The following is a 71,400-nucleotide window of genomic DNA, read 5'->3' on the forward strand; positions in this document are numbered from 1 at the left end:
AACAATAAATTTTAAAATTTTTTACATTTTTAGCATATTTAAGTTTGAAATTTAATATAATTTATTAATATCAATAAGATTATATTCATCAATTTTTTTTAAAAAAATAAAACATACCAAAATGTTTTAATACCAGGTACTTTAATATCTTTTAGTTTTAAAATTAATTTATCTTATAGAATAATAGTTAAAATTTAAAATGCCAAAATGTGATTATTTTATTTTGTTTTAATTTTTACACACATTTCTGACTCTTTCCATAAACGAAAATTGGATTTTGATTTTGGAGGTTTTACTGTTTTTGGTAATGATTTGGATTTTGGGGGTTAATTAATAAAGAAGAAGGCCGGAACCCCCAAAAAAAAAAAAAAAAAAAAAAAAGAATCGGTAATTTAGATAAGAAAATGGGGGGGCATATTCGTCCACACGGTGATAATTTATGAAAATCGCTTTGCTGGGATTCCAACCTAAAAAGGAGTAACCCTAGTCCGCCGCTGGTCCGTGTTGGGCGAGGGCGAGAGTAAGCAGTGTAGCATCATCATCATCATCATCTTCATCTTTCAGAGTTGAGTTGAGAGAGATGTCGCACTTCGGGAGATCTGGTCCTCCAGATATCAGAGACACCTATTCTCTTCTCGTCCTCAACATCACTTTCCGTATTTACCCCTTTTGCCCCTTTTCTCTTCTACCAATCGTCGTTGCATTTTCTTTTTCTGAATTTTTTTTTTTCATAGGTACCACCGCAGATGATCTCTTCCCCCTCTTTGACAAGTACGGCAAGGTCGTCGACGTTTTCATCCCCAGAGACCGAAGGTTTCTCTCGGTTCTTTCTCTCTCTATCTCTCTGTCGTCGTGTTATATTTTCTGGTGCGGTGTGAGATTTGTTTTGTGGGTTTTATTTAATTGTATGTAGGACTGGGGATTCGAGAGGGTTCGCTTTTGTTCGGTACAAGTATGCGGATGAGGCACAGAAGGCCGTGGAAAAGCTTGATGGTTCTTTTCTGTTCTTTTTTTTTTTGGTAGAATTTCTTATTTAGATGCATAAATTGAAGCTGTGAATTATGTGTTTGTTGGGTTTTTTCATTTGTAGGGAGAGTTGTCGATGGTAGAGAGATTATGGTTCAGTTCGCCAAGTACGGTCCCAATGCCGAGCGAATGTGAGTCTCTAAACGTCTTTTCAGATTGAAAATTTGATGTGTAAAGGCAGTTTCTTTGGACATGATTTTTTACTGGTGCTATTTCTTTTTTCTTCCTTTCTTGATAATCTTGTTTGTAATTCTCTAATTATTGATTAATTTGCTTTAAAAATATGATTTTTTTTATTATTTATTTTTTGCCGTTTTCTGTAGCTTTTTTTGTTTGTTCTTGGTTTCACGTGGGTGAAGTTTCACGGGGCTGTGCTGAATTTGCAAAAGCATCTTGGTCTTATAACTTGTTTTGTCTTTTCATTTGTATCTTTATATAGAAAATTGATTATTTTTGTTTTTGGGTTATGTAATGCAGTTTAATTCAGTTAAGTCGTTTTTTATTACAGTCATAAGGGAAGAATAGTTGAATCATCTTCAAAGCTCAAAGGCAGGTCAAGAAGCCGTAGTCCCCGTCCAAGGTGAGCATCCATCTCTTTTAAAATTTCTATTCAATGTGGAAATCAGGTCAGCGTTTGCAATTTTGCGTGGAATTTAAGTTTCATGGATCCTAAAATGTTTAGGATACTAGCTGATAGCATTACTGCATGTGTGTGTCTTTGCATGTATGCTGCCCCTTTATCTGTTGGATTCTATGTGTATAAATATATGGCAAGACCAACATATTTTTGTCATGCTTATTGCTATTGCCTGCTCATCCCTTCCCTTCCCCCCCTCTTTTTCTGTTTAGTGCTGCCATGCTTTCTATGTGCTGCTGTCAACTAAATTTATCAGCTGAGTGAATATTTCTATTAATAGAAGGTTTCAGTTGATAGTTGATTCAAGTACTATGACTCTTTTCGGTATCTCCTTAAAAATATTGCCTTTAAGCATTTAATCTTCTATTCTCAATTAAATAATGTTTAGTGAGAAATGGTAACATGCTCAAATTTGGTCGTACTGGAACTTACAGCACGTACTTACATTCTTCAATGTATGAGCTTACTTGATAACTTGTATGGTGGTTTGTTTTGTTTTGTTTTTGTTCATTTGTTTGTTTGTTTGTTTGTTTGTTTTTTTTTTTTTTTTTTTTTTTTTTTTTTTTTTTTAAATAAATTTTTTAATTTTTTCTCATACTTTGCATAAGACTTTAATGCTATCAGTATATGGATGAATCCAGCAAACCGATAAGAAGTCACTACAAAGTGATATTATTTAGGGGAATGAGGTCTAGTGTTAAATTATCACCAGTTATTAACTACTGTCTGTTGCTGAGCTATCTTAGTTATTGGTGGGATTGAGTTTTTAGCCAGTATTTGTTTAGTTATATATCCCCTCATGTGGATCAAGCACTCAATGAGATAAAACATTATGAAAGATCCTTGTCATAGTATGCTTTTTCCTTGTTTAATGGTTGGATGAGGAGCCTCTTTTTCCCACATGATGCTCTAATTTTGAGTATGTTTCTTCCATGCTGCTGTCTTTGGCTGATAGTTGAGAAGTTGTAAGTAGAAAAAACTTACCCTTTTTTTTTTTTCCCCCGTAACTTCTTTTATTTATGTAGTTCTTATAGTAGTGACATGAATTCCGTTAAGTATCACTCACAAAATCTTGAATTGTGCATTACTGCAAATGTGTGCTTTCTGCATTGACTGATTATAAACACTTTTAGGCATCGAGATGAATATAGGGATAGGGATAGAGACAGGGACAGGGACAGAAGGAGAAGTCGCAGCCGAAGTAGGGACAGATATGACCGTGACAGGTACCATAGGAGCGATAATCGCTATCGAAGCAGGAGCCACAGTGCAAGTCCTGACCACAGCAAAGACCGTGGAAGGGGCAGATATGATGATGAGCGGCGTAGTCGGAGCCAGTCCTATGGGAGGTATTAAGTGCTGGTTACTTCTTTAATATGTATCTTTTCATTAGATATTGTATTTTTGCACTTTGTTTTCTGATGCCAAATGGGTGTATGTCAAAAGTGCTTCCCCTGCTCGGCGTAGCCCTAAATCTCGGAGAAGTCCATCTCCTCGCAGGACACCTCCAAGGGTTGAAAACCCTGAAGGACGCAATTTTGATGACCGCTCTCCTGCACCAAAAGATGTTTCACCACGTGGTCGACCAGTTGATTCTCGAAGTCCTTCTCCCCATAGATCTGATGCTGATGTGAGTTCTTGGAGTACATATTTGTCGTTCGTATCCCATTTATGATGGATTGTTAAATCATGACTGGATAAAGAAGTTTGTCACTAAATCGTTTTGTTTGGACTGCTGTTCTGCAGGAATGATGAAGCGGCATACCAAGTAATGGGATTGTTATCTATGGCCTGATGGATTGACTCTGCTATTGTAGAGGAAGTGGTTGAGTTGCATGTCATAATCAACATATTGAATTGTTATATGACTGCCCTGCAGTTTTGTTGAAGGTTAAACATTTCTATGTTGGACTTGGTCCATTAGCTGTTGTAGTTTTGATGGTAACTTCTGTACTCTGATATTTGAGTATTCTCTTAAGCATTTGCTATGGGTTTTGCTTTGGTGTTGGGAATTGCTTCCTGTAGGTGAATTCCTATTTTGTTTTGACATAATATTTTCATCTTTATGCATATTATGTTTAATACTGTTTGTTATCTTGTTCTTTGCCAAGGTTGTTTGTGTATGTCTCTAAATGAGTGTGTTTATATCATTTTGTTAAACATGATATTTTCCTTTACTTATAATGGTCCATATACTGGCCTTATATAGTTGTGTTCGGGACGAGCAAAAGTTACTGATCACGAGATGTACTAGCTGTTGTTGCTGTTTTTACTGTACCAGATGGTAGATGTCAATTTATCATGTTCATGCTGGTTGCAGTCTGGAATGTCTAACCTGTTTTTGTTGATGATACTCTGGTTGGTAAGAGTAAATAACTAATGATTTCACAAAATCTTGCATCCATGGGGATTCTTACTTGTAACCTGACCATGCTTGTTTCTCTTCGCTGATTTTAAAAGTTTGGTCCTGCTAAGGAGACCTGGTAGCTGTGGTTGCCAAAATGGTGGTCGGAATTCACCTGCCCTATTGTGTAGCCGATGCAGTTTATATGAAAACACTTATTGGGGTTATCTGCTAGCTGTTGGTGGCTATACTTTTATAGGGATTGGTTCATGTTTGTGAGTTGCAGCCCTTGTTGCAGTATTGGTGGACGTAGTTTGATACTGTGACAAGACTTTGTTGACTGCATGAAAGATTTTTTTTCCTTTTCTCTTTGTTTTACCTTTTTGTTTTTGTTTTTGTTTTCTTTTTTCTCTCTCCCCATTTTTTTTTTCTCTCTCCCTCGTGCTATTCTTTTAAAAGTTGTTTCTTATCTGATATTATTTTTAATGGTTGTTAACCTTGTACATATGTTTTGCATTGGATGTGTAAATAAAAACATGATGTTACTTGGTACAATATATACGATGTTTAATCCTCAGGAAAAAAAATTCCTAATCAAGGATTGATTTATGCGCTAATGTTGGATTTACTGTTGCATTGAATTTATTTCTTGGCTGAAAAATTAAATGTTGAACGTAAGTTCGGACAGGGCTAGAAACAATGCTGCGACTATATTTGTTATGCGCTTATTTTACTGATCTAATTGTAGCTCGCTGTGGTTTTTTTATAATGAACATTATAACTAGTTTTCAATACTATAATCTAGCGAATCAAGTTCACGTCCACCTTAGTGTACACACACACACACGCACACGTATATAGAAGAATTATCTTGCAGGCAATTCCTTGCTATATTAGGAAATCTTTTATGTAGGAATTCTGGATAATTTTGTCGAGGATAATGCATGTACATTTGGTTTTGGATAAAAGTTGTCTGGAGGAAAATTTATATATATATATATATATATAATATTTGTTTGGGCATGTAATTTTTTTCTGGTGCACAGGCCACTGGTCAAACCCATGATCTGTAACTAGAATCGAGCGGTCGTGTGCAAGAAGGACCTGTGATAATATTTTGTTTGTAATTATTGTTTTAAGAATTTCAAAACGTTCTGTGATTCAAACTAGTGTTTTGTTTATTATTTACAAAAATGTTTTTGGTGTATAATCTGATTCCACTTTTAGAACGGTAAACATTTGTTTTTAAGTTTTTTTTTAAAAAAAAAAAAAAAAAATTGGTTGGCTTTTCTGCGTCTTCGGCTTTGGTCTTTGATTTTGCTCTGAATTGACCATTGCTTTCTCTTTCTTGGTAGGTGTCCATCAATTCAACTCGGTGGACACAACATTTTGCTAATTATTTCCCACTGCGCACCAAATATGAAATCTGGATTTTATGATATGTTGGTGCTATGTATTTTGAAATACATTTAGGACAATATATACTCGTATACAAAAGGTAGGAGCAATTCCAATTGAGTCTTAAAAATTTCCTGACTTCGCTCCTTACCACGTTACAGCTCAAGATTTTCTGGTTGCTGTGTGATGGATGAAGTTGGAATCTACGGCAAAGGACATCTTTAGGTTGTTTTATTATTATTATTATATTTTTTTGTCTTGTTATGAATCGTTTTTAATTAGTCAATGCTCATTTTTCCATATACTTACACAAATATAAATCAAAGAGTTGAATTCATGACTTTTTTGTTGGGTTCTGTCACCGACGCTTTAGACCACCCATTAGGTGATAAGTCAAAATTTTGGACGCACACATAATTTTGTCCACTCCGTCCTTCGCCGGCCGATAATGACATATGAATTAGAACAACAACAGTCTTTCCAAAACCACCCGTCTAAACTAATCTCAACTCCAAATAGGGAAGACAAAAGATTATATAGAATAAATCCACAAACAAAATCCTATACCAGAATCATGGATTTGTTAATGGAGAAAACAAAATTTTCACTCTTCTTTCTCTTTTTTGTTACCAACTTGCCTGTTATTGTTGTTTTTGCCTCTATTGACGAAGCCACTGCTCTTTCCAAAATGGAAAGCCAGTCTTCAAAACTATCAGCCCCTTCTGGCTTCATGGACTGACCTTCCCAATGGCACAGTTAACTCTTCCACCGAACTTGGAGCCACTACAACTCCATGCAACTGGTTCGGAATTTATTGTGACCTTGCCGGAAATGTCATCATGATAAACCTTACTAGTTCTGGTTTACAAGGTACGCTCAATGAATTTATATTCTCACACTTCCCTAATCTTTTTTATCTTGATCTTAGCGTGAACTTTATATTTGGTGTAATCCCACCTGAAATCAGTTATCTTTCCAAACTTGTCTATCTTGATTTGTCCAACAATAAGTTGTCTGGATATATACCAGAGGAAATCAGCCTGCTATCAGGTCTTGAGAGCCTAATGTTGTCCGATAACAAGTTGAACGGCTCGTTTCCTAATGAAATAGGTTCTCTGAGGTCGCTAACAGAGCTTTCTCTTCATAGTAACTCTCTTAGTGGCTTGATTCCTGCTTCTTTGGGAAACCTAAGCAAATTGGCTTACTTACATATCCATAAGAATTCACTTTCTGGTTCCATCCCTTCAGAAATAGGAAACCTCTCCAATTTGGTAGAGCTTCGGATGAATTCCAACCGTCTTACAGGTAACATTCCTTCAAGTCTATGGAATTTAAAGAAGCTCAAATCGTTGGTCATGTTTGAAAACAAACTTTCTGGTCACATTCCCGTAGAAATAAGGAATATGGTATCTTTGAACATTCTGAGCCTTCACACAAACAATCTTTCTGGGTCAATCCCAAAATCAATATGTGAGATGGGAAACCTTACCTTAATTCGTCTCTACCGGAATAATCTTTCTGGCTCTATTCCTGAAGAGATTGGAAACTTAAAGTCACTTGTTGGTCTAGAACTGAGCGAGAATAAACTTAACGGTTCACTTCCAATTTCTGTTGGTAATTTGAGTAATTTACAAGTTTTATTTATCCGTGACAACCAGCTCTCTGGTTCCATTCCTCAAGTAATAGAAAATCTTATGGATTTGGTTGTACTGCGGCTGGCAAGGAACTATTTCACTGGTTATTTACCCCAGAATATTTGCCAAGGTGGGAAGCTTATAAACTTCACTGCAAATGGAAATCATCTTATTGGTTCAGTCCCTAAAAGCTTGAGAAACTGCACAAGCTTGTCTAGAATCCGGCTGGATGGAAACCAACTTAGTGGGAATATATCTGAGGACTTCAATGTCTATCCAGACTTGGATTACATTAACCTAAGCAACAACAAGTTCTATGGTGAAATTTCTAAGAGTTGGGGAAAATCGTTAAAACTCAGAAGTTTTGAGATTGCTGGGAACAATATCTCAGGTACCATACCTCCAGAAATTGGAAACTTGACTCAACTGTTTCGACTTATTCTTTCTTCAAATAATTTGGTTGGTGAGATTCCCAAGGAACTTGGAAAGCTGACTTCTTTGATAAACCTCACATTGGATCATAATCAGCTTTCTGGAAGTATACCTGCAGAACTTGGATCGCTGACCGGCCTTGAATACCTCGATCTGTCCACTAATGCACTGAGCAAAAACATTCCTGCAAGTCTAGGGAGCTTCTTAAAATTGCATCACCTGAACTTGAGCAACAACAAGTTGAGCCATGAAATTCCAATTGAATTGGGTAAATTGGGTCAGCTTTCCATACTAGATCTAAGCCATAACTTTCTCACAGGAAAGGTAGCTTCAGAATTCAGAAAGTTGCAGAGCTTGCAGACAATGAATATCTCTCACAACAATCTCTCTGGTGTCCTTCCTCGGTCATTCGAGGAACTGCGTGGCTTAGAATATGTTGATATATCACAAAATGGATTTTGGGGTCCCATTCCAGACAACAAAGCATTCCAAGATGCTCTGGCAGAAGCATTGCAGGGGAACAAAGGATTGTGTGGCAATGCTGGTGGTCTGCAGCCCTGCAATACCACTGATAATCGCAAAAATACTTCAAAGACTGACCACAAAGTTATGTATTTTACTGTTCTACCAATTCTAACGGCATTTTTATGCGCTTTATTTGGAATTCTTATCAACATAAGGAGAACAAAGAACCGTGAACACAGGGAACTGAGCAATATGGACAATGAACCTTTCCATTTAGTATTAAACTTTGATGGAAGAAAACTTTACCAACAAATCATAAAATCGACTGAAGGTTTTGATGTAAGATATTGCATTGGGGAGGGAGGATTTGGAAGTGTCTACATAGCGAAGCTTCCATCTTTTGATCTGATAGCAATAAAGAAACTTCATCAAGTCTCTGATGCTGGGATGACCTATTCAAAAGAGTTCTTCAATGAGGTAAGAGCCTTAACGGAGATAAGGCATCGAAACATCGTGAGACTTCATGGTTTCTGTTCACATGCTCGGAACTCATTTTTGGTATATGAGTACCTTGAAAAGGGTAGCTTGGCTAGGATCTTAAGCAACGAAGAGGAAGCTAAAGAATTGGATTGGAGTAAAAGAGTGAATATCATTAGGGGTGTAGCTAATGCATTGTCCTACATGCACTTTAGCATCAACCCTGCAATTGTTCATCGCGATATATCCAGCAAAAACATACTGCTGGATTCTCAGTTTGTGGCTCACATTTCTGATTTTGGTACTGCAAAGCTTCTCAAGCATAACTCGTCCGATTGGACAGCCGTCGCAGGCACAGTCGGTTACATGGCTCCAGGTAAATACTCTGTTCTTATCAAATGGGTTTCCGTTTTTGGTTAACAGAAAACAGATATGTTTTTTAGCGAATCTAATTTTATTTTGGTGTTCGTTCACCAGAACTGGCTTACACGATGAAGGTAACTGAGAAATGCGATGTGTATAGCTTTGGAGTTCTGGCGATAGAAGTGGTTTTAGGAAAGCATCCGGGGGATCTTGTTTTGTGTTTTTCATCAGAATGTCGTAATCGAAGCATAAAGCTGATGGATGTGTTGGACCAACGCCTTCCATATCCCACAGAGCAAATAGAGGATGATCTTCTCTCTATTTTGAATCTGGCAACTGCATGCTTGCATGTAAATCCAGGTTCTCGGCCAACCATGAAATATATTTCCCAAGTTTTATGGGCCGGAGGAACTCCACCTTCCTAAGTCAAGCTTTCATTGAGGGCCTTGTTTGTAACAAAGTTTTGGTAGGTGTCTTTTAATATCCAACTATATATATATATATATATACACACACCAAAGTATCATTATATATATATATATATATATATATATCACACCCAAATATTATATATATATATATATATATATAAAGAGTTTTGCAAGTCATCTTTACTTCCCAAGAACAATGCTTGAGAGTTTGAATTTTATTATAAAAAAAAAAAGTGGTAATTTCATTAACGTTTTAAAACATGATGATTTTTTTTTTTTTTTTTTGGGTGTGTGTGTGTGTAATCGCTCTAATTAAGAAATTATTAATATAGAATCGAGAATAATGATATCTATCTATATATATATATATATATGTATACATATATATGTTCATTTTTTTTTTCTTACAACAAATTATAACTAATGGACTATATGAATACCATATTTTTTTGTTCTTGTAGTCATCAAGCTGAATAGCCCCAATCATTGCTTAATCGATCTCTTTTTTCTTTGCCATTCTCATGTATAATATACAATTGACCAATGCAATTTTCTTTCTTGGTCAACAAGTTGTTAATTCTAATGCTTTGTTATTCACTTAAAAAAATAGAAAAAAACTATTGTTATTTTTTTTGGGACAATTCAAAATCTAATGTTTTTAACTTAAAATTATTTTATTATTTCTTTCAATAAAAGAAAAGATAATCAAATAGTTTCATGTAGTGGTGTTTTGATCTTTTGTAAATGAATCCGATTCGGCCGCCTACTTACAGCTGGTAGATTAATTTTTTTCAATCTAGAGTGCCTTCTCCGAGTAATTCTACCAAAAAACCAAAAAAAAAAAAAAAAAAAAATGGTTGAATGGTTCAACATGGAGTAGCCTTAAATCAAGTTTAGTATTCTATAAAAATTGTAGCTCCTTGCTAATTATTTATGATGTATGACTATAATTCTATAAAATCGTGTGGCTATAAATTGTCTTTAATTGATTATCATATGTCAGTGATATTATATATATATATATATATATAATATAATATTTGTTTGGGCATGTAATTTTTTTCTAGTGCACAGGCCATTGGTCAAACCCATGATCTATAACTAGAATCGAGCGGTCATGTGCAAGTAGGACCTGCGATAATATTTTGTTTGTAATTATTGTTTTAAGAATTTCAAAACGGTCTGTGATTCAAATTAGTGTTTTGTTTATTATTTTCAAAAATGTTTTTGGTGTATAATCTGATTCCACTTTTAGAAAGGTAAACATTTGTTTTTAAGTTTTTTTTTTTTTTTTTTTAATAAATAAAAATGGTTGCCTTTTCTGCGTCTTCGGCTTTGGTCTTTGATTTTGCTCTGAATTTTGACCATTGCGTTCTCTTTCTTGGTAGGTGTCCATTAATTCAACTCGGTGATCACAAGGTTTTACCAATTATTTCCCACGACGCACCAAATATGAAATCTGGATTGTGTCAGCTTTCCATACTCATGTACAAAAGGTACAAGCAACTCCAATTGAGTCTTAAAAATTTGCTGACTTTGCTCTATACTACGTTACAGCTCAAGATTTTCTGGTTGCCGTGTGATGGACGAAGTTAGAATATACGGCAACGGAGATCTTTAGGTTGTATTATTTATTTATTTTCTTTTTCTTGTCATAAATCGTTTTTAATCAGTCAATACTGATTTTTCCATACACGATATGTATACAAATACAAGTCAAAAGAGTTGAATTCATCTGACTTTTTTGTTGGGTTCTATCTACCGACGCTTTACAAGTTACACCACCCCTTAGATGATAAGTCGAAACTTTGGACGCTGGCATTATTATGTCCAATCTGTCCTTCGCCAGCCGATAATGACATATGAATTAGAACAAGAGTCTTTCCAAAACCACCCATCTAAGGTAATCTGAACTCCAAATGGGGAAGACAAAAAGTTAAATAGAATAAATCGACAAACAAAATCCAATGCCCGAATCATGGATTTGTTAATGGAGAAAAAAAAATTTCCACTTTTCTTTCTCTTTTTTGTTACCAACTTGGCTATTATTGTTGTTTTTGCCTCTAATGAAGAAGCTATTGCTCTGTCCAAATGGAAAGCCAGTCTTCAAAACTCTCAGCCCCTTCTAGCTTCTTGGACTGACCTTCCCAATGGCACATTTAACTCTTCCACCGAACTTGAAGCCACTACAACTCCATGCAACTGGTTAGGAATTTATTGTGACCTTGCCGGAAATGTCATCATGATAAACCTTACTAGTTCTGGTTTACAAGGTACGCTCAATGAATTTATGTTCTCACACTTCCCTAATCTTTTGTATCTTGATCTTAGCATGAACTTTATATTCGGTGTAATCCCACCTGAAATCAATTACCTTTCCAAACTTGTCTATCTTGATTTGTCCAACAATAAGTTGTCCGGATATATACCAGAGGAAATCGGCCTGCTTTCAGGTCTTGAGGGCCTAATGTTGTCCGATAACAAGTTGAACGGCTCGTTTCCTAATGAAATAGGTTCTCTGAGGTCACTAAGAGAGCTTTCTCTTCATAATAACTCTCTTAGTGGTTTGATTCCTACTTCTTTGGGAAATCTAAGCAAATTGGCTTACTTGCATATCCATAAGAATTCACTTTCTGGTTCTATCCCTTCAGAAATAGGAAACCTCTCCAATTTGGTAGAGCTTTGGATGAATTCTAACCGTCTTACAGGTCACATTCCTTCAAGTTTATGGAATATAAAGAAGCTCAAATCGTTGGTCATGTTTGAAAACAAACTTTCTGGCCACATTCCCATAGAAATAAAGAATATGCTATCTTTGAACATTCTGAGCCTTCACACAAATAATCTTTCTGGTTCAATCCCAAAATCAATATGTGAGATGGGAAACCTTACCTTAATTCGTCTCTACCGGAATAATCTTTCTGGCTCTATTCCTGAAGAGATTGGCAACTTAGAGTTACTTGTTGGTCTAGAACTGAACGAGAATAAACTTAACGGTTCTCTTCCGGGTTCAATTGGCAACTTGAGTAAATTACAAGTTTTAAATATCCGTGACAACCAGCTCTCTGGTTCCATTCCTCAAGTAATAGAAAATCTTATGGATTTGGTTGTGCTGCGGCTGGCATGGAACTATTTCACTGGTTATTTGCCCCAGAATATTTGCCAAGGTGGGAAGCTTATGAACTTCACTGCAAATGGAAATCATCTTATTCGTTCAGTCCCTAAAAGCTTGAGAAACTGCACAAGCTTGTCTAGAATCCGGCTGGATGGAAACCAACTTACTGGGAATATATCTGAGGACTTCAATGTCTATCCAGACTTGGATTACATAAACCTAAGCAACAACAAGTTCTATGGTGAAATTTCTAAGAGCTGGGGACAATCCTTAAAACTAAGAAGTTTTGAGATTGCTGGGAACAATATCTCAGGTATCATACCTCCAGAAATTGGAAACATAACTCAACTGTTTCGACTTGTTCTTTCTTCAAATAATTTGGTTGGTGAGATTCCCAAGGAACTTGGAAAGCTGACTTCTTTGATAAACCTTACATTGGATCATAATCAGCTTTCTGGAAGTATACCTGCAGAACTTGGATTGCTGACCGGCCTTGAATATCTCGATCTGTCCACTAATGGACTGAGCAAAAACATTCCTGCAAGCCTAGGGAGCTTCTTAAAATTGCATCACTTGAAATTGAGCGACAACAAGTTAAGCCATGAAATTCCAATTGAATTGGGTAAATTGGGTCAGCTTTCCATACTAGATCTAAGCCATAACTTTCTCACAGGAAAGGTCGCTTCAGAGTTCAGAAAGTTGCAGAGCTTGCTGACAATGAATATCTCTCACAACAATCTCTCTGGTGTCCTTCCTCAGTCATTTAAGGAACTGCGTGGCTTAGAATATGTTGATATATCACAAAATGGATTTTGGGGTCCCATTCCAGACAACAAAGCATTCCAAGATGCTCCGGCAGAAGCATTGCAGGGGAACAAAGGATTGTGTGGCAATGCTGGTGGTCTGCAGCCCTGCAATACCCCTGATAATCGCAAAAATACTTCAGAGACTGACCACAAAGTTATGTATTTTATTGTTCTACCAATTCTAACACCATTTTTATGTGCTTTATTTGGAATTCTTATCAACGTAAGGAGAACAAAGAACCTTGAACAAAAGGAACTAAGCAATATGGTCAATGAACCTTTCCATTTGGTATCAAACTTTGATGGAAGAAAACTGTACCAACAAATCATAAAATCTACTGAAGATTTTGATGTAAGATATTGCATTGGGGAGGGAGGATTTGGAAGTGTCTACATAGCGAAGCTTCCATCTTTTGACCTGGTAGCAATAAAGAAACTTCATCAAGTCTCTGATGCTGGGATGACCTATTCAAAAGAGTTCTTCAATGAGGTAAGAGCCTTAACAGAGATAAGGCATCGAAATATCGTGAGACTTCATGGTTTCTGTTCACATGCTCGGAACTCGTTTTTGGTATATGAGTACTTTGAAAAGGGTAGCTTGGCTAGGATCTTGAGCAACGAAGAGGAACCTAAAGAATTGGACTGGAGTAAAAGAGTGAATATCATTAGGGGTGTAGCTCATGCATTGTCCTACATGCACTTCAGCATCAACCCTGCAATTGTTCATCGCGATATATCCAGCAAAAACATACTGCTGGATTCTCAGTTTGTGGCTCACATTTCTGATTTTGGTACTGCAAAGCTTCTCAAGCATAACTCCTCGGATTGGACAGCCGTCGCAGGCACAGTCGGTTACATGGCTCCAGGTAAATACTCTGCTCTTATCAAATGGGTTTCTGTTTTTGGTTAACAGAAAATGGATAAGTTTTTGAGAAAATCTAATTTTATTTTGGTGTTAGTTGAGCAGAATTGGCTTACACGATGAAGGTAACTGAGAAATGCGATGTGTATAGCTTTGGAATTCTGGCAATAGAAGTGGTTTTAGGAAAGCATCCGGGGGATCTTGTTTTGTGTTTGTCATCAGAATGTCGTAATCGAAGCATAAGGCTGATGGATTTGTTGGACCAACGCCTTCCATATCCCACAGAGCAAATAGAGGATGATCTTCTTTCTATTTTGAATCTGGCAACTGAATGCTTGCATGTAACTCCAGGTTCTCGGCCAACCATGGAATATATTTCCCAAGTTGTATCGGCCGGAGGAACTCCACCTTCCTAAGTCAAGCTTTCATTGAGTGCGTTGTTTGTAACAAAGTTTTGGTATGTCTCTTTTAATATCCTACTATATATATATAATACACCAAACTATCTTTATATTTATATCACACCCAAATATTTTATATACAAAAAAAAAAAAAAAAAGAAAAAAAGAAGAAGAAGAGTTTTGCAAGTCATCTTTACTTCCCAAGAACAATGCTTGAGAGTTTGATTTTTATTAAAAAAAAAAAAGTGGTAATGTCATTAACGTTTTAAAACATGATGATTTTTTTTTGTGTGTGTGTGTAAAATTGCTCTAATTAAGAAATTATTAATATAAGAGAATAATGATATGTATGTATATATGTATATTTTTTTTTTCTTACAACAAATTATAACTAATGGACTAGAGGACCTAATTTTTTTGTTTGTGTGGTCATCAAGCTGAATAGCCCCAATCATTGCTTAATCAGTCTCTCTTTTCTTTGCCATTCCCATGTATAACATGCAATTGACCAATGCAATTTTCTTTCTTGGTCAACAAGTTATTAATTCTAATGCTCTGTTATATTCTTAAAAAAATAGAAAACAAACTATTTGTTAATTTTTTTTTTGGGATAATTCAAAATCTAATGTTTTAACTTCAAATTATTTTATTATTTCTTTCAATAAAAGAAAAGATAATCAAATAGTTACATGTAGAGGTGTTTTGATCACTTGCAAATGAATACAATTCGGCCGCATACTTACTGCTGGTAGATCAATTTCTTCAATCTGGAGTGGCTTCTCCAAGTAATGCTTGTTGGAATAATAAACCAAATTTAATATTTTACTTTCTCTAAGATATATGATAAATACGTATGGGAAATGTAAGAACCTTTTAAATATGGTTCATGAACTATGAAAATAGTGAAGGTATATATATCTCTGTTCTTTGTCCATTGAAACAAGAAGAGTATGAAATATAAATTAAAAAAAAGGTTTATGTATTGGCTCCTGTTTTTGACTCTTCTTCTTGAACGTGTAATGCACTTTATATAAAAAATTATATATAAATAAACCAACAATTGGTATCAGAGCCTTATGGCAAACATGAACAATCTGGCTTCTCTTATTCCGTGCTTCAATGGAGAAGATTATGATTATTGGAGCCATCAGATGAAGGTATTGCTAAAATCATTGAAGTTATGGAGTATTGTTGAAGATGGATATGAAGAGCCAGAAGATGAAGAGAGTCTAACTACAGCAGAAAGCACTTTGTTGAAAGTAAAAAGAGAGAAAGGCAGCAAGGCTCTCTTTCAGGTTTATCAAACCATTGAAAGACCAGTATTTAAAAGAATTGCAAAAGCAGAAACGTCCAAGCAAGCCTGGGAGGTGATCCAATCAGCATATAAAGGAGAAGAAAAGGTGAAAAAGGTACGTCTGCAATCTTTAAGAGTAGAATTTGAAAAATTAGAAATGAAGGAGAGTGAAAGCATTTCAGACTATTTCAATAAGGTTATTTCTATTGTGAATCAAATGGCTTCTAATGGAGAAATTTTAGAAGATCAAAAGGTTATTAAAAAAGTTCTTCGAAGTCTTCCAGAGAAATTTGATTTTGTTGTCGTTGCAGTAGAAGAATCAAAGGATTTATCTACTGTTTCAATAGAGGAGTTGTTTGGAATTTTAAAGTCTCATGAATTTCGAGTAAATAAAAGAACTCTTGCTTCAACCAGTCAGACTTCTATTGATCAAGCTCTTAAATCACAAGTTACAAATACAGGAGGGCAAAATTTCTCACGAGCTAATTTTAGAGGACGTGGCAGAGGAGACAATAATAGAGGAAGAGGTTCGAAATTTCATGGAAGAGGAAGAGGAAGTCCAAGTAGAGAAGATTCTTTGGTAGAAAATATAAATCAGCCAAAGAACACAACATAAAGGGGAAGAGGTGGCAGATTCAGAGGAGGAAGAGGAAGAGGCTCTAATTTGCATGGACATGGCTATTTTGAATGCTATTATTGTTGCAAGTCTGGACATAAAGCAAGTGAATGTTGGAATAATCCAGCTAATCAAAGAAAGAATGCTGGGTTCATTCATGATAAGGAAGAAGGTATGGTGATATAAATCATGTTTGGTATTTAGATAGTGGAGCAAGTAAGCATATGACTGGTAACAAGCATCTGTTTTCATTATTAGAAGAATTTGAACGTGGTCAAGTGACAATAGGAGATCCAAAATCCTATAAAATACAAGGTATGGGAGAAATTATTTTTAAAACTAAATCTGGAACTTTGGAGAAAATGTCAAAAGTTTATTATGTTCCTGGATTGCAACGTAATTTGCTAAGCATTAGGCAACTTTTGAAAAAGGGATTTGATATTCACTTCCATGATAATATGTACATCCTACGGAGGGAAAGTAAGCTTGTTGCTAAAATTCCAGTGGCTTCAAATAATTTATGCCCTCTTACATTGGAAATCTCTAATATTGACTGTTTTAGATGTGTTGAAGAAGAAAATTCAACAATATGGCATGATAGATTTGGGCATTTAAATATTGGAAGTCTAAGGTTGCTATCAAAGAGAAAGATGGTTAAAAGCCTACCTAAAATTGATCAGATGATTGGAGTATGTGAAGCTTGCCAACTTGGAAAGCAGCATTGTGAGACTTTCCTTTCAAAATCTTTTCACCAAGCTAGAAGACCTCTTGAGTTTGTCCATTTAGATTTATGTGGTCCAATGCCAGAACCATCTATGGGAGGTAGCAGGTTCTTTATTTCTTTTATTGATGATTTTTCAAGAAAAATTTGGACATTCTTTATTAAAGCAAAATCAGAAGCATTTCAAGCTTTCAAGGATTTTAAAGCTCAAGTTGAAAGGTTTTCTGGATATGAGATTAAAACTTTGAGAACTGATTATGGTGGAGAATATCTTTCAAATGAGTTGGAATTATTTTGTAAAGAGGCTGGTATAAAACATGAACTAACAGCCCGTTATTCACCACAGCAAAATGGTGTTTGTGAAAGGAAAAATAGAACAATCATGGAAATGGTAAGATGTATGCTTAAAAGAAAAGGGTTGTCTTCAGATTTTTGGGCAGAAGCTGTATGTTGTGCTATCTATTTAATCAATAGGTCACCAACAAAAGCTTTGCAAAATTGCACTCCTCATGAAGCCTGGTACGGGTCAAAACCAAGTGTTTATCATTTGAGAATTTTTGGAAGTCTTGCATATGCACATATTCTTGATCCTATGAGAAACAAGTTGGATGACAAGGTTGAAAAATGTATTTTTGTGGGATATAGTGAAAGATCTACAGCTTATAAGTTGTACAATCCACTTACAAAGATGATTGTAGTAAGTAAAGATGTGAAATTTGATGAAGCATCATCTTTTTATGACTTTGAAGCAGATGGTTCACTCAATGCACCATGTGTTGTAGTTGAAGATGAAAGCAATTCTTAAGATTCAGAAAATGAAGATTCTTCCCAATAGAGAAAGATAAGGACTATGCAGGAGATATATGATGCAACTCAGCCAATAAATTAAGAGAATATTTTCTTTGCTTTTTTTGCAGGAGAAGATCCTATTTCTTTTGAAGAAGCTGTCAAGGAATAAAAATGGAAAATAGCTATGAAGGAAGAAATTGATGCAATTGAAAGAAATAGCACATGAGAACTCACTTCTCTTCCAGCAAAGAAAAATGCTATTGGAGTTAACTGGGTGTTCAAGACAAAGATCAATCCAGATGGTTCAATCAACAAATACAAGGCAAGATTAGTTGCCAAGGGATACAAGCAAAAGGAAGGTGAAGATTTCAAAGAAGTTTTTGCACCAGCTTTCAAGACTAGAAACTGTTCGGCTGGTCATCTCTCTTGCAGCTCAAAGTAATTGGGAAATTTATCAAATGGATGTTAAGTCTGCCTTCTTGAATGGATATCTTGATGAGGAAATTTTCATTGAGCAACCACCTTGTTTTGTGAAGAAGGGTGAAGAGCACAAAGTTTATAAATTGAGGAAAGCCTTATATGGTCTTAGACAATCACCTAGAGCTTGGAATAGCCGAATAAATTCTTATTTTGAGAAGAATGGGTTTCATAAGTGTCCATATGAGCATACTCTATTTGTCAAAAATCATGGCAAAGAAGGTTTCATCATTGTGAGTCTTTATGTTGATGATTTCATATTCACTGGCAACAATATGGAGTTATTAAATAATTTTAGAGCATCAATGAAAAGGGAGTTTGAAATGACAGATTTGGGGAAACTACATCATTTTCTAGGAATTGAAGTTCATCAAGGCAGAGAAGGAATTTTTATTTCTCAGGAGAAATACGCAAATGATATTTTGAAGAAGTTTAAAATGGAGCAAGCAAATCCTGTGTCAACTCCATGTGTTGCTGGATTAAAGTTAAACAAAAATGGTGAAGGAAAACTTGTTAATCCAAGTGTTTTTAGAAGTCTAGTTGGAAATTTGATGTATCTAACGGCAACAAGGCCTGATATCATGTTTGCTGTTAGTTTGGTGAGCAGATTTATGGAGAAGCCATATTCAAATCATTTGGAAGTTGCTAAAAGAGTTTTGAAATATGTTAAAGGGACCATTGATTGTGGTATATTTTATCAAGCAAATCTTCCAATTACTTTTATGGGTTACATTGATAGTGATCTTGCTGGAAGTGTTGATGATAGTAAAAGTGTTGTTGGTTATGTGTTCAATATTGGGAGTGGAGCAATTTCCTGGATGTCAAAGAAATGGCCGGTGGTAGCACTTTCAACCACTGAAGCAGAGTATATAGCTGCTTGTGCTGCAGGTTGTCAGATTATCTGGTCACAAGGAGTGTTGGAAAGTCTCAAGTTTAAGCCAGAAAAGCCAACTATTTTGTTTTGTGATAATAGTTCAACCATATCAGTTGCTAAAGATCTTGTTCTTCATAGGAGGACTAAACAAATACGAACTAGATTTCATTTTCTAAGGGATCTTATCAAAGATGGCACAATTCAAATTGAATATTGCAGAAGCAGAGACCAGGTAGCAGATATCTTAACAAAATGTCTCAGCCAACAGCTTTTCAAAGAGATAAATGCTAAGCTTGGAGTTAAAAGAGAATTTGGTTTACAGGAGGGATTGTTAGAATAATAAACCAAATTTAATATTTTACTTTCTCTAGGATATATGATAAATACGTATGGGAAATGTAAGAATCTTTTAAATATGGTTCATGAACTATGAAAATAATGAAGGTATATATATCTCTGTTCTTTGTCCATTGAAACAAAAGGAGTATGAAATATAAATGAAAAAAAGGTTTATGTATTAGCTTCTGTTTTTGACTCTCCTTCTTGAACGTGTAATGCACTTTATATAAAAAAAATATATACATAAATAAACCAACAATTCTACCAAAAAACAAAATAAAAATAAAAATGGTTCAATGGCTCAACGTATAGTAGCCTTCAATCAAGTTAGTATTCTCTAAAAATTGTAGTTCCTTGCTAAGTATTTATGATGTACGGCTATAAATTATCTTTAGTTGATTATCATATGTATGTAATATATTATATATATATATATATATATATATATGCACATATGCTGGTTTGGCGAAGTTCGACGACTGCCATGTTTGTGTGCTCTGTTTTCTCCAGAAAGTGCAAATTTAGTTTTGGGTAACAATAAAATATGCTGATTTTTTATCCGCTTGTCATACTTTTATTTGTTCTAATAACTGTCTTTTTGATTTTTCACTTAAAAAAAAAAAAAAACTGTCAATTTGAAGAAAGGAAGCTCTAAGATCCAAAAAGGGAAAAAAAAAAGGAAAAAGAAAAAAGAAAAAAGAAAAAAGAAAAAAGAAAAAAAGAAGGTAACTATCAATTTGATTTTAAATATTATATGCCTTGTTTTCTTCGCCCGGTCATTTCCTTAGATAATAATCTAACTTTGAATTCTCCCTCCCCAATATCAAAAATATTATATGCCTTATTAAAATTATATTAAAGTAGTGAAATACTTAGGGATAGATGAAATTTGGATATAGATTAATCTTTCTAACTTTAAGTCTTATTTAACGTGTATAGGAAATTTCTATCGACTATAAACATTTCACTTTATTTGAACTTTCAATCTTCAACTCCATAGTAGGCTCAAGAATTGTTTATGATATCTCCCTCTTGTCTGACCAAATAGGACAGTTTTACCAGTTTATAGATATTGGTTAGAAAGTATAACGAGAAGATAACAACATCATTCAATTATTAGATTCACAAATTAAAAGAGAAAAAGAAAAGAATGATTTTGAATCGGTCCATTACAGCGTCATTTTCGATTATTGACAAATCAACGGGGCCAAAAAGTCAACTCTTACAGTCTCACTAACGCATGTCTAGAATATAATCACGACCAAAAAAAATATATAATATTTACAAATCCAACACCAGAACCAAGCATCCCTACAAAAGAAAAAGAAAGCATAGTAGATGATAAATCATAATAGAAAAAAAAAATATTGTTACGTAGTCAAAAAGAAATTAAAAAATTATTAATGTAACTCCACTGAATAAGATCCACACAAACATATAAACTATGACTTTTTCATGCAATAAATTAAATTCAAAGATATCCATATATTTCTGTCCAAGGAACAAAATTTTTCTGCAGGCCATTGTCATGTTGAACATGCCAGATAATGACTACTTTTGGCCAAAAATAGGAGTTCAAGCTTTTAAGTGTCTATGAGAATGTGAGTTTTGGTATAAGCAGCACCCAGAATTAGAGCAATCATGCCAACAATATCAAACTCACAGAAATTATACTCTCTAGCTCTTTTTTTCTTGTTTGTTTTGCTCGCTATTGTTGCTTCTGTTTCTACTAAAGAAGCTGATGCACTTCTTGTTGAATTAAATTAATATTTGTGGACTTGGCATAATCAATTACTCACTTACAGGGCCTATTTATGTCATTAATGGGACTGACTTATTTTATTATTTTGTAGTAGGGCCCTTGGTCACACACTCTCTATAAGACTCCAGTTGGCCCATTGGACTGGAGGACCAACTCTCTTTATAAACCCAATGACTTATCCATATTTTTCCTAGTATAATTATATTATCAAATTATTATTATTTTATGTGTGTCAAAATTAATGGATAAGTCTGACTTGCAGAGACTATTTAAAGGTCTAGGGCAAGCAAACAAACATATGCCATACGGTATTTTGATATTAGGGTTTTCAGAAATCTGAAAGTGGTTTAAGAGTAGTGTGTCCATAGGCACTACTTTACGTTGTTTCTATTTTGCAGGATTAAAGATCTAATTTATCAATGGCTGCGTTTGGAGGTTAGTAATTTATGATCTATGGAATTTATTATGTATATTTAGATCCATAAAATTTCTAACAATTGGTATCAGAGCACACGGTTAATATGCATAGTAAATTTCTTTGGAGTTTATTGCAGTTAGCATGTGAATATTGATCTATGTTTTTGCCATTATTATCAGTGTTCTAGATATATATATATACTCATGGTCGTTTTTGTTTGTTCTTAAAAAAAAAAAAAATTTATTTGTAAATATCGGGCTTGTTCAAAAAAAAAAAAAAAAAAACTGGGTTTTCGGCCATGAATTTCACATGCTAATTTTCTGGGTTTTGGACCAAATTAATTTGGGAAAAAAGTTTCCCAAGAATACACGAAACAAACAGCACCGATTTTGCCTAAAATTTGCTCGAATTTCTTGTGTTTCCATGGGTTTTTTGTTTGTGTTTTGGCCGAATATAAACCTTGCTTGGATGTTTATTTTGAGTTGATTTTGAATCAAATTTACTTGTGGGAAACGTTGCCCAAGGGAAGACGAAACTAACGCCGCCGGTATTGTCGGAAACGGTGGCCGGAACGGTGAGATTTGGTCGGGTAAGAATAGCGGGTCGCGTGACCCGTTTGGACTGGAACCGGGTCACGGGGAAGAAGATGAGAGAAACGACGTGTAGTTTTGGGGTTACTGCTGACGTCAGCACGACACGTCGTTTGCTGACATCAGCAGATGACGTCAGCAGGCCAAAAAAAAAAAACTTATTTATTTTTATTGATTTATTTTTTGTTTATTTATTAATTAATTTAATGATTTAATTGTTCAATTTATTTATTTATTGTTTATTTATTTGTTTAATTATCACATTCCCAATTTTATTAAAATAAATTAAATATTTGTGATTGGAAAATTGGATTGTGTGAGCTTACCCAAAGAGGCTTTGTGCCTAGTTGGTATAGTTATTTTTCTCCCATTTATTAACCAGGGTCTATGTGGGTAATTAAGCTACCCTGTCGGTAGTTTTAGTTGCTTTGTATGACGCCTGGAATGGCAGTGAAAGTTAATTAAATGCCATGTATTGCAGGTTCTGAGTTGCCCTGTCGGTGATTCAGTTCAATGCATTTGATTGTGGTTATTTGATTGACTGTCCCTGGCCCGCGTAAGGGTATCTTTAGTGCTACAAAGACCCTAAGCGATATTTATGTTTGTGTTTTTTTTGTGTTGAGGGGCTGAAAAATAGTAATTGAATTGTCTTAAATTTTTTAAATGTCTTGTTGTTTACTATTTTTACAGCTAGTAGCACCCCAAATCTTATGCCTATGACTGCCATGATGAAATTGGATGGGACAAATTATCAGAAATGGAAGAAAACCTTAGTTATGAATTTGACCTTTATGAAATTGGATTTGGCTTTGGAGATAGATCCACCAGAGATTCCGACTGATGAGAGTACTGTAGCAGCTAAAAAACTTTATGAGGATTGGAAACACTCTAATAAGTGCTGTATGATGATGATGGAGAATTAGATGGATGAGGCTATATATGCTAGTATTCCTAAAGTGGATATTGCAAAGGGACTTCTTAAGGAGATAGGAAAGAAGTTTATCAAGTTTGATATGAATGAGAAGCATCATTATTTGGACCTATTGAACAATACCAAATATGATGGTATTAAAGGAGTAAGGGACCATATTATGCTACTTTCTTCCTATTATAATAAGCTGAAGGATCTTAAGATGGACATTGGAGAGGAGTTCTTGACCTATTCTATAATGAGGAGTCTTCCATCACAGTTTGATAATATAAGGTCGAGTTTGAATACTAAGAAAGAAGGTTGTAGTTTGGAGGAATTGACTACTATCCTTGTCAAGGAAGAGGATGATATTAAATTAAGTAAGTCTAGGTCTGTTGCTATGGTTTCACATCAGGTAGATAAGTCCAAGAAGTTTTTCCAAAAGAAGGGACAAGGATTCAAGCCAGGAAAAGGTTTCAAGCTTGGGCAGGGTTTTAACCCCAATAGGAAGAAGTTTTCTGGTATGAAGCCTAAAGGGCCGAGGGATGGTGGTTTTTAGATTAGAGAAAGGAAAGAGTACTTCAATGGAAGGTGTGGATACTGCAATAAAGTTGGACACAAGAAGATAGACTGTTGGACCTTAAAGGGAAAGCAAGAGAAGAAAGGGGATGATAAACCGAAGGGGCCCAACCAATCTTGAGCAGCATGTTTATATAGGAGATAGCTCAAGAGTGAAGGTGGACATTGTGGGAACAATCAAGTTGAAGCTTGCCACTGGATATGCTTTGGAGTTGCAAGAAGTTTCTTATGTACCTTCAATAAGAAGAAACTTGTTATCTATTTCTGTTTTGGATAGTCAAGGTTATAGTTTTTTGTTTGGAAATAACAAAGTTGAATTATTTAAGGATGGTAAAGTTGTTGGTTTTGGAACTTTATGTGGCAATTTATATAAACTTGATTTATTTAATAATGGTCTCAATTTCTTTGTTAATTCTATTGTTGCTTCCAAACGCCCAAGAGTTAATGACAATTCCTCAATGTTATGGCATAAACGTTTGGGACATATTTCTAGGCACAGAATGGAAAGGTTAGTGAAGGATGGGATACTTCCTAATCTTGATTTCTCTGATCTGTTGACTTGTGTTGAATGTGTGAAAGGGAAGTTAACTGCCAAGGTAAGAAAGGATACGTTAGCTAGGTGTGGAGATGTTTTAGAGTTAATCCACACTGACATATGTGGACCTTTTACACCAACTGCTTTGGGTGGTTATAGATATTTTATTACCTTCAATGACAATTACTCTCGTTATGGATATGTTGAGCTTATTCGTGAGAAGTCAGATTCTTTGGTTGCCTTTATAGAGTTTAAGGTAAAGATGGAGCTTCAAAAGAATAAGAAAATAAAAGCTGTAAGGTCTGATAGAGGTGGTGAGTTTTATGGTAGATATGATGAGACTGGAAGGAACCCAGGGCCTTTTGCTATTTATTTGCGTGAGTGTGGCATTGATGCGCAATATACGATGCCTGGTACACCTCAGCAAAATGGCATAGCTGAGAGAAGGAATAGAACTTTGTTGGATATGGTGCGGTCTATGTTGGCAAATTCTAGGTTGCCAGATTATTTGTGGGGAGAGGCTTTAAGGACGGTGGCTTATATTTTGAATCAAGTTCCAAGTAAGTCCGTTCCTAAGACACCTTTTGAGTTGTGGTCAGGAAGAAAGCCTAATTTGCACCATTTTCGAATATGGGGTTGCAAAGCTGAAGTAAGGATTTATAATCCCCAAATTAAGAAGTTGGATCCTAAAACCATTAGTGGATATTTTGTTGGCTATTGTATAGGATCTAGGGGTTCAAGATTCTTTTGTCCTTCTCACACCACCAGGATCGTGGAATCAGACAGGGCCATTTATTTTGAAGATGATTTTGGGTTTGATGATAGTAATGGTCCAAGGGAATCTCAATTTAGAGAAGAAAGTGTTTTCATTCCTAGTATAGTTGTTCCTGATAGAGATATTGTTGATCCAGTAGTTGATGAACCAGTAGTTGGTCAGAATGAACTCATTGTTGAAGAGCAGGATATTCCAGCTATTGCAGATGCTGATGTACCTTTGAGGAGGTCACAAAGGACTAGGAGATCAGCTATTCCTGATGATTATGAGGTTTACTTGCAGGAGCATGAGTTTGACATAAGTGATGATTCAAATCCAGTCACTTATGAGGAAGCCATAAGCAGTTCAAATTCAAATTTTTGGTTGGATGCAATGGAAGATGAAATGAAATCCATGGCATCAAATGGAGTTTGGGATTTGGTTGAGTTACTAGAGGGTAGCAAGCCTATTGGGTGCAAATGGGTCTTTAAGACTAAAAAGGACTCCAATGGTCAAGTGGAGAGGTATAAGGCTAGACTTGTAGCTAAAGGGTTTAGCCAGAAGGAAGGAATTGATTATACAGAGACTTTCTCTCCTGTATCCACAAAGGATTCTTTTAGAATCATTATGGCGATTGCGGCGCATTATGACCTGGAGTTGCATCAGATGGATGTCAGAACTGCTTTTCTGAATGGTGATTTATATGAGGATGTATATATGGTTCAACCAGTTGGTTTCCAACAAACGGGGAATGGTAATTTGGTTTGTAAGCTTAAGAAATCTATTTATGGTCTTAAGCAAGCTTCAAGACAATGGTATCTTAAGTTTGATGAGGTTGTCATCCAAAATGGCTTTAAGGAGAATGTTGTTGATAGATGCATATATATGAAGGTCAGTGGGAGCAGTTTTATATTTCTGGTGTTGTATGTTGATGACATACTTTTGGCTACTAATGACACTGACCTATTAGCTGAGACAATGCAGATGTTGTGCAACCATTTTGATATAAAAGATCTTGGTGAGGCTTCTTTTGTTTTGGGCATCAAGATTGTTCGAGATAGGACTAATTATGTAGTGCAATTGTCTCAGAGAGCTTATATTGATAGAATTCTTAAGAGATTTGATATGCATAATTGTTCTCCTGGAAGTGTACCGGTTACGAAAGGTGAAAAGTTTTCTAAAGATCAGTGTCCCAAGAATGATAGAGAAAGGATGGCAATGAAGAATGTTCGCTATTATTCAGCAGTAGGTAGTTTGATGTATGCTCAAGTTTGTACACGGCCTGATATAGCCTTTGCTATGGGTTTGCTTGGTAAATTTATGAGCAATCCTGGTCCTATTCATTACCAAGCAGTTAAGAAGGTCTTTAGGTATTTTCAGGGTACTAAAGATCATATGTTGAGATATCGTCGCACCAACTCTCTTGAAGTAGTGGGTTATAGTGATGCAGACTATAAAGGTTGTGTGGATGATAAGAAATCTACCACTGGTTATATATTTATTATGGCAGGAGGTGCTGTGTCTTGGCGGAGTGCCAAGCAGTCAGTGACAGCATCCTCGACTATGGAGGCAGAATATGTGGCGTATTATGAGGCTACCCGTCATGCAGTTTGGCTACGGAATTTTATCCGTGATTTAGGAGTGGTTGACTCCATTGAGAGGCCTATTATGATGTATTGTGATAATACTACAGCGGTGTCTTTCTCCAATAATTTAAAAGATACTCCTGGTGCGAAGTACATTGATGTGAAATATTTTGTGGTAAAGGAGAAAGTTGAAGAGGGCCTCATTACTGTTGTTCACACGCCGACTTATAGCATGGTGGTAGATCCACTGACCAAGGCTTTACCGGTAGGCATATTTGAGGAGCATGTGTCCCGTATGGGATTGTTAGGCAGTTGAGACTGCTGTGGGTCAGTGGGAGTTTGTTATGTTTTCTGTAGTAATATCCATGTTGAGAATTATTTATTTCTTTGAATATTTTAATACATTGATGTATGTGGATCATTATTTATTTATGAGATGATTTATTACACATATTATTGCTCCTTATATTTACAGGCCTGTTGAGACTATTAGTCTATGTATATGTGTATGTTGATCCACAGGTGCCATGGTGAATCCCTACTACCTAGTTTGGGTATATTGTTGTATCCTGTCGATACGAAATGTGCTTGAATGAAATGGTTTTGTGTGTTAGGGGATTGTAAATGGTTAGGTAAATCTCTACTACCTAGACTGAGTTTATGGCATGCAAAGTGCTCAGTTGAAATGGTAACATGTTTTGGGAGATTTACTGAGAGAGTCTCTACTGCCTAGTCTAGTATATTGTTGTGCCCTGTCGGTATACTATATATTTGGATGAAATGGCATTATGGTTCAAGAGATTCTATAGTAAGTGAGTTTGGATTTTATATGATGATGATTATGCAGTCCAAGTGGGAGAATGTTGAATTAAATTAATATTTGTGGACTTGGCATAATCAATTACTCACTTACAGGGCCTATTTATGCCATTAATGGGACTGACTTATTTTATTATTTTGTAGTAGGGCCCTTGGTCACACACTCTCTATAAGAATCCAGTTGGCCCATTGGACTGGAGGACCAACTCTCTTTATAAACCCAATGACTTATCCATATTTTTCCTAGTATAATTATATTATCAAATTATTATTATTTTATGTGTGTCAAAATTAATGAATAAGTTTGACTTGCAGAGACTATTTAAAGGTCTAGGGCAAGCAAACAAACATATGCCATACGGTATTTTGATATTAGGGTTTTCAGAAATCTGAGAGTGGTTTGAGAGTAGTGTGTCCATAGGTACTACTTTACGTTGTTTCTATTTTGCAGGATTAAAGATCTAATTTATCAATGGCTGCGTTTGGAGGTTAGTAATTTATGATCTATGGAATTTATTATGTATATTTAGATCCATAAAATTTTTAACACTTCTCCAATGGAAAGCTAGTCTACAAAACGTCCCAACAAAGTCCTTTCTTCATGGACTTACAAACCCAATAACAATTCCTTTAACTCTTCCACCAAAACTCAACCAAGCACAACTACTCCATGCACTACATGGCTCGGAATTTCTTGCGACATTGCTGGAAGTGTTATCGGAATAAACCTTACTAATTGTGGTTTAGCAAATACGCTTCAAAATTTCTCTTTCTCATCCTTTCCAAATCTTGCATATTTTGATCTCAGCTTGAACTCAATCTCTGGCACAATACCACCTGAAATCAGTTCTCTTTCCAAGCTCATCCAACTTAACTTGTCCACCAATCAAATTTTCGGGAAAATCCCAGAGCGAATTGGTCTGGTTTCTGACCTTCAAGTCCTAGTCCTGTCCAACAACAAGCTGAATGGTTCAATTCCTAAAGAAATAGGCTATTTAGCCTCACTCACTGAGCTTGATGTTCATGCAAATTCTCTGGGTGGTCCAATTCCTACTTCCTTAGGAAATCTGACCAATTTGGCTTACTTGCATTTGGAGATAAATTCACTTTCTGGATTAATTCCTTTAGAAATGGGAAATCTGTCTGAATTGGTTGAACATTACTTGAATAATAACACTCTCAACGGTCCTATTCCTTCATCTTTTGGTAACTTTAAGAAGCTAAAAGTGTTGTCCTTTTTCAAAACCAACTCTCTGGTGCTATTCCTCAAGAAATGGGAAATTTGATATCTCTCAAGGAGCTTAGACTCCATTCCAATAGTCTTTCTGGTCCAATCCCAGAATCATTATATGATCTGGGAAACCTTAGCTATATTCATCTCCAGCGCAATCAACTTTCTGGACCAATTTCAGAAGAAATTGGAAAATTGAAATCTCTTATTGGTCTCGAATTGTATGAGGACAAACAAAATGGTTCTTTTCCTATTTCCATTGGAAACTTGACCAAAGTACAAATTCTTTACATTCGTGACAACTATTTTTCCGGTTCTATTCCAATATATATATATATATATTTTTTTTTTCTGTGTTTATTATTATTACTATTAAGATCTATATGGTATAGACATAAGAGTAAATGGAAATTTCAAAAACTCACATGAAAAATTAAACAGAACCTTTGTTTTTCTGTTATATATGAATAATACATATATGGATCCGTATCCTCTTTCCCTTTATAACTGTTCCAATATCTATCCCACCAGCCAATGACTGACACGTTGTTTATAACTTAAAAGTTTATAAAATCTCTATTGCCGTTAATTATCTGTCTCATGCCGTTAAACATGCATATATATATATATATATATACACGGCGTTTTTACTGTATGAAGCGTCCGCATGCGGATCCGCATTAAAGCTGATGTGTTTTTGAAAAAGTGTTGGTTTTGCTGGATGCTTTTTCTAAAAAGCATCGTTTTGGTGCGGATTCGCATACAGACGATTTACACCATAGAATTATTCAAGATGCATATACATGGTTTCTGTTTTCCCGAGAAAGATACCGAGGTCATATTTCTGGCCACTCCCTCCACCAAGCTGCGGCCCACTTGGCTCATAATATGAAAAACCCAATTCAACAACATATTAAAATTTCTCATTTAATTTATTACATAGGTTTATCAAAACCATATTAAATTAATTTTTTCTTGTTGAATCTCTTAACACTTCAATCTGATTGGAACTGGATTTTATTTTTATCATTAATTTGAATGGAACTGAGGAAACGAACAAGCTGGCTTGATGTCTACCCATATATTCTAGTTAGACTTATCTCTTTTTGGCATTTTACCTGTAAGCCTTTTACCTGTAAATTAGTCTAAAAAATTAAAAGATTTGGTATTCTAGAATCTCCTCCTATTGTTGGCATTCATATACGCATATTTCTTAAAGATTTGGTATTGGAGAGTTGCTTGAGTCTTGAGATTTGGGCAAGCATTCAGTCTCCACCCTAACAGAGCGATCACGCAGAAAAGAGAGAGGCGATTTTTCAATACTAGATGGCAAGATAAAAATTAAGGAATTTCTAGTTGCACTGCTATTTGGACTCTGTACAGTTCCATTATTGATTTACATTTTATTTCCATTTTAAATTACTATTAAGGACATTTGTTAATTAAACCTATTTAAATAATTTTTTTATACAGTCTCATTCTTCCTCTCAAATAATACGTTACATATATCCATATAATTTATATTCCATTAAAAATAAGAGTTGTAAATACAACAATTATTCACAAATTATAGAAGCTCAAAAATATGAAATAGTAAGATGCATTTAGTTTTGCTTTATTTTTTTTATTTTGTAATGATTACTTTAGTTTGGATTTTTTTTTTTAATTTCTTACCAACGACTAGGTTGGAACAACACTTTTATATTTGATCCTAGTATATTAAAATTCTTCTTTTATTTGGAAGTTTAAAACTGAATATTTTTTAATTGTTCAGAAGTATCAATCCGAACATTATTAAAATATTTAATTTTTATCTATCGAATATTGAATGTATATACAGATATTAAATATCGTACATTATGAAACATGTCAATATTTTTTTAATCATTGATGGTTTACCAACGACTAGGTAGAAACAACACTCTTATATTTGATCTTGGTATATTAAAATTCGTCTTTTATTTGGAAGTTTAAAATAGAATATTTTTTAATTGTTCAAAAGCATCTATTCGAACATTATTAAGATGTTTAGCTTTTATTTATCGAACATTATAAGTATATACAGATATTAAATATTGTACCTTATGAAACATGTCAATTTTTTCTTGACAAATGAGATGGTAAAATAATAATAAAATTTTTTTATCTTGAAAAAAGCAATTTTGTTGAAAAATGAGATGATCATGTCAATCCCAATTACCATTACCCTTTATTGTTCGTTGGTTTTTGACTTTTAAATAAATAATCTTTTATGTTATTAAAAAAATGAAAAAAAAATCAACCTTAATCCATAACAAGGAAGAAAAAAAAAATTTTAGTGAGGAATTATATATAGTTATTTTATAAAAATAATTTTTATTTATAAAAAATATATAATTTTAAAATAGTATAAATTAAAAATATTTAAAAAATAAATAATATTGTATTATGTAATTTTATATTTTTTATATATTTATACAGTAATATATAAAGAATAAAATTGTAAAAAATCATTTTAAAATTGTAAAACGTCATATCCGCATATGTCTTGAAGATTTGGTATTAGAGTCTTGAGATTTGGGCAAGCATTCAGTCTCCACCCTAACGTCGCGAAAACTCAGAAAAGAGAGAGGCAATTTTTCAGTACTAGACACCAAGATAAAAATTATTACAGTTTTATAAACTACGTGTCAGTCATCAGTTGGTGGGACAGACACGGACACCATTAAGGGTATAGAAGATCCCCTCCTATATATATAAATATATATGAACGTATCTTTTACCCTTTTTTTTTCGTTTTAATTTTAATTTATGGAGACTCAAAATATCTTTGAGTCTTTGACTACAATATTTAGTTGGTGGGCTAATATCTCTGTGTTTTGTTGCAGTAAATCTGTCACATGATCTAGAAGTTTTTATTTATTTATTTATTTATTTTTGTTATCAAATGTCATTGTATAAGTTTCAGTCACATTATATATGAATGTTAACCATATGGCGGATGGTATCTTTAATGCTAATCTATTTTTGGGTTTAAAAAAGTGCATTTCTTTTCAAAAAAATAGAAGTTATAACCATAATATTTTTATTTTAAAAGGTTAATTCATCTATAAAATCACTATATATCTTTATAATTCGAAGTTTAAATTATTCTATTTTCTATCAGAATTTTTTTTTTTTTTGTAATTAGACCATATTTAAAATTGTTTTAGTCAACTAAATATATACTTTATAACGTATAAATTTATGTAGCAGCTTAGATTATTTTTTTATTTGTTCTTTTCATTATCAGTGCCTGCTTACACAACGAAGGTGAATGAGAAATAGTTTTGGAGTATTGGCTGTAGAAGTGATTAAAAGAAAGCATCCGGGAAATCTACTATGTTCTGTATCATCACCAACTAGTAAAGATATGTTCTCTCTATCATCACCAACTAGTATAGGTGACATAAAACTGGCAGATGTGTTGGACGAACGGCTTCCATATCCGACGGTTGAAATATTGGATCAAGTGGTTGCTATATTAGAGCTCGCAGTCGCATGAGTACAGGAAAATCCAAGAAATAGGTATACCATGCACGATGTTTTTCTCATTTTGTCAACCCAAATGTCACATTCCTGCCACAGGTATACTGGGAAATCTATAGCTGATCTCTTAACTTTTAAGAGATGGATCAATAGTGTTGACCATTGACCTTTGACGAAGTCACCAATTGTTCATATTATATTATATAATATATTTTGTTAATTTTACATTATTATAGTTACTATATAGAAGAGGCAAAAATCTCCATCTTTTGCTAAACCCCTATCTTTATTAATAGAAAAGAGGAAACTTTAATCTCTTCTGTGTTTTGCCAATATTACAAGGATCTTCGTGAACTAGAAATAAATACACTCGCACACACTTCCCCCCCCCCCCCCCCCCTCTCTCGCACACACTTCCCCCCCCCCCCCCCCCCCCCCCCCCCCCCCCCCTCTCTCTCTCTCTCTCTCTCTCAAAACTTAATATTTTTCCTCCTTTTTTCTTTATATAAAAAAAAAAAACAGAGGAAAAATAATATATACATATTATTTTTTTTCCTTAAAACAAATTATAACTAATGGTCTATATGATGACCTAATCTCTTTGTCCATGTAGTAATCAGGCTTAATGGCCCCAGTCATTGCTTAATCAGTCTCTTTTTTCTTTGCCATTCCCATGTATAACATACAGTTGACCAATGCAATTTTCTTTATTCGTGAACAAGGTATTAATTTTAATGCTCTGTTATTCTCTTAAAAAAAAAAAAAAAAACCGAAACTATTTGTTTTTTTTTTTTTTGGGATAAAGCTCTTTGTTATTAAACTATCAAATACATAATTTCTTTTTGCTCGCACATCAAATACATAATTTAAAAATCTAATGTTTTAACTCAAATTATTTTATTATTTCTTTCAATAAAAGAAAAGATAATCAAATAGTTACCTCTAAAGGTGTTTTGATCGCTTGGAAATGAATACAATTCGGTCACCTATTACTGCTGGTAGATTAATTTCTTCAATCTAGAGTGCCGTCTCCGAGTAATTCTACCAAAAACCGAAAATATATATATATATATATATATATATTGTTGAATGGTTCAACATGGAGTAGCCTTCAATTAAGTTTAGTATGCTTTAAAAATTGTAGTTCTTTGCTAATTAATTATGATGTATGAATATAAATCTATAAAATCGTGTGGCTATAAATGGTTTATAATTGATTATCATATATATTTAATATTATATATATATATATATATATACGCTTGTTGGCGAAGTTCATCGACTACCATGTTAGTGTGCTCTCTTTTCTGCAGAAAGTGCAAATTTAGTTTTGTGCAACAATAAACAACGCTGATTTTTTAGCCGCTCGTCATACTTTTATTTGTTCTAATAACTGTCGTTTTTATTTTTCATTAAAAAAAAAAAGAACTGTTAATTTGAAGAAATGTAGCTATAAGATCCAAAAAAAAAAAAAAAAAAATAGAAGGTATTTAAATTTCAATTTGATTTCAAATATTACATGCCTAGTTGTCTTTGCCGGGTCATTTCCTTAGATAATAATCTAACTTTGAATTCTCCCTCCCCAATATCAAAAATAATATATGCCTTATTAAAATAATATTATAGTAGAGAAATACTTGATAGATGACATCTGGATATAGATTAATCTTTGTAACTTATATTTTAAGTCTTAGTAATGTGTATAGGAAACTTCCTATCGATTATAAACATTCCACTTTATTTGAACTTTGAATATTCAACTCCATAACAGGCTCTAATTGTTGATGATATCTCTCTCTTGTCTGATCAAATAGGACAGTTTTACCAGTTTAGAGATATTGATTAAAAAGTACAACGAGAAGATAGCAATATCATTCTTATCAGATTCCCAAATTAAAAGAGAAAAAGAAAAGAATGATTTTGAATCGGTCTATTACAGCGTGATTATTGATTATTGACAAATCAAGGGGGGCCAAAAAGTCAACTCTCACGGTCTCACTAAGGCATGTCTAGAATATAACGACGACCAAAAAAAAACAATATATATATATATATATAAAATATTTATAGATCCAACACCAGAACCAAGGATCCCTACAAAAGAAAAAGAAAGCATAGAAAAAAATTGAAATAATAGATATGAAAAATTATAATAGAAAAAAAAATTGTTACGTAGTCAAAACGGTTAAGAAATTAAAAACTTATTAATGTCTAACTCCACTGAATAAAATCCACACAAACACATAAACTATGACTTTTTGTGGCAGCATGTAATAAATTAAATTAAAAAATTATCCAAATGGAAATAAAAAAAATAATATATTTCTGTCCAAGGAACAAAATTTTTCTGCAGGCCATCGTCATGTTGAACATGCCAGATAATGACTACTTTTGGCCAAAAATATTAGTTCAAGCTTTTAAGTGTCTATGAGAATGTGAGTTTTGGTATAAGCTGAACCCAGAATTAGAGCAATCATGCCAACAGTATCAAACTCACAGAAATTATACTCTCTAGCTCTTTTTTTCTTGTTTGTTTTGCTCTCTAATGTTTCTTCTATTTCTACTAAAGAGGCTGATGCTCTTCTCCAATGGAAAGCTAGTCTACAAAACGATCCCAACAAAGTCCTTTCTTCATGGACTTACAAACCCAATAACAATTCCTTTAACTCTTCCACCAAAACTCAACCAAGCACAACTACTCCATGCACTACATGGTTCGGAATTTCTTGCGACATTGCCGGAAATGTTATCGGAATAAACCTTACTAATTGTGGTTTAGAAGGTACGCTTCAAAATTTCTCTTTCTCATCCTTTCCAAATCTTGCATATTTTGATCTCAGCTTGAACTCAATCTCTGGCACATTACCACCTGAAATCAGTTCTCTTTCCAAGCTCATCCAACTTAACTTGTCCACCAATCAAATTTTCGGGAAAATCCCAGAGCAAATTGGTCTGCTTTCTGACCTTCAAGTCCTAGTCCTGTCCAACAACAAGCTGAATGGTTCAATCCCTAAAGAAATAGGCTATTTAGCCTCACTCACTGAGCTTGATGTTCATGCAAATTCTCTGGGTGGTCCTATTCCTACATCCTTAGGAAATCTGACCAATTTGGCTTACTTACATTTGGAGATAAACTCATTTTCTGGATTTATTCCTTTAGAAATGGGAAATCTATCCGAATTGATTGAACTTTACTTGAATAATAACACTCTCAAAGGTCCTATTCCTTCATCTTTCGGTAACTTTAAGAAGCTAAAAGTGTTATCCATTTTTCAAAACCAACTCTCTGGTGCTATTCCTAGGGAAATAGGAAATTTGATATCTCTCAAGGAGCTTAGACTCCATTCCAGTAATCTTTCTGGTCCAATCCCAGAATCATTATATGATCTGAGAAACCTTAGCTATATTCATCTCCAGCGCAATCAACTTTCTGGACCAATTTCAGAGGAAATTGGAAAATTGAAATCTCTTATTGGTCTAGAAATATATGAGAACAAACTAAATGGTTCTTTTCCTATTTCCATTGGAAACTTGACCAAATTACAAATTCTTTACATTCGTGACAACTATTTTTCCGGTTCTATTCCAAAATCAATAGAAAATCTCAGAGATTTGGCTGTGCTGAGAGTGGCCAGAAACAATTTTACTGGTTATTTGCCTGAAAACATCTGCCAAGGTGGTAAGCTTCAATACTTCACTGCTAATGGAAATTATGACCTTATTGGTCCAATGCCTAAAAGCTTGAGAAATTGCACAAGCTTGGTTAGAGTCCGCTTAGATGGAAACCAATTCACTGGAAATCTTTCTGAAGCTTTTGGTGTTTATCCTGATTTGGATTATATAAACCTGAGCAACAACACATTTTATGGTGAAATTTCGAAAGATTGGGGAAGGTCTACAAAGTTAACAACTTTTGATCTTTCAGGGAACTATATTTCTGGTTCAATACCATTAGAGTTTGGAAACTTAATTAAACTAGGAATACTTGACCTTTCTTCAAATGTTTTAGTTGGTAAAATTCCTAAAGAATTTGGAAGGCTTACTTCTATGGTGAGGCTTATTTTGAATGACAATCAACTCTCTGATGGTATACCTCCAGAGCTCGGTTTCATGGCAGAGCTTGAGTATCTTGATCTCTCCAAAAACAGATTGAGCAATTCCATTCCAGAGAGCTTTGGGAACTTCTTGAAACTGCACCACTTGAATCTGAGTCACAACAACCTGGGCCATGGAATCCCATCTGAGTTGCGTAAGCTTGATCAGCTATCCCAGCTAGATTTGAGTTACAATTTTCTCTCAGGAGAAATTCCTATGGAGTTGGATAGCTTGCTGAGCTTGTCGGTACTAAACGTGTCCCATAACAATCTTTCTGGTGAAATTCCAAGCACTTTTGATAAGCTTCTTGGTTTAATGTTTGTGGATATATCTTACAATGAATTGTCCGGTCCGATTCCGAAAAACAAAGCTTTTCAAAATGCTTCAATACAAGCTTTACAGGGAAACAGAGGATTATGTGGGAATGCTAAGGCGTTAAAACCATGTAAATATTCAAACTCCAAAAGTTCTCAAAAAATTCTGGGCATCATTTTTCCAATTCTGGGTTCTCTGCTATTTGTTTTCTGCATAATATTTATCATTTTACTAAGAAGGAAGAAAGTTCTGCAAACAGAGGAGATAGAAATGTATGACATGAATCAACAAGTGCTTTCGATATCGAATTTCGTCGATGGAAAAGTTCTGTATCAAGAAATCACCGAAGCAACTGAAGATTTCGATGCTGCATATTGCATTGGGAAAGGACGAACTGGAAGCGTGTACAAAGCAAAGCTACATTCAGCTAATGATTGCTTTGTAGCCGTGAAGAAGCTTCACCAACCAGACGACGGCGATCAGAGGACATACGAAAAGGAGTTCTTGAGTGAGATAAGAGCATTGACGAATATACGACATCGAAACATTGTGAAGCTTCATGGTTTCTGTTCTCACTCTAGGCATTCGTTTTTGATCTATGAGTACCTTGAGAAAGGAAGCCTGAAAGCAATGTTGAGCAAGGAAGATGAAGCAAGGGAATTGGATTGGAATAAGAGGGTGAATATTATTAGAGGTGTGGCTCATGGAATGTCGTACATGCACACTCATATTTTTCCTCCGATTGTTCATAGAGACATATCCAGCAAAAACATTTTGCTGGATTCTGATTACGAGGCTTGCATTTCTGACTTTGGCACTGCTAAGCTTTTGGAGCAGGATTCGTCCAATTGGACTGCTTTGGCTGGGACTATTGGATACGTAGCACCAGGTAACATATATTATTATTGCCAGTTGTACACTTTTTTTTTTTTAATTTTTTAATTTTTTATTTATTTATTACTATTAAGATCTATATTGGTATAGACATAAGATTAAAAAACTCACCTAAAAAATTAAATAGAACTTTTGCAATGATTGCTTTTCTGTTACATATGAAGCATATATATATATAAACGTATCTTTTACCATTTTTTTTTGTTTTAATTTTAATTTATGGAGACTCAAAGTATCTTCGAGTCTTTGACCACAATATTTAGTTGGTGGGCTTAAATCTTTGTGTTTTGTCACAGTAAATCTGTCACATCGATCTAGAATTATTTATTTATTTATTTACTTATTTATTTTTGTAGTCAAATATCATTGTATAAGTTTCAGTCACACTATATAAGAAGTTAACTATATGGCGGATGGTGGCTTTAATGCTAATCTATTTTTGGATTTAAAAAAGTACATTTCTTTCAAAAAAGAAAAAAAAGAAAAAGAAAAAAAAGTTATAACTAAAACTTTTTTTTATTTTGAAAGGTCAATTCAGTGGTAAAACATCTGTATATCTTTGTGATTTAAATTACCGTATTCCCTATCAGAAAAAGAAAAAAAATAGTTATTTTTAACTACCTTAGTTTTTAATTAGCTTAGATTATTTTTTATTCATTCTTTTCATTTATCAGAGCTTGCTTACACACTGAGGGTGAATGAGAAATGCGATGTGTATAGTTTTGGAGTATTGGCTGTAGAAGTGATTAAAGGAAAGCATCCAGGAAATCTAATATGTTCTCTATCATCACCAACTAGTAGAGGAGACATACTACTGGAAGATGTGTTAGACGAACGGCTTCCATATCCGGCGGCTGAAATATTGGATCAAGTAGTTGCTATATTAAAGCTCGTAGTTGCATGCTTACAGGAAAATCCAAGAAATAGGCCAACTATGCACGATGTTTCTGTCATTTTGTCAACCCAAATGTCACACTCCTGCCACAGGTACACCGGGAAAACTATAGCTGATCTCTTAGCTTTTAAGGGATCGATCAATAGCGTTGACCATTGACCTCTGACAAAGTCACCCATTGTTCATATTATATTATATAATTTATTTTGTTAATTTTATATTATTATAGGTACTAGATGGAAGAGGCAAAAATCTCTATCTTTTGCTAAACCCCTATCTTTATTAATGGAAAAAAGGATACGTTAATCTTTTCTGTATTTTGCCAATATTACAAGGATCTTCGTGAACTAGAAATAAATACACTCACACGCACTCTTCTCTCTCTCGCTCTCAAAAAATTATTATTTTTCCTTTCTTTTCTTTTTTTTTTTTTTTGAAAAAACTAAAATGGCAAATAGGAACTTATATTTTGCTATAAATTACATGGCACTTCCCCTAATAAAAAGTTATTATTCAACAAACTAATTTGTATGAATATTTCAATTTGTTAAATATTGGTCAAATATCCAATTTGACTAAACAAATTAATAATAGCTTTATCTACGTGATTACTATTTTTTTTTGGCTGCTTTCAATTCTATGATGAAAAAATATTTTTGAGTAGAAGAATTATCAATTTATATGGCCAAATTGGAAATTAGATTGATCTGTAATAAATTAAAAAATTGAAAATTTAAATAACTACTTTTAAAAATTGAAATCCTAAATTGAAAAATTATATAAATAAAAGATATCAAAGTGAAATAAATTATACGTTTTTAGAATAATATGGTGCAATAAATAATGGGTTTTAGCAAATATGTGTTTTGATGATAAGGATATTTCGATGTTAGGGTTAGTGTGGGTTATCTCAATTAATTCTAATATAATAGTCAAGAATTTTTTTGGCATTTTAGAATGTTAGAAGGTGTAAAGGAAAGATTAATATTCGGCCCTGTTCATCTTAACCGTTGACTAACGACGCAAACTAATGAAGTGAGGCATGGGTGTAGGCTCCTTTCAATTTTAAAAGTGAGTATATTCGGTCTAGGGGTTTAATAAGTCATTTACACACCAACAACCCCACCCCCAGGAAAAGGCCAAAAAAAAAAAAAAAAAAATACACAATAGAAAAGTCAACGTAATTTTCCCTTATTGATATTGAAAGTCGTGTAACTTTCCCTTGTTGAAATCGAAAGTCGTTGATGCTTTGTATGTATATTAATTTGTTAATTGTTTTGAAAATAATACTCAGTTTTATATTTAATTTTTTTTAAAAAAATATCACATCTAATTAAAAAGAATAATACTCAATATATAAATATTTTTTTAAAAAATATCACATCTAATTAAAAAAAAAAATTAATTCATAGGTTGTATCTGCAATGTTTTGACCAACAAACTGTAATTTTTAAAATTTATTCCAAAAAAAAAAATTTACAACGTTCCACAGCAAAAAATATTTTCATGTGTGAGCGGACACGGCAAGACAGGAAGCAAGGGTCATAATTCTCATAAGGCTTGGTCTTTCTTTAAAATACCGAAGATAATTGACCACTTAAACTATTATTTATTTTTTAGTAAAAAAATTATGACAAAAGGTTGTTTTTGTTAACATTGAGTTTTATTTTTTGTTTTTGTTTTTTTCTTATAAATTATTTGTAATTTGTTTAATTCAATACTTTATTAATATTAGTTGAAGGTAGTTAGATATCTCTAATTGTTTATATGAGATGAAAAAAAAAATTATAAATAGAAAATGAAACAAAACTAAAAATTGTATTGGTTTTTATTTTTATTTTTTTCACATTTTTTGTTAGTTTATATGTTTAATAAACTCTTAATAACACTAATAAACAACTAAAATAAACAAACATTACACAATTTTTTAAAAAAATAAAAAAATAAAATTGAATATATTAACAAACGACACCTAATATTTATTTATTTTTGTCTTGGTCATTGCAAATTCTGACATGTACACTGTTTCTTTCATTGACTAATCTAAAAACGAGTTCGTATCAAAGGTCATGCTATTTAGCGTGGGTTTGAATTCGACAATTCCATACTATAGGGCAAATATATAACCTCTCTTTGTCTTCTTTATCGATGTTGCTTTCAAACATTCCTAGTCACCATTAACGGTCACCTTAAGTTAATTTTACTTTCTGCTCATCAAAGTAAATGTTTTGAAACGTGTAGTTCACATCTCAAGGCTGACCTTGCAAATTATGAATATGAATGTATAAACAATCTTCATTCATCTCAAGGTTGACCATATATATATGACCTTTTTTTTTGTTTTTTGTTTTTTTTTTCTCACACCGTACATATGTATAGACTCCAAAGTTTTGAATGACGAAATTTCCATGACAATAAGCTCAGAAGATTTAATAATATTGTGTGCTTAAATAAAGAAAGGAAGAATTGCTTCCATGCATGAATTCAAATATCCACATCCAGATTAATTGGACATTTACCTTCTTCATTAACCTTATTATTCTTGAGAAATTTTTAGCATATGAAGCTAGACTTTTTCAAGTCCATTACCTGTAAATTTCATCTTCAGAATTTTCCTTTAAAAAAACAAAACGGGGCAAATAATTATAAATAAAGCCCTTGTGTTCTAATTTTCTGAACACAGAGAAAAACCATTAGATTTTCAATGTATGAGAGAATGAATTTTCTGTCTTCTTTGTTGTTGTTTGTTCAGTTGCTTTCGTCACTAAATGTTGCTTTTGGTTCTGCTCCTACCGAAGCAGATGCTCTTCTAAAATGGAAAGCCAGTCTGATAAATCAATCCGATTCTCATCTATCTTCATGGATACACCTCCCCATTGAACCCACGAACTCTTCTACCAATACTAAAACAACCACAAGCCCATGCAATTGGTTAGGTATTTCTTGCAACACAGCCAAAAGCGTTGTTGCAATTAACCTTTCCGACTCTTCTTTACAAGGTACACTCCAAGAATTTTCCTTCTCCTCTTTTCCTAATCTTATATTTTTTAATCTGAGCACAAACTTGCTCTTTGGCACCATCCCATCTCAAATCAGTCACCTATCCAAACTTTCCTATTTAGATCTTTCCTTTAATCAGTTTTCCGGGAAAACCCCACAAGAAATTGGTAGTCTAATGAACCTGAAGTTTCTATATCTTCACAAAAATCAGTTAAATGGATCCATTCCTGCTTCTCTTGGTAATTTGACCAACCTGGTCTTCTTTCGTCTTTATGATAATCAACTTTCTGGTTCAATCCCACCAGAAATGGGAAATCTTTCCAATTTGGTTGAGTTGCACTTTCAGTTAAACCAACTAATAGGTCCCATTCCTCCAAGTTTTGGAAACTTAGAAAAGCTAACCGTGTTGAACATGTTCAAAAATCAACTTTCTGGTTTTATCCCTTCAGAGATAGGGAATTTGAAGTCTCTCCATAGTTTAGGCCTCCATGGAAATCGTCTATCCGGTTCGATCCCTGCATCATTAGGTGATCTTGGAAACCTTACAGCTCTCCTTCTCTCCAACAATACTCTTTCTGGTCCTATTCCTGAAGAGATAGGGAAGTTGAAATCTCTTGTGTCCCTTGAAGTGAGCATAAATCGACTAAATGGTTCCGTTCCTTCTTCAATCATCGGTTTGAGCAACTTACAAGTTATATGTCTCCGTGACAACCATCTTTCTGGTTCCGTACCCGAAGAGATAGGAAACTTCATGATGAATTTGGCTGTAATTCAGTTGGACACAAACCGATTCACGGGTTCCTTGCCACCAAATGTTTGCAAAGGAGGATTGCTTCAAAACTTCACCGCGAATGACAACAATTTCACGGGTCCAATACCAAAAAGCTTGAGGAACTGCACAAGCTTATTCAGAGTCCGGATTCAAAAAAATCAACTTACCGGCAATTTGTCAGAAGAATTTGGTGTCTATCCAAACTTGAACTACATAGATCTAAGCTATAACAGTTTCTATGGAGAAATATCAAGTAAATGGGGACAGTGCAAAAATCTAACAATTCTACAAGTAGCAGGAAACAACCTCACTGGCAGCATACCGCCTGAAATTGGCAACATGAGTCAGCTCAATGTGCTAAGCCTCTCTTCAAATCATTTAGTTGGGGTGATTCCAAAAGAACTTGGAAGTTTGACTTCCTTGGTGAAGTTGATGTTGGATGGTAATCTACTTTCCGGTGGTATTCCCTATGAATTTGGATCTTTGACTGATCTAGACTTTCTTGATCTGTCATCCAACAGATTGAACGGCTCAGTTCCCCAAGTTCTTGGAGATTTATCGGAACTGATTTATTTGAATCTGAGCAACAACAGATTCAGTGATGAAATTCCTGTCCAGCTGAGAAGTTTGGTTTATGTGAGGCAGTTAGATTTGAGTCATAATTCACTCACCGGCGAGATACCTTCAGAGCTAAGCAACATGAAGAGCCTGGAGATGATGAATATTTCACTCAATAACCTTTCTGGATTCATTCCCAAAAGTTTCGAGAAAATGGAAGCTTTGTTGAACATCGACATATCCTACAATGAGTTGGAGGGTCCGATTCCCAACAGTAGAGCATTCCAAAATGCTTCCAGGGAAGCATTACAAGGCAACAGAGGATTGTGTGGTAATGTTGGAGGACTCAAACCGTGCAACAAAATCTCGAAAAAGGATCAAAATTTAGCCTTTTTGATCGCTTTCCCTTTTGCAGGAGCACTACTTCTTCTTCTTTCTTTAGTTGGAATTGCTTTCTTTGCAGGAAAAAAGAAAGATCAACGTCCAAAAGAACAGAGGGATATGCAAGATGGAATATCAATTCACGTGGACGAAAATATTCTTTTCTCAGTATTGAACTTTGATGGAAAATCAATGTACGAAGAGATCATAAAATCAACCAACAATTTCGATGCTGCCTATTGCATTGGACATGGAGGATATGGAAGCGTCTATAAAGCAAATCTACCATTTGCCAACGTTGTGGCTGTGAAGAAATTCCACAGGCTGCAAGAAGAGGATAGAAGACTTCAAAAGGAGTTCGTGAATGAAATAAAGGCACTGACAGAGATACGACACCGTAACATTGTGAAGCTTTATGGGTTTTGTTCCCACGAACGACACTCGTTTTTGGTGTACGAGTATATGGAAAGGGGTAGCTTGGGAAAAATCTTGAGCAAAGAAGATGAAGCAAAAGAATTGGAATGGAATAAGAGAGTGAATGTCATTAAAGGTGTTGCTCATGCTTTGTCTTACATGCACAATGAATGCTCACCGCCGATTATTCACAGGGACATTTCAAGCAACAATGTTTTGCTGGATTCTGAATTTGAGGCTTGTGTTTCGGATTTTGGCACTTCTAGATTTCTAAATCCGGACTCGTCCAATTGGACTGCAGTTGCTGGCACATATGGATATGTTGCACCAGGTAATTGTGCCTTAAATTATTCCAATTTTATATCCTTCTATTTATGATAACTTTTTTGACACGCACTCTTAGTGAAGAATGAAATTGGTTCAAAGTCATATACACTACCAAAAATATGTATATATTGACTTGTAGCCACGATTGATAACTGTTGTGGCTAAAATCACTCATGGTCCCAATAGTAATTAATTTTAGCTACAAAAATAGCTGTGGCTAAAACACTTTAACCACAGCAAATCACAAATTTTTTAATCACAGTATTATTAGCCACAATAGTTACAGTATTATTAGCCACAATAGTTACACTTTTAGCAATAAAATTTTCTGCGACTAATACAATATTTTTATTTTCTTTTTGGTAGTATTATATTTTCATTCAAAAGCAGTATGCTATAAAATGGCATATTAGATTGTAAATTTTTTTACAAGAAAAAATCTAAAACATAATTGTTAAATTTTTTGTTTTTTAACTTTTCTGGCAGAGTTTGCTTACACAATGAAGGTGACGGAGAAGTGTGATGTTTATAGCTTCGGGGTTTTGGCATTTGAAGTGATAATGGGAAAGCAGCCAGGAGATTTCATTTCCTCATTATCATCCTCATTAGACCTGGAAAACTTACCCATGGAGGAAGTTTTGGACCAACGCCTCCCACTTCCTGCACATGAAATTGAAGATGAACTGAGAACCGTTGTGAATCTTGCAATTACATGCCTAGCTTCCGATCCCCAATCTCGGCCAACAATGCACTATATTTCTCAGGTCTTTATGGCTAAATCCGGGCATTCTTATTAGATCCATAGAATGTATATTTTCAATAGAAAAACTTATACATATATATATATATATATGTATATATATATTTCTTAAATTAGTGCCATGAACAAAGGTATAGAATGTACAAGTTTTTATGTTGAAAATTTTTTTATGAGAATGAAATAGGATGAGGAAATGAAAAGGATAAGAAGTGCAGACAGACGTCTTCATGTGTCCTTTTCCTATATTATGAAAAGGATGTTTTAATAATATTTTTATGCCAATGCTTATCTGAAAAAAAAAAAAATTGAATTAAAACTTCTAATTAGTGCAACTTGTTTTAGAAAATAGAGAAAAATCACAAAAGCTTATATATTATGGGTTATTATATAGCTGATAATCCCTATCAAATATTTACAAGGTACCGAAATGTTTAGCAAATAACATGTGTCAATATATATTGATAAATATTTGTATAAGATAAATAAATTCTTAAATAAATAAGTGAATAAAAGAATAATACAATATGTTGCCATAATTTTAAACTAAAAAATTTAATTTTGTCCATAAAGAAAAGAATTTATTGTACAATAACAAGTGCAGTTCCATTTATAGAATTAAAAAATAATTAAAAAAATGCTTTCAAAATGTTGAAAATAATGAGGAAGGTAGCCAGAAATTTTTTTGTTTTTTCCCTTTACAAATCCCACGTTTTGCCCTTAGCCCGAAAAGGGGGGAAAATATCTTACCTTCCTCCAAAACAATGTCAACGGCAACGATTTCCGAGGGAAAAAAAAAAAAAAAAAAAAGAGTGAACGACAAGGATTAAGATAAGACTGTGTATCATGCAGATTACATTAATTATTAGCTTTTACAATGGCCAATACACATCACGACTGCCATCAATCCAACTCTGAAAAAATTATGTCCGCTTTCATTCCATATCGTAGTCAATCAAGGGCGGCGTATAAAAATTTCAACTTCTAAATTACTCAGAAAAATTATTGGTACAAATCTCATCAAAACATTGGACATTTTGCTCTAAAATTTGAATGTAAAATAAAAAATCTGATTAGCAAGATCAAATATTACTAATACACAAATAGTGGAGATAACGTAGTCTATGTGGTAGTAGTCTGAGAGCAAAAAAGAAAAAGAACAAAAAGAAAAAAACAGAACACAAACAGAGCAATGTTTTCTTTGTGCGCCATTCAGCAATACAACAAACACCTGTTCTTCGTCTTCTTGATGTGTCTATCTCATTTTGTTGTCTATGCTTCTTCCCCAACATTGTCCTCTAACGGTGACGAAACACTTTCAGAAAACAAAGCTGGTGTTCTTATAAAATGGAAAACCAGTATAGACAACCAAAGCCGATCTCTCCTGTCTTCATGGGTCGGAAACAGAAACAGTTCTTGCAATTGGGTTGGAGTTGCTTGTGATGAATAGGGAAGCGTCACACATATAAACCTTTCCCAGTTTGGTTTAAAAGGTACGCTTCAAAATCTAAGCTGCTCTTCCTTGACAAACCTTGTTAGCATTGATTTAGCTGAAAATGAGCTTTATGGAGAGATTCCACTCGGCCTTAATAACATCTCCAAACTCTCGCATCATGATTTGTCTACAAACCATCTCTCTGGATTTCTTCTCCGACAGTTGCAAATCTTACCAGTCTTTCCTATCTTCATTTATCTCAGAATCAACTTTCGGGATCTATCCCATCCGAGATAGGCTTAATGACAGGTCCTCATGATTTTTTGATAGCCAGTAATGGTTTCAATGGCTCAATTCTTCGTGAAATAGGAAAAATGAAGTCTCTGAGAAGACTTGCTCTAGATACAAACAATCATAGTTCTCATTCCTGCCTCTATGGGAAACTAGACTCATTTAGTTGACCTTTACCTGTTTGATAATACGCTGTCTGGACATATTCCTTAGGTAATTGGAAACCAAAGAAAGTTGAGAGATCAGAGCTTGCTATCAACTAACTTTTAGGAAATCTTCTAAGGAAATTGGAAAGTTGAGCAACCTAGAAGTTTTTATTCTTAGCGCCAATAATCTCTCTATGCACTTCTTCCTTCCATAGGAAACTTGACAAATCTTAGCGTTCTAGTTTTGCTCCTAAATGAGCTCAGCGGTTGGATTCCTCTGGGAATGAATAACCTTACTAACTTAGTAAGTTTGCAATTGGCTTATACTAAGTTCAGTGGCCATTTGCCTTAGCATATATATACAGAAGAAAATCATTTTCCTGCTAATGGAAACCACTTTACATGTCCAGTCCCAAAAGGATTGAAAAACTGCAAAAGCCTTATTAGACTTAGGCTTGATGGAAACCAACATAGAAGCAATATATCAGAATTTTTTGGGATATATCCAAACTTGAACTTCATTGATTTGAATGGTAATAAATTGCACGGTGAGCTTTCAGCTGCAACATGTGCCATGCTATAATTTGACAAGCCCAAACATCTCCAACAATGCAATTTCAAGAACTATATCACCTGCCTTTGGAGAGTTGACACTGCTACAAATGCTTGATCTTTCTTTCAATTATCTCTCTGGAGGGATTCCTGAGGAATTGGGAAGCTCGAGGTCATTACTTAAACATCGGCTACGTGGTAGTCAACTATCAGGAGAGATTCCTTCTGGGTTTGAAATTCTATCTGAGCTGACAAATTTAGACTTGGCAGCAAACAATCTGAGTGGCTCCATTCCCAAACAACTTGGAAATTGCTTCACGATATTGGAGTTGAATTTGGAAAATAATCAACTTGACGAAAGTGTTCCTCTTGAGATAGCCAATATTTACTCTCTTGAAGTTCTTGACCTTAGTTTCAATTTGCTTAATGGAGAGGTACCAAGACAGCTTAGTGTTAGAGTTGGTGACCTAAATTCTTATTGACCCAACCTGAAAAGCTTGCGGTGCGACCTGTTTGGTGAAATTTATATATCCCATCCATACAATATATATATATTTTTGGGGGTTTTCAGATGTATTGAGTTTTTTGCCTCTCTGTTTGCTCACCTTTTATACAAATCTTTATCAATAAAAGGCTTTGCTTTTCTTTGCCCGTAGTTTTTTCCTGTCAAAGGTTTTCCACGTAAATTTGTGTGTGTTTTGATTTTATTCTTCTATTACTATTATTTTTTTTTCTATTTTTCGTAACAAGAAAGTTGGAGCATTTAGTAGCTTTGAATATCTCACACAATAGTCTTTCGAGTCCATTCCCTCTGTTTTTAGTGAAATGACAAGCTCGATAATGGTTGATGTGTCCTACAACCAGCTTCAGGGTCCTATTCCTAATTCCAAAGCCTTTCTTGAAGCTCCTTTTCAAGCATTCAGAAATTAACAAAGACTTGTTTGGTAATGCAACTGGTCTTAAGCCTTGTCCAACAATGATTCAAAATCCCAAATGTAAAAGGGCAACAAAGTCAAGATATTGTTCACTCTACTCCCTCTTTTCTACAGCCTATTTGTTCTATCCATCATTTTTGGATTATTTTACATTCTTTATAGAAAAGTGAATAAAGAGAAAGCTTTCCTACTCATAAAACACAAAACAAAAATCTATTTGCAATATGGACGTACGATGGAAAATTAGTGTACGAGAACATCATTGAAGCAACACAGGAATTTGACTTTGGAGAGGGAGGAAATGGGAGCGTTTACAAGGCCGAAGTAAGCACTGGTTAGGTTGTTACTGTGAAGAAGCTTCATGCAAATGCCAACAATGCAATGTCTGTCTATCACAAAGCTTTTACGAGGGAGATTCATGCATTAACACAAATAATACATTGTAACATTGTGAAACTATATGGATTTTGTTCACATCCTCGACATTTGCTTTTGGTTTACAAGTTCATAGGAAGGGGGAGTCTAAGAAATGCACTGACCAATGTGGAAGAAAGAGTATTTGATTGGAGTAAGAGGGTAAAGGTTGTGAAAGGTGTGGCAAATGCCTTATCATATATGCACCATGAATGCTCACCTCCTATGGTCCATCTTGACATATCAAGTCAGAATATTCTGTTAAATGTGGAATATGGAATATGAAGCTTATGTTTTTGACTTTGCTTTGGAGTAGTAACGTTGGAGATAGTCATGGGAAGGCATCTAGGAGATCTAATCTCATCTTTGCCATCTCCATCAACATCATCTGCATTGCCGCTCCATGATCAAGTGGCTTTGGAGGATGTGTTGGACCAAAGAATATTGCCTCCAACACATGAAGAAGAAGGGGAATTGGTGCCTTTGCAAGGCTAGCATTGACATGCTTAAACAGTGCTCCACAATGCCGTCCAACAATGAAACAAGTTTCTCATGAGTTGTCAGCTAAGAGGCTGAAGTCATAGAGGCCATTCTCCATAATTATATTTGAAGAATTGTTGCTTTGATTGCAGCGCTTGGAATTCCTCAACATTTTGCTTGTATGTTTCCTTCTTGTAATGCTCAATTAATTTTTTGGCCCATTGTTTAATTTGTTTGTATACTTTCTCCCATTGTGGCCAAAGAAGGATGTTTTTATTTTGATCAGTATTTGGTCATAAAAAAAATAATGCATACGGAGATTTCCCATGTTACTAATTAAATTTATTATATTTTTGCAAATGCTGCATTGTATAAGGCCACCCTAAGCCTGATACGGTAGCTAAAATTGGGCCCCAAAAAAAAAAAAAAACCAAGCTTGAAGAATTGTAGTAGCCTAATCAGAGTTAGGCTTGATAGAAACCGACTCACAGGAAAATTGACAAATGATTTTGTTATACACACTAGCTTGAACTTTATTGATATAAGTAGTAATAAATTTCATGGTGAGGTTTCAGAAAAAATGGGCTCAATGCCATAATTTGACAAACTTGAACATCTTCAACAACAAACTTTCATGCTCCATACCACTTGTACTAGGACACACAATTTAGCTTCGAGTGCTTGACCTTTCCTCAAATAGTCTTTTGAGAAAGATTCCAAAGGAAATAGGAAGCTTGAATAAACTACTCAAACTTATTTTGAGTGTTAATAAACTATTTGGAAAGATTCCTTATAGTATTGGAATGCTTGTTGAGCTAAACCAATAGGACCTGGCATCAAACAATCTAAGTGGTTCAATACCAAAACAATTTGGAGAATGCCTCAAGTTATTACACTTGGATTTGAAAAATAATCTACTAGAGGGATGTATTTCCTTTGAGATAGCTAGTATTCACTACGCGAAAATTGATATCTAGCGACACTCATTTAGCGATGCTACGAAACAAACACGTCTAAAAAAAAAAAACCGCGACTCTGAGGTTAATAAGTCAGTAAAAATTCAATAAATATACGACGTACTATATAAATTGTGCATCGCCTGTTCTCTCCTCCCCTTTTTTTTTTTTTCAATTTTTTTGTTTAAACATTTAAATTTTTTTTTTCAATTTTTTTGTTTAAACATTTAAAAATAAATAAAATCAAAATAGGGCCATAACAAGAATTGAACCCAGAACCTCCTATACTCTCAAGAAATCACCACACCACCAGGTCAAATGACTTATATGAACTGATACAGCAAAAATTGGTAAATATAGTGTTAGGCGAAGCATTACTTAAACAATGCGTCGCCAAATACATGAACAGGCAACCCATTCTTCAACAAATGCGTCACCTGTTCTTTTTTTTTTTTTTCAATTTTTTTGTTTAAACATTTAAAAATAAATAAAATCAAAATAGAAGCATAACAAGAATTGAACCCAAGACCTTCTATACTCTCAAGAAATCACCACATCACCAAGCCAAATTACTTATATGTACTGATACAACAAAAATTGGTTAATATAATGCTAGGCGACACATTATTTAAACAATGCGTCGCCAAATACATGAACATGCGACACATTCTTCAACAAATGCGTTGCCTACCCTTTTTTTTTTTTTCAATTTTTTTGTTTAAACATTTAAAAAAAAAAAAGTCAAAATAGGACCATAACAAGAATTGAATCCAGGACCTCCTACACTCTCAAAAAATCACCATACCACTAGGCCAAATGACTTATATATATTGATACAGCAAAAATTGGTTAATATAGTGTTAGGCGATGCATTATCTAAACAATGCGTCGCCAAATACATGAATGCATTCCTCAACAAATGCGTCGCCTGTTCTTTTTTTTTTTTTTCAATTTTTTTGTTAAAACATTTTAAAAAAAATAAAATCAAAATAGGGCCATACCAAGAATTGAACACAGGACCTCCTACATTCTCAAGAAATCACCACACCACCAAGCGAAATGACTTATATGTACTGATATAGCAAAAATTATTTAATATAGTGTTAGGCGACGCATTATTTAAACAATGCGTCGCCAAATACAAGAACAGGCGAAGCATTCTTCAACAAATGCGTCGCCTGTTCTTTTTTTTTTTTAAAATTTTTTTTTGTTTAAACATTTAAAAATAAATAAAATCAAAATAGGACCATAACAAGAATTGAACCTAGGACCTTCTATACTCTCAAAAAATCACCACACCACCAAGCCAAATGACTTATATGTACTGATACAGAAAAAATTGTTTAATATAGTGTTAGGCGACGCATTATTTAAACAATGCGTCGCCAAATACAAGAACAGGCGAAGCATTCTTCAACAAATGCATCGCCTGTTCTTTTTTTTTTTTTTAAATTTTTTTTGTTTAAACATTTAAAAATAAATAAAATCAAAATAGGACCATAACAAGAATTGAACCTAGGACCTTCTATACTCTCAAAAAATCACCACACCACCAAGCCAAATGACTTATATGTACTGATACAGAAAAAATTGTTTAATATAGTGTTAGGCGACGCATTATTTAAACAATGCGTCGCCAAATACAAGAACAGGTGACGCATTTTTCAACGTCGCCTGTTCTTCTTTTTTTTATCAATTTTTTTGTTTAAACATTTAAAAAAAAAATAAAATCAAAATAGGATCATAACAAGAATTGAACCCAAGACCTCCTACACTGTCAAAAAATTACCACACCACCAGGCCAAATGACTTATATGTACTGATACAGCAAAAATTGGTTAATATAGTGTTAGGCGACGCATTATTTAAACAATGCGTCACCAAATACATGAACAGGTTCCTCAACAAATGCGTCGCCTGTTCTTTTTTTTTTTTTTAATTTTTTTGTTTAAACATTTAAAAAAAATAAAATCAAAATAGGACCATAACAAGAATTAAACCCAGGACCTCCTACACTCTCAAGAAATCACCACACCACTAGGCGAAATGACTTATATGTACTGATACAGTAAAAATTGTTTAATATAGTGTTAGGCGATGCATTATTTAAACAATGGTCGCCAAATACAAGAACAGGTGACGCATTCTTCAACAAATGCGTCGCCTGTTCTTCTTTTTTTTTTTTTCAATTTTTTTGTTTAAACATTTAAAAAAAAAATAAAATCAAAATAGGGCTATAACAAGAATTGAAACCAGCACCTCCTACACTCTCAAGAAATCACCATACTACCAGGCCAAATGACTTATATGTATTGATATAGCAAAAATTGTTTAATATAGTGTTAAGCAATGCATTATTTAAACAATGCGTCGTCAAATACAAGAACATGCGACACATTCTTCAACAAATGCGTTGCCTATCCTTTTTTTTTTTCAATTTTTTTGTTTAAACATTTAAAAAAAAAATAAAGTCAAAATAGGACCATAACAAGAATTGAACCCAGGACCTCCTACACTCTCAAAAAATCACCACACCACTAGGCCAAATGACTTATATATACTGATACAGCAAAAATTGGTTTATATAGTGTTAGGCAACGCATTATTTAAACAATGCATCGCTAAATACATGAACAGGAGATGAATTCTTCAACAAATGCGTCGCCTATTTTTTTTTTTCAATTTTTTTGTTTAAACATTTTAAAAAAAAATCAAAATAGGGTCATAACATGAACTGAACCTAGGACCTCCTATACTCTCAAGAAATCACCACACCACCAGGCCAAATCACTTTGCTGTAATAATACAATAAGAACTAGCTAATATAATTTTAGGCGATGCAGTTTTTTAAGAAAGAGTCGCTAAATAGACTAAGAGGTGACGCATTTGTAAACAACTGCGTCGCCGTTTCACCCAACCAATTTTTAACTTTTTTTTTTGAATTTGAAAGTTATTTTTAGTAATTTTTTAGTTTTGCAAATATGCTTTTTTTTTTTTAATTTGTAGATGACCAATCAACAAAACTAATTAAAGATTAAAAAAAGAAAATGGAATAGGCGACGTGTTTTAATGGAATTGCGTCGCCTGTTCCTTCAATTATTATTATTATTTTTTTGAAAAAAGCAATTTAATAGACTTTCAATTTTTAAAAACAAGTAAACTATCAATAACCACAAACACATGAAAGTTAAGCTCATTTAACATTCTTATCTAGATAAATTGGTCAATAAATGCTTGTTGAATTAGAATTCTATATTCGGTATCCTATCTCAAATTAAGTCTTGAGATATTTTTTGTCTCGTCTATACACATATATGTATAATTGAGAAGAGCATTGACAAAACTATTTTCTATTTTTAGATCAATGGAATTTATGTTCATTGGATTGCTACATGAATATATTTGTAGATGAACAATTAAAAAATTATTTAAAGATTATATAGAAAATATAAAAAAATGAAACAGGCGACGCTTTTCGACCATAATACGTCGCTTGATCCCAAAATTCAAGAACAGGTGATCCTTCTTGAAGAGAATACATCGCCTATTCTCTTAATTAACATAAACAAAAATTTTGAAAGACATACAAATTTTATAAATAATAAAGATGTACTTGAAAAACAGAAAAAGAAACAGTAATCTTTGATATTTTGCTTCGCATTTTTAAGAAATTTTTTCAGTTTTTATTTGTACTTGAAAAATAAAAAAATTAATAAAAAAAAATACAATTGGGAGAAAAGGCACGTTCTTGCCATTTTTTAAAAATTTTTGGCGCGTTTTAAAATTTTTACGCGCTCCTTTGAATCCATTTTTTCTTTTTTAAAACTACATCAAGTACACTACCTAATCGATATTAGATTTGGAAGCAATCTAAGAGAGACTTGAAGAGTGAGATATTTCAGGCTTCATTTTTTATTTGCCTACATTGTTGTCGGCCGAGAAGCTGAATTTCTCTGTGTCGCCCTCGTGATTTTTTGGTTTCCTTCTTTCTTTGTCTCCATCGTTTAGGTGAGTTTCTTTTTTCTTGACATGAGGTGGGTTGTTTTTTTTTTTTTTTTTTTTTCATTTTAACTGCAACTTAGGTTCATTGGGTTTTATTAATCTTGCTTTTGTAGAAATTATGTTTGTGATATTGCTTGACATTATTTTGCTAAGTTCAACAAGTATTTTATGTTGAAGATCAACTTGAATCAAGATGGTCTATTGTTTTAACTTCACCACAACATCGTACTTTTGTTAAAGAAGATGTTCTTGGAGATACAAAGATGGCTCACAATCCATTTGTCATATAGTTGCCAAGTATCGATGAAAATGATAATGAGGATGAATGTGAGAGTGACTATGTTTGTAATGACTGTGAGGGGAGAAATGTGCCTCGTCAAATCTTAAGAACAATGGTAATAGTCTTTAAAATTTCATTTACTAAATTACAAATTTAATAATGATTAATATTTTATTTATTTTGCATAAGTGCTAATAACTTTTTTAATGTTTCCATATGCAGTATGAGGATGTAATATCATCAACAAGAGGATGTCAACTTCCATCTCAATGAATATGCATTCATGGAAGTTTAATTAATGTTAAATTTGTTATTAAAATTTACAATAGCTTACAAATTATGTAAAAATATGTCAATGAGATGATATTTAATTTATTTGATAATTAATTTGTTATGACAAAATATTTATTTAAAATTTTTGTAATCTATTTATTTTGGATCAAGCTAGTTTTTTTTTTTTTGGTATTTTAATTATTTTTATGTTTTTACTATTTTAATCACTTTTCACAAAATTTAAAAAAATTAAAAAAAAAAGAAGGGGCAATGCATTAACAAAGAATGTGTCGCTAAAAGTTTCGCTGCATTGTTAAATAGGCGACTCTATTAATGCGACGTTAAATAGGCGATTCTACTAATGCGTAGCTAAATAGTCAACTCTATTAATGCGTCGCTAAATAGGCGACTCTATTAATGCGTTGCTAAATAGTCACTTTATTAATGCGTCGCTAAATAGGCGACTCTACTAATGCGTCGCTAAATAGTCAACTCTATTAATGCGTCGCTAAATAGGCGACTCTATTAATGCGTCGCTAAAAGTAAATATGTGTCGCTAAAAACTCAAAGATAGGCGACTCTCATACTACGTCGCTTGTTGTCTTATAGATTTAGCGACAGGACGTTAGGCGACACCGTACGATACGTCGTTATTTATTTTGTGCGACGCATTTATTGCATCATTTATCAACGCGATTCTAGTAGTGATTGACTCTCTTCCAAACCTCGATTTTAGTTTGAATCTTCTAACTGGAGAGTTACCACTCCTACTTGGACAACTAAAACGTTTGGAAACCTTGAACCTCTCTCACAATAACCTTTCTGGTTCCATTCCAACCATTTTTGATGAACTTACAAGCTTGACACTGGTTGATATGTCTTACAACCTTTTGGAAGGTCCTCTTCCAAATATCAAAGTCTTTCATCAAGCTCCGTTTGAAGCATTTAGTAATAAAAAAACACTTGTTTCGTGGTAATACAACTAGTTTGGAGCTTTGCCCAACAATGACTCAAAATCCTCGAGGTAAAAATAGCAACAAAATCAAAATATTGATAATAATGATCCCTGTTTCATGTAGCCTGTTTTCTTTTCGCTTCCTTACATTTGGAATCATATACATTCTCCACAAAAGATCAGTAAAGAAAACAAACAATCCACCCACTACTCATGAAAAACAAAGTAAAAATCTATTTTCAATGTGGAGCTATGATGGGAAATTGGTTATGTAAACATCAAGGATGCAGCAGAGGAATTCGACTCCAAACATTGCATTGGAGAGGGAGGATATGGGAGGGTCTACAAGGTTGAGTTAAATATTGGTCAGGTAATCGTGCACTGTGAAGCTGCTTAAGGCAAATGCCGATGGTGATGATGGTAAGATGTTACATCACAAAGCTTTTGCAAGTGAGATTTGTGCATTAACATGGATAAGACATTGTAACAATGTGAAGCTATATGGGTTGTGCTGGCATCCACAACACTCTTTTTTGTTATTCGAGTTCTTGGAAGTGGAAGCTTGCAAAATGTACTAATCCATTATGAAAAAGAAAGAGCATTTGATTGGAATAAAAGGGCAAATATTGCAAAAGGCATGGCAAATGCCTTATCCTATATGCACCACGACTGCTCACTGCCAATAATCCATCAAGATTTATCAAGCAACAACATTCTACTAAATCAAGATGATGATCAAGCTCATGTTGTCGACTTCGTGACAGCTAGACTTCTAAACCCTGAATCATCAAATTGGACTTCATTTGCAGGAACATCTGTTTACACTGCTCCATGTGATCATATTTTTCTTCATATATACATTAGTATTAATTTAATGGTTTCCAAATACATATTTTAAGTTCTTTATTGTACTATATATATATATATGTTACAAAGATTAATAATGTAGTGGCTATGAGGTATTAGTTTTCCAAAACGGAGCTGGCTCATACGATGAAAGTGAATGACAAATGCGACGTGTACTGCATGGGGGTGGCGATGCTGGAAATACTTGTGGGGAGGCATCCAGCAGATCTCATCTCACATCATTCATCACCAGCAGCCTCTGAAGTTGCAGTGGTGGATATGTTGGACCAACGCTTATCACCTCCAAAACATAACTGGCTGAGAAAGTGATCTGCCTTGCCAAGTTAGCATTTGCTTTTTAGTATGCCATTCCACAATCTCGTCTCAAGTTTCTCAAAAAGACTTTTATCATTATTTACATTCGGAGAACTGCTTGATTGCAGTCATTCAACTTCCTGAATACGTGCATATAAATTTGTCATTTTTTTCCCCTCAATTTAATATTGTAACATTTTACAAGTATAAATTCATGGGATAATAATTTGTCTCGATCATCTAGAAACGGATCAGGATTTTCTATTCCTTTTTGTGTGTCACCAATTCTGTCTCACTAATTGTAAATTGACACCAATAAAAAAAAATAAAAAATAAAAAATAAAAAACACATATCATTTTCCCCTTCTCTTTTGCGTTCCGTTTTCTTTCCGTCAGTAACATTCCCACAAACAGCAAATAACTCTTTTTTATTTCAACTGGCCAACTGCACATATATATATATATATATATATATATATTATTATTATTTTTTTTCTACAGAAAGTTTTTGCCCTTTTTTTTCGTTTTTTTTTTAATTTGTTTTTGAAATCGTTCACAACTATACGTTTTTCAAAAAAAAAAAAAAATTTACTTTTTTTTTTCTTTCTTTCTTCTTTGAAAATAAACCATTTTTAACAATTTTCTTTTAACTTTTTATTAACAAAAAACATTTTTTTATTTTTTTTTCTTTCTTCTTTGAAATCTTTTTATTTTGTTTTATTTTATTTTTTAAAAAAAGAAGAAAAGGTTACTTGGTACAATTTTTCTTTCTTCTTCTTTTTATTTTTAATACGAGAAAAACGCCTGCTGTACCGATCTTTTCCTCACACCTCATACTATTTTTGGTTACTAGTTTAAAGTATATACATATATATATATATATATACACACTTTTATTGTTATTTTTTTCATCTTTGGTTACCAGATTGTACTGTTATGGGCTGTTCCATTATTGATATATATATATATATATGGAAATTCTATGGTGAAGACGCTCAGCATGAGGACCGCAGTATTAGTCACAGTTTTTCATTGTATTAACGACGGTTTTTTAGAAAATCATCACCAATACTATGAAAAACTGTTACAATACTGTGGTCCACATGAGGACCGTCCATACCATAGACGGACTGTATATATATATATAGGGGATTTGGAAGAAGAGGGTTGGGAATCGGTACAAAAAAATATGTTTCACCAAAAAAAAGAAAACAAAAAGATGTGGATATTTATTAAAATTTGCCAAAGCTAGCCATGTTTGAATATCAATAAAAAAGAAACATAAAAAAAAGAAAAATCCAAATTTCAATTTTCATTAATTAAAAAATTAATACTTGTAAATCTAAAGTAGCAAACTTAATAGCAAAATCTGAACAGAAAATGGATTTGTGGTCTAAAGTCTCTCGCGCGCCGTCCATACATTTAAATCCAATGATGATGCTCATCCTTAACATAAATAAACAAAAACATAAACATCAATATTTTGGGTCTTATGCAACAACTTATAAAATATTATGTTTGAATTCTTCTTCTTCTTCTTCTTCTTCTTCTCCATTAAACCATTTTTTAATCCACATACACATCTCAAAATTTCCTTACAAATTAATATAACTGCAACAATGAAACTACAAACTAGCGGTTGATTCGGCATCTTATGCTCTCTCTAGTAGAACGGCAATTGCAAGCAACCAAATTTCTTTAGTAATTTTTAGATTTACAACTTATTAATTCACTGTTTTATTCTCTTACTAAATAATTGCAAAATTTCCAAACTGGTGAATTTCGCAAAATTACTCACTAATACGCTAAGTAATAATTATTTATTATTTTCAATCTGCGAGTGTTTTAATCAAAACAAGTATTCGTTAAACAATTCGAAGCATTGGCGTTAGAGCCACGTTCAACTTGGCCTTATAAAAAGCTGGATAAATTAAATATCCATACAAAAATTAATAATTAAAAGTTCATGAATGAGAGTGCTCCATTTTTCTCATATATAAATTCCACTTTAGTTCAATTTTATATGCACCATCAAATAGTTTGTATTAGCCTTGTAAGTGAAGAAACAAACGGTTGTTGCAGACATGGTTTTGTTGTTACACAATCCACACAACCATTACTATTGTTAATGTTGTTAACGTTTTACATGTTTGTACTCAATATTCCTTTTGCTGCTTCTAACACTGACCAAACAACAGAACAGGGGAAGGAAGTAGGGGCTCTTATAAAATGGAAGCAGAGCCTTGACAACAGAAGCCAATCTATGTTGTCTTCATGGGTCGAAGGAAGCAACCATTGCAAATGGGTTGGAATTGCTGGCGACAATTCAACACTCAATCTTTCAAGCTCTGGTTGGACTGGTACGCTTCAAAATCTCAGCTTCCCATCCTTTAATAACCTGATTAGCATCGATTTAGCAGAAAACAACCTTTTTGGAGATATTCCACTCGGCCTTTATAACCTTTCTAAACTGGTTCATCTTGACTTGGCAAACAACCGCTTTTATGGATTTCCTTCTCCAACACTGCAAATCTTTCCAGTCTATCATTCTTTAGTTTGTATGGGAATGAGTTCTCTGGTTCCATTCCTTATGAACTAGGAAAGTTAAAGTCACTGACTCTGCTTGCTTTACATGCTAACAATTTCGTAGGTCCTATTCCTGCTTCAATAGGAAACTTGAGCAATTTGGTTAGCATTTACCTTCATGATAATAAACTTTCTGGACATATTCCACCAGAAATTGGAAACTTGGGAAAGCTAACCAATCTTGAGCTTTCTATGAACAAACTTTACCAATCTTGAGCTTCCTATGAACAAACTTTCTGGAAATATTCCTAGAGATATTGAACAAATGAGAAACTTAGAATATCTTGTTGTTAATCATAACAATCTTTCTGGTGAATTACCTGCCTTTTTGGGAAACTTGACCAATCTAATTCGCCTTCATCTTACAGATAATCATCTTTTGGGATGTATTCCACCAGAAATCGAAAACTTGGAAAAGTTGTTCGATCTTGGCCTTTCTGTCAACCAACTTTCTGGGAATATACCTAAGGAAACTGGAAAAATGAGAAACACAGCATTTCTTGCCCTTGATACCAACAATCTCTATGGTGCATTTCCTGTTTTCCTTATAAACTTGACCTGTTTAACTGGTCTTTACCTTTATTATAATAATCTTTCCTAAAGAAATTGGAAACCTTACAAAGCTAAGCCATCTTCAACTTTCTGACAACCCACTTTCTGGAAGTATTCCTAAACAAATTGGAAACTTGGGAAAGTTAACCAACCTTTTGCTTTATGAGGCACAACTTTTTGGAAATATTCCTAGAGAAATTGGATATTTGAGAAAATTAGAAATTCTTGACCTTTCTGCCAATAACCTTTCGGGTGTAGTTCCTGCTTCTATAGGAAACCTAACTAATATGAAAGAAATGGCTATGATGTTAAACCAACTTAGTGGTTCTCTTCCTCCAGGAATGAATAATCTTTTGTATTTAACAAGTTTGCAATTGGGTAACAATAAGTTCACTGGCCAAATTCCACAACAAATATGTGGTACTGGATCACTTAAGCATTTGAGTTCATTGACAACCACTTTACTAGCCCTATCCTAAAAAGCTTGAAAAACTGCAACAGTCTCACCAGAGTTAGGTTGGATGGAAACCAGTTAACAAAAAATTAAACAAAAGCTTTTGATATATACCCAAACTTGAACTACATTGATTTGAGTGGTAACAAATTCCATGGTGAGCTTTCACCAAAGTGGGGGCAGTGCCACAATTTGACATATCTCAACATCTCCAACAACAAAGTTTCAGGCTCAATATTGCCTACCCTTACAGAGGCAACTCATCTACAGGTAATTGATTTGTCTTCAAATCATCTCTCTGGAAAGATTCCAGAAGAACTTGGAAGCATGAAATTGTTGCTCAAACTTATCCTCAGTGGTAATCAACTATATGGCGAGATTCCTTCTCCAATTGGAATGCTAGCTGATCTAAAGCAATTACATCTAGTGGGAAACAATCTAAGTGGCCTGATACCAAAAGAACTCGGAAAGTGCTTCAATTTATTACAGTTGAATTTGAAAAATGACAGACTTGAAGAAGAGTTCCTTTTGAGATAGCTAGTATGCACTCTCTTCAAATCCTTGATCTTAGTTCAAATTTGCTGACTGGAGAGATACCACCACAACTTGGACAAATGAAATGTTTAGAAATGTTGAATCTCTCTCACAATTTACTTTCTGGTTCCATTCCATCTGCTTTTGCTGAAATGTCAAGCTTGACAGTAGTTGATATGTCCTACAACCTATTGGAGGGTCCTATTCCTAATTCAAAAGCCTTTCGAGAGGCTCCATCCGAAGCATTTACAAGGAACAAAGGCTTGTGTGGTAATGTCACTGGTTTAAAGCTTTGCCCAACAATGACTCAAGGTAGAAAAAGCAACAAAGTCAATATAATGATTATATGGATCCCTCGTTGTTACAGTCTATTTCTCATATCCGTCATTTTTGGACTCTTGTACATTTTTTGTGGAAGAATGAGGAAGACAAAAAAATCTTTCTGATCCTAAAACACAAAATAATAATTTATTTGAAATATGAAGCTATGATGGAAAAATGGTGTATGAAAACATCATTGAAGCAACAGAGAATTTGACTCCAAATATTGCATTGGAGAAGGAGGAAGTGGAAGTGTTTACAAGGTAGAGTTAAAAACCGGTCAGGTTGTTGCGGTGAAGAAGCTTCATACAAATGCCAAAAATGAGATGTCTCATCACAAAGCTTTTACGAGTGAGATTAATACACTAACACAAAGACAACATCGTAACATCGTGAAGCTATATGGTTTCTGTTTGCATCCACGACACTCATTTTTGGTTTACAAGTTCTTGGAAGAAGGAAATCTGTGAAGTGTACTAAACAATGAAGAGAAGGCAAGAACTTTTGATTGGAGCAAAAGGGTAAATGTGTTAGTGTAATGACACTTTTGTTACTGTTTTAATTGCCTTTTGATGTTTAGTTACTTTGCATTCATCTTTTCTGCTAAAACACTGTTATATTAGATAGTCAAAGTATGACTTGTCTTTTAGCAGTATGATTATTATAGTGTTAGGCAAAAATTAGGTAGTTTACTGTTTCTGGTGTTTATATGTTCTGTCCATGAATGAATGCAGATAAGTTTTCACACTAGTTTAAGTTTCTTTTTTATATCTTTTTCGTTTTGCTGTGTTTTTTGTCTAAAAATCCTATAAAATGTTGTGAAAGGTGTTGCAAATGCCCTATCGTATATGCACTTTGACTACTTATCACCTATTATACATCGAGATATATCAAGTTAGAATATTCTTCTAAATGAAGAACACAATGAGGCTCACGTCTCTGATTTCGGAATAGCAACATTTCTAAATCCAGAGTCATCCAATTGGACTTCATTTGTAGGAACTTTTGGATATGCTGCTCTAGGTCAGTTTTATTTGAGGCATTAATTCAATTTCATGGTTTTCAATATATATGTTATTACAATGCTGCTGATATATGCTTCTTTTAAACAGAACTTGCCTATACTATGGAAGTGAATGAGAAATGCGATGTTTATAGTTTTGGAGTAGTGACCTTGGAAATACTTATGGGAAAGCATCCAGGAGATCTGATATCATCAATGTCATCATCATCATATGGATTAGGCCATGATGATGAAGTGCCACTCAAGGATATTTTGGACCAAAGAATCTCGGTTCCAACAGCTAATGAAGTCGCAGAGGAAGTGGGTTCCCTTGGCAAGACTGGACTCACATGCTTAAACAGCAATCCACAATGCCATCTAACAATGAAGGAAATTTCTCACAAGATGTCAACTCAAACTCAAAGGTTGCATTATTCAAACTCATTCCCTCTAATTACGTTAGGAAAGCTACTTGGTGCCACTTCCTGAATGTTTTTCTTCTTCTCTTGTCATGAATTTCATGCACAATTTATATGTACTTAGAAACTAGTTTATGGTTAGAATGTTGTCCTTAATATTGTGGAATATTGGAAATAAAAGCATTAGTTATGTGTGGACTATTGTCCTTGTTGCGGTTATACAAATATTTACTATACTTCATTAATTGTGTTATTAATAGTGAAGAATAAAGTTCTAATGGGTACAATCTAATGACAAATTCATTATTTTTTTTAAGGAAAGTTACAAAGTTAAAATCCTTCCACCCCTATAAAAAAGAAAAAAAAAAAAAAAAGAGAAATAGATAACTAGAGTAGAATACAAATAAGTGTATCTGTTGTTAACATCTTGGCTTGACCGTGAATATAAGTAGTTTGGATTTGGGTTTTATATATCATATGGACTTAACTTACAGCAAATAATATTTATCAACTCATACAAAACTATTTTAATTAATTTATTAAAAGTAAATGGGTTGTACTAAGAACAAAAATACTATTTCATCATTTGGTATAATAGACAAATAAAAGTGTTATGATTTGCATTGTTTTAAAAGACTATTTTCATCGTGTGTTGGTTTCAAGGCGAGGCACATAAAAAAAAAAATATATATATATATATATATCTTGAAATTTTAAATTTGGGATATTATTTCTGTGAGGCACACATGGGTGATGGATGTGGCATGTACCTCTGGTTAAAAATGTGCTGCTTTCATCTTAAAAAGTGATATATATATATATATATATATATATGCCTAACAGATATAGTTAAATCTAATATTTTTATTTTTTATTTTATAAAAAAATTATCTTACCTTATAAATTATTATTAATAAAGTGAAGTGTATGCTTTATGGTATTTATTTATAACTTATTAATCTTATATTTATGTAAATTTTAGTAGGTTTATTTATAGTTGAAAAATTATTTATATTTATATTTTTTAATTTCATATCAATTTTAATATATAATTAATTTTTTTAAAGTTAAAATTAAATTTTGGAAAAACTTATATCTCGATGCCTTTGAACTTACACCTCACCTCATAACAATGAAAACGCCTTATCTTGCACTTTCGACTTTTGAAACACTAAAGATTTGTAAATGTAAAAGAAATTATCTTGTGTATTTGTAGTTAACAATAACATATTGAATGTAATGAGAAAAAATTAAACGAAATGCAAGAAAGGATAAGTTGGAGAGGTGTGTTAGATTTCATACCTCTGTAAATGCAAAAGCAGAGGATATGACATGCTTGGCATGAAGATCTTGCAAGTTGCAACAAGTTCTCAAAGAAAGGTACCAAGAGCAACTCATTGAGTTTTATCACTGGTAGAATCATTACATGGAAAATTTTTCGACCTCTTAAAACTGGATTCCAACTCAAAGTTGGGAAGAAATTTGAAAAAGGGTACATAAGTTTTTTTTTTTTTTCCCAACTTTTAGTTGGTGCTTTCGACGACAAGAGGTCGGGAAATTTTTACAGATGGTACACCTGGGTTGTCTTCAACCTCTAAACCTCCAGACATAATGGGTTTCATGATTAAGGTATATTTAGTTTTTTTTTTTTTTTTCTTTTTAGTTTTTCTATTTCAGCTATATTTAAGGTATACAAACATGCTTAATATATAAAATAGTACGAAGGAAGAGAGAGAGAGAGAGAGAGAGAGAGAGAGAGAGAGAGAGAGAGAGAATTAGCAATCGTGGGATGGGGTTGAGGGTATCGTGCGAGAGACAAGATGAACATTTAAAAAAAATAAATAAATAAATACAAAATTAATTAATGGGTGAAGGAGAATGAATTGTTGTGGTGGGGTATATGAGAGCATCGTGCGAGAGACCAAAAAGATAAGAAAAATGAATGGTTTTCAAAAAGAAATTAAATACGAAGATAATGGGTAAGGGCTTAAAGTGGATTTCCAAATATGAGGTAGGCAAAATTTTAATTTTCAGACAATGGTAGGTTATTTTCTTCACTTGTGCTGAGCAGAGGACATTTCCCAAAAAAAAAAAAAAAAAAAAAAAAAAAAAAAAAAAAAAAAACCTTGTCATTATCAGATTGAGAAAAGTTTATTACACTGACTGGTCCATTTTAAATATAATTCAATTAAATTAGGAGTAGTTATTTTTACACGATCATTTTTTGCTTCATCTACTACATTTTTTATAAATTACCATCCTCATAAATGTTTTAATAAACTCAAGCTAAAAAATGATAAATTGTTCGGTACATATTAATTGAATAAATATTAAGTTGTTTAGTACGTATCAATTAATCAATATATATAATATAGATACATTCAGATAACAAGAACTAAACATACTTTTAACTTTTAAGAAATATTTTTTTTTTATAGTAGAAATATATAATTGTAACGTCTTGATTTTAATGTAATATAAACATATGAATTATCAAATTGTTTTAAATATAATTTTATTTCCTTGTAATTTTTTAATAAATTTTTTTAAGGTTTGAATTTTTTGATGATTAAAAACATTCTCATCAAATATAAATTTTGTTTATACAATTTAATAAAATTTATGAATAAATTTTACTTTACTTGGATATTAAATATTTTTTGTTTCTAATATTAAAAAATAATTCAGTTTCTAATATAAAAAATATGTTTAGTTATAGTTAGTTAAACAACTTAATATTGTTTGGTTGATATATATTGAACAATGTTAACATTATTTAGTTAATTTGTAACTGAACAATTTAACACTATTCAACTAAAGTTTACTAAAAATCTACTAAAGAAAGATATTTTAAGACATATACATAAAAAGCAGTGGGAAAAATAAAAACAATCATGCAAAAAGAACAACTCTTTAATTAAATCTAATTTAAATTCAATTGGTCTAGATATAAAATGATCTAGTCCAACCTAAATCATTCCCCATTTCAAAAAAAAAAAAAAAAAAAAAACTAATCATTCTCGTTCAACAAACCGCCCAAGGGTATACATTATGTATCACCTAAATTAGACCTGGAAATTCGTGTTTGTGGGTCGTGTTCATGTCAACCCATTTAATAATCGGGTTAAAAATATCTAACACGAACACGATCCATTTATTAATCGTGTCAGGTATTCAAAACACTAACCCGACCTGTTTATAAACAGGTCAACACGACACGACCCGTTTAACACGATTATTTTAACGGGTCGTGTTGACCTATTAACCCGTTAATCTAAAATTGACCTATTAACCCGAAAACTAACCTGTTAATCCATTAATCCGAAAATTAACCTATTAATCCGAAAACTAACCTATTTATTGAAATAACTTGTTTAAAATGCCAAAAATTATAATTCACAATACATAAGTCTTAATATGTGCTAAAAAAGACAAATTCAATACACCAACATAAAATTTAATGTCCTAATAATAGTAAAACACCAATACAAAATAAAATAAATGGTATCACAACCATATAAATAGTCTCAAATTGTTACCATAATACATTTAAAACCAAAGGAAAAAGGACATAACTATCATTATGCTCCAAATTTATTTGTCGATGTCCAAATTCCAAACCAAATATGTCAATTTTTGGTGCTTAACAATCCAGCCTGAGGTCATAATATCAAAGTAAATAAAAAAAAATCAATTAAATATAATACAAAAGTTAAAATGTTAAAATAGAATAAAATAAAATAAATAAATTTTAACATTGATATTACCTTATGCTTGAGTATTGGCATAATTAGAGCATTGACTTGAAAATTCTTCTTTACTGATATCACAGCTCAAAACATCTTCAGTAAGATCATCAAGTTGTGCTTGAAATTTTTCTTGCATTCCATAAATTAGTGAAACAAAAAAATTATTAATAAAATAAATTAGTGAACCAAAATAATTATTAATATATACAAATGAAATAAAGAAAACATTAATAAAAATAATTACCTCTTTCCCCAAATAACCAATCTCTTGTACAAACTATTGCTTCAACAGTGCTAGGCTTTAATGAACTACGAAATTGATCTAATACTCATCCACCAATGCTAAAAGCAGATTCAGAAGCAACGGTGGATATGGGGATACTCAATAGATCACGAGCCATTGAAGCAACTTCAGGATAACGAAACTGATTTGCTTTCCAATAATCAAGCACATTCAATTCAATTTCAATAGCCATCCTTGGCTCCTCTAAATAAAGCTCCAATTGTGATTTTTGTGTATTGGCATCTAACTCTTCAATTTCACAAATATTAAATTCCTACATTGTTAGAAAATAAAAATTTCAATAAGATTATTTTTCAAAAAATTATAAATAATCACTAATTAACACAAATACAAACAATTAAAATTAATAAAAAATTTAAGAGTTATTTACCTTCAAAATGGAACTAGCTGTCTTTCTAAAAGAAATGACATCTTCTCCAACACCACAAGATGTGTTACTCTTTTTTTTCTCCAAAAAATGTGTAGAAGATGTCAAAGATCTTTTTTGAACATACTCCTTAAATGTTGAAAATAATTTGCTCTTCACACGTATAAACTCATTAGAACCACTTGCTCCATAAATTTTTCTATAACACCAGTCTACAAATTGAAGCTTATATCGAGGATCCACAACCACTGCAATGGCTAATATCAAACTAAATTCTGACCAATACTTCTCAAATTTTTTAAGCATTTGATTAGCCATGGTTCTCAGGTAATCATCCTCACTTTCAATATTTTCCTTCAATGTAACATAACAAAAGAAAATCGAGGAAAAGTACAAATTTGAAGTAGGATATTTAGTGCCTGAAAATATGCAAGTGATATCATAAAACAAACCCAAGAATCTACTTATCTTTTCAATCTTCTCCCACTCATGACTAGAAGGACAACTCTTATAATTTGAATCACTTAGTTCCAAATGATAAAAGGCACGTCGATAGTACAATGCACTTTCAAGCATTAAGTATGTAGAGTACCATCTAGTAGGCACATCTTGCCTCAAACCTCTCTTAGAGTCCATTGACAACAATTTAACACATTCTAAAAACTTCTGTTTTCTTACTTGTGACCCTCTTACATATTTAATACTTTCCCGAATCTTATGAACAACATTATCAATATCTTTCAACCTATCTTGTACTACCAAATTAATGATATGAGCACAACATCTAAGATGAAAAAAATCACCATCACAAACTACAACCCCCTTTAATTGCAATTGAGTAACCAACATATCAATAGAGACATCATTGGCAGAAGCATTATCCAAAGTTAAAGAAAATAACTTTGTCTCAATTCCCCATTCACACAACAAAGAGTATAGTTTTTCTGCCAATGCTATACTGGTATGTGGAGGTGGCATATAACAGAAATTAAACACTCTTTTTTGCAAGATCCACTCTTTATCAATGAAATGGCAAGTAAGACATATATATCCGTCAGTAGTTGCAGAAGTCCATAAATCAGAAGCCAAACAAATTCTACTAGGAGTTGCATCCAACATGCATTTTATCCTACATTTTTCCTTCAAATGCATTTTAAAAACATCCAACTTAGCAGTATTTCTAGAAAGAAGTTGTATATCAGGATGCAAATATTGAAATATGGTTCTAATTCCCTCATACTCAACAAATTGGAAAGGCATATCATGCATGATTATGGCCGAAATTACCAATTCTCGAAAATGCTCAAAGTCAAATTTAGATGCATTCAATGAGATAGTCCTTCTATCTTGAGATATCAATAATTGACTAATATCATGAGTGTCTCTTTTCACACAATTTTTCAAATGACGCATCAAATTTCCCGTTCCATATTTACTATCGCAAAGATAAATGGTACCACAATCTTTACATTTACATTTTTGCTTACCATCAACATCCAAAGGAAGCACATCAAAGTAAGACCAAACCTTTGAAGTGAGTTTTCTCTTGCGTTTCACTTTATGCCCACTTGTGACTCCCTCCATAGGACTTGCAACATCTTCTAAATTAATAGGCATTTCAAAACTACTTGATTCAAGATTTATTTGAAGTCCATCCATGTTTATCTACATGTTTTCAAACAAAAAAAAATTATATATTAAAATAAAATATTATAACAACCTTATAATAAACATGTATATAATTTTTTGTTTCCAAATCACAAAGCAAAATATATTCACACATATGCACATATATAATTTTTTTATTTCCCAAGCTATAAGAGGTATAAGATGGCTAAATATCTATGCAATCAGCTTCTACAGTCAAGATATTCATAAATTTTGAATAATACAATCCAGATATTCATAAAACAAAGAAAAAAGTCAAAGGAAAAAAAAATTCAAGAAAACCACAAACTTCCAACCTTCTTAAAGTAGTTGAAAAATCTCGCAGCAAAATATCTCCCAAATTAGTTGAAATGTCAAATATTTTTGTACTTTCATTTATTGCGATGTTGTTGCATGCAACCACTGGATTTATTCCACTAATCAATTTTTGAAAACGCTACTTGTGTTGAGAAGGAATTTGTTTTTTTCTTTTAGAAAAAAAATCTAACTCTATTATCAAATACTAAATAGATAATGCAACCAAAAAAAATAATAATAATAATAAATGTTTTGTGGTTAATTGGTTATAAAGTGATTATTAATGTTCATCTTTCAAGTATAACAAGAAAACTTTCAGATTATATCTATCACCATAATAATGACTATGAAAATGACAACTACTACTACTATGCCAGCATGGATTAAAATCTTTTTTTCAGTTGCAGAGAACCAAAGAATAGATTTAGCTCATTTTTTCATGGTTAATATTTATAAAGGGAAATTTTATTTGGGTCAAAATTTGAACCTTCAATTTGAAAGTATATTCCCTATTTGGTTTAACCAATAAATATCTATTATAAACTTAATAAACTTAATCAAATAAAAAAATACATACTTAATAAACTTTTTGACAAAATCATAGACTCCAATTAGTACCCAGGAAAGGAATGAGAATTTTGCAAACATCTGTTGATGTAAAATGAGTATCAATATACTATTGGCTTTATAATCCCACAGAAAATTTACTAGTTGGGCCAAAAACATCAACTACTTGTATCCAAAAAATGAAATTCAAACATGCATATTTGATATTTGGCTAATGTTCTCAGAGAAAACAGCACCTTTTTATTTTATTTTATTTTATTTTAATGTAACTCAAAAATGCTTTATGATATGCAAATTTGAAAGTTTAGAATTTGCTTCAACTCAATATAAAAACGACTCACCGTTCGTCAAGAATATGTACAGAACTCTCAAAGACCCTGTAATGCCGAACCCAAATCGTTCTCCTTTGTTCTTTCAACTCTCAGTTGCTTCAACTCTCAAACGACTCACTGTTCTCCTTTGTTCTTTCAAGATTTAGATTTTAGGATACCAAATCAATGAGAAGAAATAAGAAAAGACCAAAGTAAAAAAAAAAAAAGATAGAGAGAAAGAGACTAAGATTGAGGCAGAGAGAAGAAGCAGGGGGTAGAGGAAGGAAGCTTTGATGGCTGATGGCGATGGGGTTGGCTAGTGTGGTGGCTGCATTGTGAAGTGCTGGAGAATAAGATGAAAATTGAAAAGTAGGGCTTGAGTTTTAGATCTGAAAATTTTTTATTTTTTTTTTATTTTTATGTTTTTGTTTTATTAAAGATGTATTTTTTGTTTTTAAAAAATTAGTAATAGAAAATTATTTTTACAAAATTTTTAATTTATAATATTTTTTAGTTATTAAATATTATATTAGTGATAAAATATTAATTTAAAATTAAATTTAAATGGGTTGTAATAGGTGTATAATCGTATCGGGTTGAAACTGACACGTTTAATAAATGGGTCGTAACGGGTCAATTTCGAGTTAAACAGGTCAACTCGAAAATAACACGATTAATAATCATGTTAAACAAGTTGACCCGATTATGACTTGAACCCATTTATAATAAACACAAACCTATTTATTCCGTGTCATTTTCGAGTCGTGTCACCGTGTCATGACCCAAATTGCCATGTCTAACCTAAATATCATATTTAATGCACATAGTGAATAGAATAACGCCATGTTTTACAAAGTAAGAAATCATATTAAAAGCCAAGCAAGATTTATATACCATTTAATATCTTACTTAGTGCACGTAGCCACACACCAACTCAATATCTTAGTTGGTGCACATGGCTGATAGAATAAAACCATGCTTCAAGAAATTATCGGCTGCAATTTTGTGCAATTATATAATTGATTTTATAACCAGTCATGACAGAGAAATTATTGGATACACAATATGTATCCATTTCTCTATCAATGTTTATCCAATAATTTTTCCATTAGGTTTTATAAAGTCAATTATAACTACTAAATTTCTATACTGATGAATAAAAAATAACATGTGTTGAAAAAATGACAATGAAACAAAAATATATATTTCAAATTTGAAAATGGTAGCAATTAAATAATAGATGGCTTGGAAAGAAAATTCTTCTTGATTGATAGTTAATAATAATAATAAATTAGAGTAGTGAAATGGTAATGGTGCTTCTTCTTTTTTTGATTAAAAAAAAAAAAATGGTACAAGTTTGACTAGTTCTTAGTTATAAACTTCCTAAAATTTTATCCGTTTGGTTTATAATAAAATTTTAAGATCAGGACTCACCACAAAATGACAGGAATAGAAAATAAAAATAAATAAAATAAAAATTCCAAGAGTACACACAAGAGTGGCGCCAAAGCTCTCAAACTAATTTAATTTGCACGAAAACTTAAATTTCACACTTGATTAGTTTTTGAAAAGTAGATATGAGAATTTTCGGCAGGGTAGCTTGAAGCTTCTGTTTGGTATATTTTGTTATTAGTTCGGATCAAAAAGTTGTACAGACCATTCATTTATTATTATTATTATTATTTTTAATGCATCAGTTATCAACTACTTGGCTTGACCGTGAGTATAAGTAGTTTGGATTTATGTAGATAATAGAATAACACCATGTTTTCAAGAAATTATTGGGTG

At 33.2% G+C, this 71,400-nt stretch overlaps 6 protein-coding genes across 11 annotated transcripts; all 6 read left to right on the forward strand.

Moving 5' to 3' along the window:
* The first annotated feature begins 405 nt into the window (after positions 1-405).
* LOC107420854 (serine/arginine-rich splicing factor SC35) lies at positions 406-3,757 on the forward strand. Its single transcript, XM_016029918.4, has 8 exons — positions 406-656; positions 735-813; positions 914-993; positions 1,091-1,157; positions 1,535-1,606; positions 2,797-3,012; positions 3,110-3,293; positions 3,410-3,757. Exons 1-8 carry the CDS (start codon positions 581-583, stop codon positions 3,413-3,415), a joined length of 780 nt encoding a protein of 259 aa, XP_015885404.2. The 5' UTR covers positions 406-580; the 3' UTR covers positions 3,416-3,757.
* Positions 3,461-15,655, forward strand: LOC107420834 (MDIS1-interacting receptor like kinase 2-like). 6 transcript variants are annotated; one of them, XM_060817449.1, is made up of 5 exons: positions 3,461-3,604; positions 3,873-4,025; positions 4,124-6,275; positions 10,596-13,994; positions 14,096-15,655. In XM_060817449.1, the coding sequence occupies exons 4-5, from the start codon at positions 11,186-11,188 to the stop codon at positions 14,404-14,406; spliced, it is 3,120 nt and encodes a 1,039-aa protein (XP_060673432.1). In that variant the 5' UTR covers positions 3,461-3,604; positions 3,873-4,025; positions 4,124-6,275; positions 10,596-11,185; the 3' UTR covers positions 14,407-15,655. The 6 variants fall into 6 exon arrangements, with proteins under 6 accessions (XP_060673432.1, XP_060673433.1, XP_060673436.1 ...); XM_060817450.1 differs by having other exon boundaries at positions 3,873-4,021; XM_060817453.1 differs by having other exon boundaries at positions 3,873-6,275; positions 14,088-14,254.
* A 2,614-nt stretch (positions 15,656-18,269) lies between these two features.
* LOC132803752 (uncharacterized mitochondrial protein AtMg00810-like) lies at positions 18,270-19,502 on the forward strand. The gene has a single exon (XM_060817264.1). The coding sequence runs from the start codon at positions 18,270-18,272 to the stop codon at positions 19,500-19,502; it is 1,233 nt and encodes a 410-aa protein (XP_060673247.1).
* A 7,757-nt stretch (positions 19,503-27,259) lies between these two features.
* Positions 27,260-36,208, forward strand: LOC132803753 (MDIS1-interacting receptor like kinase 2-like). Its single transcript, XM_060817265.1, has 4 exons — positions 27,260-27,267; positions 28,263-28,660; positions 34,762-36,085; positions 36,202-36,208. The coding sequence occupies exons 1-4, from the start codon at positions 27,260-27,262 to the stop codon at positions 36,206-36,208; spliced, it is 1,737 nt and encodes a 578-aa protein (XP_060673248.1).
* A 65-nt stretch (positions 36,209-36,273) lies between these two features.
* Positions 36,274-38,550, forward strand: LOC112492070 (MDIS1-interacting receptor like kinase 2). Its single transcript, XM_025075058.3, has 2 exons — positions 36,274-37,491; positions 38,171-38,550. The coding sequence occupies exons 1-2, from the start codon at positions 36,303-36,305 to the stop codon at positions 38,548-38,550; spliced, it is 1,569 nt and encodes a 522-aa protein (XP_024930826.3). The 5' UTR covers positions 36,274-36,302.
* Positions 38,551-41,566: 3,016 nt separating this feature from the next.
* On the forward strand, positions 41,567-44,640 carry LOC107420833 (MDIS1-interacting receptor like kinase 2-like). Its single transcript, XM_025075057.3, has 2 exons — positions 41,567-43,847; positions 44,330-44,640. The coding sequence occupies exons 1-2, from the start codon at positions 41,567-41,569 to the stop codon at positions 44,638-44,640; spliced, it is 2,592 nt and encodes an 863-aa protein (XP_024930825.3).
* The last annotated feature ends 26,760 nt before the right edge of the window (positions 44,641-71,400 follow it).

Source organism: Ziziphus jujuba, chromosome 5, assembly GCF_031755915.1.
Source record: "Ziziphus jujuba cultivar Dongzao chromosome 5, ASM3175591v1".
Taxonomy (NCBI): domain Eukaryota; kingdom Viridiplantae; phylum Streptophyta; class Magnoliopsida; order Rosales; family Rhamnaceae; genus Ziziphus; species Ziziphus jujuba.

Excerpts from the sequence above, each read along its gene's own strand:
- LOC107420834 (XM_060817449.1), top strand. The coding sequence starts at position 11,186 with ATGGATTTGTTAATGGAGAAAAAAAAATTTCCACTTTTCTTTCTCTTT. Across the intron at positions 13,995-14,095 it reads AGTCGGTTACATGGCTCCAG|AATTGGCTTACACGATGAAG; the intron begins GTAAATACTCTG and ends TTAGTTGAGCAG.
- LOC132803753 (XM_060817265.1), top strand. Across the intron at positions 28,661-34,761 it reads TCCTATTCCTTCATCTTTTG|AGGCTGATGCTCTTCTCCAA; the intron begins GTAACTTTAAGA and ends TTTCTACTAAAG.
- LOC107420854 (XM_016029918.4), top strand. The coding sequence starts at position 581 with ATGTCGCACTTCGGGAGATCTGGTCCTCCAGATATCAGAGACACCTAT. Across the intron at positions 657-734 it reads CGTCCTCAACATCACTTTCC|GTACCACCGCAGATGATCTC; the intron begins GTATTTACCCCT and ends TTTTTTTCATAG. Across the intron at positions 1,607-2,796 it reads AGCCGTAGTCCCCGTCCAAG|GCATCGAGATGAATATAGGG; the intron begins GTGAGCATCCAT and ends AAACACTTTTAG.
- LOC107420833 (XM_025075057.3), top strand. The coding sequence starts at position 41,567 with ATGAACCTGAAGTTTCTATATCTTCACAAAAATCAGTTAAATGGATCC. Across the intron at positions 43,848-44,329 it reads ATATGGATATGTTGCACCAG|AGTTTGCTTACACAATGAAG; the intron begins GTAATTGTGCCT and ends CTTTTCTGGCAG.
- LOC112492070 (XM_025075058.3), top strand. The coding sequence starts at position 36,303 with ATGGCAGAGCTTGAGTATCTTGATCTCTCCAAAAACAGATTGAGCAAT. Across the intron at positions 37,492-38,170 it reads TATTGGATACGTAGCACCAG|AGCTTGCTTACACACTGAGG; the intron begins GTAACATATATT and ends TTCATTTATCAG.
- LOC132803752 (XM_060817264.1), top strand. The coding sequence starts at position 18,270 with ATGGATGTTAAGTCTGCCTTCTTGAATGGATATCTTGATGAGGAAATT.